At 51.1% G+C, this 70,268-nt stretch overlaps 1 long non-coding RNA gene across 1 annotated transcript; it reads right to left on the reverse strand.

The window, feature by feature from the left end:
* Positions 1–1,306: 1,306 nt before the first annotated feature.
* LOC137434389 (uncharacterized) lies at positions 1,307–12,885 on the reverse strand. The gene is made up of 2 exons (XR_013624680.1): positions 12,759–12,885; positions 1,307–2,022 (listed from the first exon to the last, which is right to left on the reverse strand). It is a non-coding gene; the product is annotated as an uncharacterized LOC137434389 (long non-coding RNA).
* Positions 12,886–70,268: the final 57,383 nt, after the last annotated feature.

Here is a 70,268-nt window from a genome sequence, read left to right on the forward strand (position 1 = left end):
TCTTTGGGGTCTTTTGGATAATCTGGGCCTTTATGTGTATTTTGGGTCTTTGGGGTGTTTTGGGTCTTCGGGGTCTTTTGGATCCTCTGGGCCTTTAAGGGTATTTTGGATCTTTTGGGTGTTTGGGGTCTTCAGGGTATTTAAGGGTCTTTGTGGTCTTCAAGGTGTTTTGGGTCTTCAGGGTGTTTTGGGTCTTCGGGGTATTTTGGGTCTTCCAGGTCTTCGGGGTCTTTTTGAGCTTCAGGGCCTTCAAGGGTATTTTGGATATTTGGAATGTTTTGGGTCTTTAACGGTATTTTGGGTCTTCAGGGGTCTTGGTGGTTTTAAGGGTGTTGGGGGACTTAAAGGGTCGTCAAAGGTCTGAGGGGTCTCAGCAGTCTAAACGTCATTAAAAGGGTGTTAATTTTATTTGAAGAAGACGTTTTGGTCGCAAATAAACATACATACAAACAACAGACAAACATAGATAATCATGCCATATACGTTTGCCCTATTATAATAAGATTTTTTTCTTTTTTTTTCTTCATTGAATGAATTTTGCTTGATTCATAAAATTGCAAACAAAGTATAACCGTTTACTGCAATAAATATTTCACATAACCTTGTGCCTTTGCTTATTTATGTGTGCTATATTTATACTAGTAGCATGGGTATTTGCAGCATGGTGTTAATTATCTTCTACGATACATAAGAGAGCTGTTGGTCTGTGTGTCGCCATTTTTCTCAGAGATGGCTGAACGGATCTTCGTCAAACTTTCAGAAGTTCACCAGTGAGCGCCTGGGAGTGTTTTCGCCCCCCCCCCCCCCCAAAAAAACATTTTTGAAAAATAAAGTTAGTTTTTTTGGATTTTTTTTTTTTTTTAATCGCTCTATAGTGCCGAAGCCTTTTTGATTAATACAACACAACAACATGCATTTTAAGGCCATTTTCCCTGCAAGAGGGGGTTAGCCTTGCGGTCCCCATGACAATCTTCTCCATTTTGCCCAATTTTCTGCATCTCCCCTTGTTAACCCCCTTGCCCGCATTTCCTCTTCGACCATCTTTAGCCAAGTCTTTCTTGGTCTTCCCCGTCCTCTACTTCCTTCTACCAGTGTGTGAAATTGGGGCATATAGTTACCAGCCATTTGGGCTGGTAACTTTTGAGTTACCAGCCCGAAGAAAAAGTTACCAGCCCGAAGAACTGAGATGAAAATAAGGACTCAAATTGGTGCATTTTAGGAGTGTTCAGGAATAAACTCCCTAAAAACCTAATAGCAACTATAGGTCTTCTCGAATAATTAAATTAAAAAACACTAGTGAATAATATTTTCATGACACCAAATACGTTTTATTGTCAGAAAAGTGAGGAAATTTTATAAAACGTTTGTGCATAAATCGATCAACATGTGCAGGACAGTCACAGTTGATAACTTGATGGTGAGTTAAAGTAATACAAAGTTGAGAAAAACTTGAGGTCTAGTAGTCGGTCTATGATCTATCACATTTCTTGTTAGTTTTACATATCTTCCACGGCAGCCTGTAAGTCCTCAATGTCATCCAGAACCACGTCTTCGCAGTCAGTGTCAAGGCCGGACTCATAACCCGACTGTTTGTCAGCTGCTGATATTGGCTCCGGCAGACCAGCTCCCTCAGGTTCACCACCTGCAACAGCAGCAGCATCTATCTCCGTGACCTGATCCCGCACCAGCTCTGGCAACAAGCTGGCCCCTGCTCCGCTCCGGGTGAAGTTGGGCCTTCTCGTTCTCTTGGAACAGCTGTTCCAGAAGTCGATTGCTGGCTTAGGCTCAAAGTCGGTGATGTCCGCAGATTCTAGTTGGATGAAGAGCAAATCCGACATTGTTGTTGACTTGAGCCTGTTCCTGAGATCATTCTTCATGATCTTCATTTGTGAGAATCCTCGCTCACATTCGGCCGAGCTGGCTGGCAGTGTCAATATCAGGTCAATGACTGCCAGGATGTTGGGGCACACAGGTTGATAGGAGTCATTCACCTCTCGCCACTGCAGATCTGTGATTTTCCGACTGTTAAATACAAATGGCTATCATAAGCATACTTTAAAATACAAAAATGAGAGAAAATACTCCACAACAGTTTGCAGTTCTGTTGCACAGATCATAAATAAAAAAATTAATAAATACATGTATATACAGAAAATGTATAGTAGGTTAAACTATTATTTTTCACATAAATTGCATATGTAAATTTTGATTTGGAAACAAGTAGGTCCTCTATTAAATTATTAATCCATCTAATCCAAACAAAAACAATTTGCAAATGCAGAAAAAAGTATTAATTTGAGGGAAACATGCATTTTCAACAGAAAAAAGTCGATTTTAAACGAAAGTGTAGGGCAAAATCTATCCAGACCACCGGGCTGGCAATTCAATAAAGATACCAGCCCAGGACAAAAGTTACCAGCCACGGGCTGTCGGGCTGGCGTTAATTTCGCACACTGCCTTCGACATTCATTTCCATCACTCTTCTCAACCAGTGACTTTCATCCTTCCTCAACACATGACCAAACCATCTCAAACTGTTTCTCTTCACAGCATCCTTCACAGGCTCTATTCCCATCATCTTTCGCAATTCATCATCTGTCTTCCTCTCTCTCAACGATACTCCACACATCCACCGAACCATTCGCATTTCCACCCTTTCCAGCCTTCGTTGCGGCTCTACGTTCATTACCCATGTCTCGCTCCCATAAATCATAACACCTCTCACACATGCAGCATACACCTTTCCCTTCAACTTCAACCACACTCCCCTCCTCGTCAGCACGCCACTCAGTTCCCGAAACTTCTTCCATGCACATCTCACTCAAGCAACCGTTGCTGAGTCTGATCCACCTTCTCCATTCAGCATGTCTCCGAGGTAAGAAAATGTTTTCACACCTTCCAGCTTCACGCCGTCTCCAAGATCCAACTCAACATTTCCTCCATCTGCAGCTCCCTCTGTGCACACCGTGCACTTGAATGTAGCTGCCACACTGGTTAATGACCCTCTCAAACCACTACATTTTTGATGAACCCACTCAACGCACATTGTACATTGAATGGAATTCACTCCGACACCCTTCCTGCACATAGCACACGGCCACTTCCCAGTTCTTTCCACCTCACCACATGATTTACCACTTGCCATCACCTTCGTTTTTCTGATATTCACCTTCAGACCTTTTGTCTCCATACATTCCTTCCACTTGTTCATCTTCTCCTTCAGTCCATCCATACTTTCTGCAATCAACACCAGATCATCTGCATACAACAACTCCCACGGTAAACCCTCCTTTATGTTCCGAGCCAGCACCTCAATCACAGCAACAAATAGTAGTGGACTTAGTACCGACCCCTGATGCACTCCCACCTTCACCTCAAACTCACCACTGTTCCGGTCCTTCGTCCTTACAGCTGTGCGCGCTCTTTTGTACATTACCATCACAACTCTGATCAACCATTCCTCCACTCCTAACTTCCTCAATGCCCATGTCACTACTTCACGTGGAACCCTATCGAATGCTTTCTCCAGATCAACAAACCCAGAAACAACTTCTTCCTCTTCTCCATGTACTTCTCCTGCAACTGCCTCACAATAAAAAGCACGTCTGTCATTCCTCTTCCTGGCATAAATCCAAACTGCATTTCATCAATCTTCACCTTCTTCCTTATCCTCCTCTCCAACACCCTTTCCAATACCTTCATTCCATGCTCCAATAACTGTGTCGCTCGATACGAGCCACAGTCCAGAGGGTCACCTTTCCCCTTCTATAGAGGGACGAGGGTACTCAGTTCCTAATCCACTGGATTGCGGCCTTCTTTCACTACCAGATCTCTGTCATTCTCTTCACACCCCAATTTCCCGCTGCCTTCAACATATCTCCCACAACTCCTGTCGGCCCTCCCGCGTTTCTACTCTTCATTGCTTTTAGCGCTTCCTCAACTTCCTTCTCGGTTATCTTCTCTGCCGGTCCTAAAACTGTGTTTCTCTCTATGTTGCCATCCCATTCATTCTCTGCATTCAACAGTATTTCCATATATCTCTTCCATCTTCCTTTAATTCCATCTGGGTCCACAACGATTTGTCCCACTTCATCCTTCAAGCAACTTACTACCCCCATCACATCACACCTCTCTTTCGCTATCTGCTTTGCAATCCTGAATACCGCTCTCTGACCCTCTTCCAAATCCAAGCGTTCTCCGAACATTTTCCTACATGCCTCCTGCGACTTTGCTACCTCTTTCTTTGCAGCCTTCTTGGCTGCCTTATAACTTTCATGCTCTGCCTTTTCTGCCCCCATACCCTTCGCCTTCTGCCACTCCTTGAACTTCTTCCTCTTCTCGTCAATCTTCTTTCCAACTTCATCATCCCACCACCATGTTTCCAAGTGCCTCGGTGGTCCTTTTGTCCATCCACATACCTCACCAACAGCTCCCAACAGACTATCTTTCATTGACATCCAGCCACTTTCAAGCTCAACGACATCATCCTCTAACATACTCAGCCTCTCTTTTAATGCCTCCCTCACTGTCACCTCTTTCAACCTCCACCCCATCATTCTCGGTTGGTACTTCACCCGCCGAGCTCTCCTCGCACCTTTCACCCTTGTCGCAGACAACCAAGTGGTGCTGTGAAACAGCCTCCTCCCCCGGGATCACCTTTGTGTCCCGGAGGTGCCCCCTATCTCGCCTACGCACCAGCAGGTAGTCAACGGTTGTCGTCGACCCACCTGACGTGTATGTAACAAGCTTATTATCCTCTTTCTGGAACTGAGTATTACAAATCAACAAATCAGCTACATCAGCAAAACTCCAAAATCCTTTCACCTTCTCCATTTCTCACACCATATCCGTAACCCCCATGAACTCCCTCAAAACCGTCCATACTCCTTCCCACATGTTCATTTAGGTCTCCTCCTACCACAACCACTTCCTTATCTTTCACGTTTTCCATCAGCTTCTCTATTTTACACCAGAACTTGTCCTTCTCTTCATCGCTCCGACCAACCTGCGGAGCATATGCCGAGATGACGTTCACCAAGAGCTTTCCAATCATCATTTTCACCATCATCAACCTTTCACTCACTCTAGTCACACTCACCGCACTGTCTACAAACTCCTCAGAAAACAGAACACCAACACCATTCACGCCTTCTGGTCACCCTTGCCACACAAACTTGTATTTCTGTCCCTGCCTACCCTTCACCATTCTCACACCACTTCCCTTCCATCTCCTCTCCTGCACACAACATATGTCCACTATTCTTCTGACCAATACTTCCAACACTTCTCCTGATCTCCCTGTCATTGTCCCTACATTCCATGTCCCAAACCTCAGAAACCGATCTCCACGTCGGGCATCAGACGTTTCATCGTCATAAATGGAGTGATTTCCACCATTGCTTCGATCGGGTTCCCCACCTTGAGTTTTGACGAGAGGGAGTGGGGTCCCCCACGGGGTACTTCGGGCTGTACCCTGTCCACATGTCGTTGTAATTGTCATGGTTCTCTTTTTGAGGCAATGTTTTTATGGCCGGATGCCCTTCCTGACGCCAACCCTTTTAGTCGCCTCTTACGACACGCAGGGATACGGTGTACCTATTCTAAACCGGGGTACACACCGGGTAATGATTGTTTTTTGTTTGTTTTTTAGTCGCCTTTTTGATTAATGACAGTTATAATTATATACAAGTACACATTCACGTAAATAAATACAAAACAATTCGCAAACATTTGAACACAAATGAATCAAACAATTCCGGAAGTGTACGAAGTTGGTGGTAAGACCTCTTCTTATTATTAGTTTATAGATTGTTATTTACAGTACTGTATTTATTATTTATTATTACTGATTTGACATTTGTGATGGATTCTGATTTGGATGCAATTGCTTTTCCATTATATTTGCCCTCATTTCAAATATGGTAATGTTTCTTTTTCGCTTGAGCAACGCCGGGTACTCCAGCTATAAACACTATTAAACTTTACTCAGGCAACAAATACAAATACAACTTTGTCTGGGGGGTAACGTAGGCTATGTGGCCGCAGCCTCATGCGGGGGTGTGGGGGAACGGAAGAGGAGCGTCAATTCTCTATGTAAATTTGTACGGTGTAGCGCCACCTGGTGATGGAGGCAGAGTGTATTACAATTTCCTTTTTTTTTTTTTTTTACCTGAGCAACACTAAGGTGATGAAGCACTCCTTCCCTTCTCCCTCCCCCAAAACGGAGGAGCCTTTCAAAGCCCCCCACCCCCCCAAAAAGATGATTATGTGGCATATATTTTTCCTCCCACTCCCTTCCCCACCCCACCCCCTTCCACTCACCCCACTCCCTTCCTCAACCCTCCCTCTCCAGCCTCCCCCCTCACCCTGCAACGCCGGGTACTTCTGCTATTCTTTTATAAACTGCGACCTGATGCCCAAAAACATTATTAAGTGGTGAAGCCGCTTCAATATTTGGCTGTGTCCTTCCTTCCATCCGTCCATCTGTCTGTCTGTGTGTGTGTGTGTGTGTGTGTGTGTGTGTGTGTGTGTGTGTGTGTGTGTCTGTCTGTCAAAAATGAAAAAGAAGACCCCTTTCCAACACAGTTTCATTTTAAACGGTCCAACAGGCTAATTATAAAGGGTAATTATAAAGGGTAATTCCAAAAGTGAATTCTAAAGTGTAATTCTAAAGGGTAATTCTAAAGGGTAATTCTGCAGGGTAATTCCAGAGATTTTGAAAGGGTAATTCCGGGGGTTCTAAAGGGTAATTCTATAAGGTATGAAAGGTCAATTCGAATGGATTCTAAAGGGTAATTCTAAAGGTGAATTCCAAAGTGTAATTCTAAAGGGTTCCAAAGGGTAATTCTACAGGGTGTGATAGGGCAATTCTATTGGGTTCTCAAGGGTAATTCTGAAGGGTAATTCTAAAGTGTAATTCCACAACGTAATTCTACAGCGTAATTCGAAAGTGTAATTCTGCAGCGTAATTCCAAAGTGTAATTCTGCAGCATAATTCTAAAGTGTAATTCTGCAGCGTAATTCTAAAGTGTAATTCTGCAGCGTAATTCTAAAGTGTAATTCTGCAGCGTAATTCTAAAGTGTTATTCTACAGCGTAATTCCAAAGTGTAATTCCAAAGTGTAATTTCAAAGTGTAATTTGTAATTACAAAGTGGAATTCTGCAGCGTAATTCTGCAGCGTAATTCTGCAGCGTAATTCTAAAGTGTTATTCTACAGCGTAATTCTGAAGTGTAATTCCAAAGTGTAATTTCAAAGTGTAATTCCACAGCGTAATTCTAAAGTGTAATTCCAAAGTGTAATTCTAAAGTGTAATTCCAAAGTGTAATTCTAAAGTGTAATTCTAAAGTGTAATTCTAAAGTGTAATTCTAAAGTGTTATTCTGCAGCGTAATTCTAAAGTGTAATTCCAAAGTGTAATTCCAAAGTGTAATTCTAAAGTGTAATTCCACAGTGTAATTCCAAAGTGTAATTCCAAAGTGTAATTCCAAAGTGTAATTCCAAAGTGTAATTCTAAAGTGTAATTCCACAGTGTAATTCGAAAGTGGAATTCGAAAGTGTAATTCCAAAGTGTAATTCCAAAGTGTAATTCCAAAGTGTAATTCCAAAGTGTAATTCCAAAGTGTAATTCCAAAGTGTAATTCCAAAATGCAATTCCAAAGTGTAATTCCAAAGTGTAATTCCAAAGTGTAATTCTACAGCGTAATTCTAAAGTGTAATTCCAAAGTGTAATTCTACAGCGTAATTCCAAAGTGTAATTCCAAAGTGTAATTCCGAAGTGTAATTCTACAGCGTAATTCCAAAGTGTAATTCCAAAGTGTAATTCCAAAGTGTAATTCTACAGCGTAATTCTAAAGTGTAATTCCAAAGTGTAATTCCAAAATGTAATTCCAAAGTGTAATTCCAAAGTGTAATTCCACAGCGTAATTCCAAAGTGTAATTCCAAAGTGTAATTGTAAAGAGTAATTGTAAAGAGTAATTCTAAAGGGTCATTCTAAATTGTAATTCTAAATTGTAATTCTAAATGGTAATTCTAAACTCCAAAGGGTCATTCTAAAGGGTCATTCTACAGGGTCATTCTAAAGGGTCATTCTAAAGGGTCATTCTAAAGGGTCATTCTAAAGGGTCATTCTAAAGGGTCATTCTAAAGTGTAATTCTACAGGGTGATTCTACAGGGTAATTCTAAATGGTAATTCTAAAGTGTAATTCTGAAGGGCGATTCTGAAGGGTAATTCCAAAGGGCAATTCTAAAGTGTAATTCTGAAGGGTAATTCTACAGGGTAATTCTAAATGGTAATTCTAAATGGTAATTCTAAAGTGTGATTGTGAAGGGTAATTCTGAAGGGTAATTCCAAAGGGCAATTCTGAAGTGTAATTCTGAAGGGTAATTCCAAAGGGCAATTCCAAAGGGCAATTCCAAAGGGCAATTCCAAAGTGTAATTCTACAGGGTAATTCTGAAGGGTAATTCTAAAGGGTAATTCTAAAGGGTAATTCTACAGAGTAATTCTACAGAGTAATTCTACAGGGTAATTCTACAGGGTAATTCTACAGGGTAATTCTACAGGGTAATTGTAAAGCGTAATTGTAAAGCGTAATTCCAAAGTGTAATTCCAAAGTGTAATTCCAAAGTGTAATTCCAAAGTGTAATTCCAAAGTGTAATTCCAAAGTGTAATTCCAAAGTGTAATTCCAAAGTGTAATTCCAAAGTGTAATTCCAAAGTGTAATTCCAAAGTGTAATTCCAAAGTGTAATTCTAAAGTGTCATTCTAAAGTGTAATTCCAAAGTGTAATTCCAAAGTGTAATTCCAAAGTGTAATTCCAAAGTGTAATTCTAAAGTGTAATTCTAAAGTGTAATTCGAAAGTGTAATTCCAAAGTGTAATTCCAAAGTGTAATTCCAAAGTGTAATTCCAAAGTGTAATTCCAAAGTGTAATTCTAAAGTGTAATTCTAAAGGGTCATTCTAAATTGTAATTCTAAATTGTAATTCTAAAGTGTAATTCTAAAGGGTAATTCTTAACTCGAAAGGGTCATTCTAAAGGGTCATTCTAAAGGGTAATTCTAAAGAGTAATTCTACAGGGTAATTCTAAAGTGTAATTCTAAAGGGTGATTCTAAAGTGTAATTCTACAGGGTGATTCCACAGTGTAATTCCAAAGTGTAATTCCAAAGTGTAATTCTAAAGTGTAATTCCAAAGTGTAATTCCAAAGTGTAATTCCAAAGTGTAATTCTAAAGTGTAATTCCAAAGTGTAATTCTAAAGTGTAATTCCAAAGTGTAATTGTAAAGAGTAATTGTAAAGGGTAATTCTAAACTCTAAAGGGTCATTCCACAGTGTAATTCTAAAGTGTAATTCCAAAGTGTAATTCCAAAGTGTAATTCCAAAGTGTAATTCCAAAGTGTAATTCCAGAAGTGTAATTCCAAAGTGTAATTCCAAAGTGTAATTCCAAAGTAGAATTCCAAAGTGGAATTCCAAAGTGTAATTCCAAAGTGTAATTCTAAAGTGTAATTCTAAAGTGTAATTCCACAGTGTAATTCTAAAGTGTAATTCCAAAGTGTAATTCTAAAGTGTAATTCTAAAGGGTAATTCCAAAGTGTAATTCCAAAGTGTAATTCCAAAGTGTAATTCTAAAGTGTAATTCCAAAGTGTAATTCTAAAGTGTAATTCCAAAGTGTAATTCCAAAGTGTAATTCCAAAGTGTAATTCCAAAGTGTAATTCCAAAGTGTAATTCTAACATGTAATTCCAAAGTGTAATTCCAAAGTGTAATTCTAAAGTGTAATTCCAAAGTGTAATTGTAAAGAGTAATTTTTAAGGGTCATTCTAAATTGTAATTCTAAATTGTAAAGGGTAATTCTAAAGGGTAATTCTACAGGGTAATTCTAAAGTGTAATCCTAAAGGGTGATTCCAAAGTGTAATTCTACAGGGTGATTCCACAGTGTAATTCCAAAGTGTAATTCCAAAGTGTAATTCCAAAGTGTAATTCCAAAGTGTAATTCCAAAGTGTAATTCCAAAGTGTAATTCCAAAGTGTAATTCCAAAGTGTAATTCCAAAGTGTAATTCCAAAGTGTAATTCCAAAGTGTAATTCCAAAGTGTAATTCCAAAGTGTAATTCCAAAGTGTAATTCCAAAGTGTAATTCTAAAGTGTAATTCCAAAGTGTAATTCCAAAGTGTAATTCCAAAGTGTAATTCCAAAGTGTAATTCTAAAGTGTAATTCCAAAGTGTAATTCTAAAGTGTAATTGTAAAGTGTAATTGTAAAGAGTAATTCTAAAGGGTCATTCTAAATTGTAATTGTAAACTGTAATTCTAAAGTGTAATTGTAAAGGGTAATTCTAAAGGGTAATTCTAAAGGGTAATTCTAAAGGGTAATTCCAAAGGGTAATTCTAAAGGGTAATTCTAAAGGGTAATTCTAAAGGGTAATTCTACAGGGTAATTCTAAAGTGTAATTCTAAAGGGTGATTCTAAAGTGTAATTCTACAGGGTGATTCCACAGTGTAATTCCAAAGTGTAATTCCAAAGTGTAATTCTAAAGTGTAATTCCAAAGTGTAATTCTAAAGTGTAATTTCAAAGTGTAATTCCAAAGTGTAATTCCAAAGTGTAATTCCAAAGTGTAATTCCAAAGTGTAATTCCAAAGTGTAATTCTAAAGTGTAATTCCAAAGTGTAATTCCAAAGTGTAATTCTAAAGTGTAATTCCAAAGTGTAATTCCAAAGTGTAATTCCAAAGTGTAATTCTAAAGTGTAATTCTAAAGCGTAATTCTAAAGCGTAATTCTAAAGCGTAATTCTAAAGTGTAATTCCAACGTGTAATTGTAAAGAGTAATTCCAAAGTGTAATTCCAAAGTGTAATTCTAAAGTGTAATTCCACAGTGTAATTCCACAGTGTAATTCTAAAGTGTAATTCTAAAGTGTAATTCCAAAGTGTAATTCCAAAGTGTAATTCCAAAGTGTAATTCCAAAGTGTAATTCCAAAGTGTAATTCCAAAGTGTAATTCCAAAGTGTAATTCCAAAGTGTAATTCCAAAGTTTAATTCCAAAGTGTAATTGTAAAGAGTAATTCTAAAGGGTCATTCTAAATTGTAATTCTAAATTGTAATTCTAAATTGTAATTCCAAAGTGTAATTCTAAAGTGTAATTGTAAAGTGTAATTGTAAAGAGTAATTCTAAAGGGTCATTCTAAATTGTAATTCCAAAGTGTAATTCCAAAGTGTAATTCCAAAGTGTAATTGTAAAGAGTAATTCTAAAGGGTCATTCTAAATTGTAATTCTAAATTGTAATTCTAAATTGTAATTCTAAATTGTAATTCTAAAGTGTAATTGTAAAGGGTAATTCTAAACTCTAAAGGGTCATTCTAAAAGTGTAATTCTAAAGGGTGATTCTGAAGTGTAATTCTACAGGGTGATTCTGAAGGGTAATTCCAAAGGGCAATTCTAAAGTGTGATTCTACAGGATAATTCTGAAGGGTAATTCTAAAGGGTAATTCCACAGGGTAATTCTACAGGGTAATTCTGAAGGGTAATTCTAAAGTGTAATTCCAAAGTGTAATTCCAAAGCGTAATTCTAAAGTGTAATTCTAAAGTGTAATTCTAAAGTGTAATTCCAAAGTGTAATTCCAAAGCGTAATTCTAAAGTGTAATTCCAAAGTGTAATTCCAAAGTGTAATTCCAAAGTGTAATTCTAAAGTGTAATTCCAAAGTGTAATCCTAAAGTGTAATTCCAAAGTGTAATTCCAAAGTGTAATTGTAAAGAGTAATTCTTAAGGGTAATTCTTAAGGGTCATTCTAAATTGTAATTCTAAATTGTAATTCTAAAGTGTAATTCTCCAGGGTGATTCCACAGGGTAATTCCAAAGGGCAATTCTAAAGTGTAATTCTGAAGGGTAATTCTAAATGGTAATTCTAAAGTGTAATTCTGAAGGGTAATTCCAAAGGGCAATTCCAAAGGGCAATTCTAAAGGGCAATTCTAAAGTGTAATTCCACAGGGTGATTCTGAAGGGTAATTCTAAAGTGTAATTCTCCAGGGTGATTCTGCAGGGTAATTCTCCAGGGTGATTCTACAGGGTAATTCTAAAGTGTAATTCTAAAGTGTAATTCTAAAGTGTAATTCTAAAGGGTAATTCTGAAGTGTAATTCTACAGGGTAATTCTAAAGGGTAATTCTAAAGGGTAATTCTAAAGGGTAATTCTAAAGGGTAATTCTAAAGGGTAATTCTACAGGGTAATTCTACAGGGTAATTCTACAGGGTAATTCTACAGGGTAATTCTTAAGGGTAATTCTACAGGGTAATTCTTAAGGGTAATTCTTAAGGGTAATTCTACAGGGTAATTCCCCAGGGTAATTCCACAGGGTAATTCTACAGGGTAATTCTACAGGGTAATTCTACAGGGTAATTCTAAAGGGTAATTCTGCAGGGTAATTCCGCAGGGTAATTCGAAAGGGTAATTCTAAAGGGTATTTCTACAGGGTATTTCTAAAGGGTATTTCTACAGGGTAATTCTACAGGGTAATTCTACAGGGTAATTCCAATGCGTTTCGTTCGTTTTGAGAGTTTGCTTCTTTCATATTAAAATTGCCAAACTGAACCTTTTCCTTTAGCCAAGGCTGCGATTTCTATAAAATTTTAATTGATGTGCCCAAAATATTGTGTTTCATCCTGTCCTCCACATCCTAAATTAGAAATCACATTGAATGATTTATTAATTCCGCAGATGCATCGTCATTCAATAATTGAAATGTGAAGATCATTGCAATTACCATCACGTTTCGTGAGCGACACAGCATCACAATTTTCCCACCACTCAGCTCGAAAGGAGGAAGTGATGTGGAGGCTTGCATCCGTCTATTCTGAACAGCAGCAAGCACTGGCAGCAGCAAACATCGGCACTGGGAGCAAGCAGCAGCACAGGGAGCAAGCACCAGCACTGGGAGCCAGCAGCGGCACCGAGAGCAGGCAGCGCCACCGGGAGCAAGCAGCGGCATTGGGAGCAAGCAGCAGCACCGACAGCAGCAAACATTGGCACCGGGAGCAAGCAGCGTCAACGGGAGCAAGCAGCAGCAACGGGAGCAAGCACCGGCACCGAGAGCAAGCAGCGGCACCGAGAGCAGGCAGCGCCACTGGGAGAAAGTAGCGGCACCGAGAGCAAGTAGCGTCATTCGAAGCAAGCACCGGCACTGGGAACAAGCAGCGGCACCGAGAGCAGGCAGCGCCACCGGGAGCAAGCACCGGCACAGGGAACAAGCAGCGGCACTGAGAGCAAGCAGCGGCATTGGGAGCAAGCACCGGCACCAAGAGCAGGCAGCGGCACCGAGAGCAGGCAGCGGCACTGAGAGCAGGCAGCGCCACCGGGAGAAAGTAGCGCCACTGGGAGATAGTAGCGGCACCGAGAGCAAGCAGCGTCATTTGAAGCAAGCACCGGCATTGGGAGCAAGCAGTGTCACCGAGAGCAGGCAGGGCCACCGGGAGAAAGTAGCGGCACCGAGAGCAAGCAGCGGCATTGGGAGCAAGCAGCGGCATTGGGAGCAAGCACCGGCACAGAGAGCAAGCAGCTGTACCGAGAGCAAGCAGCAGCACAGAGAGCAGGCAGTGGCACCGAGAGCAGGCAGCGGCACCGAGCGCAGGCAGCGGCACTGGGAGGAAGCAGCGGCACCGAGAACAGGCAGCGGCACCAAGAGCAGGCAGCGGCACTGGGAGCAAGCAGCGGCACCCAGAGCAAGCAGCGGCTCCGAGAGCAGGCAGCGGCACCGAGAGCAAGCAGCGGCACTGGGAGCAAGCAGCGGCACCGAGAGCAGGCAGCGGCACCGAGAGAAAGTAGCAGCACCGAGAGAAAGTAGCGCCACCGAGAGCAAGCAGCGGCACCGAGAGCAGGCAGCGCCACCGGGAGAAAGTAGCGGCACCAAGAGCAGGCAGCGGCACCAGGAGAAAGTAGCGGCACCGAGAGCAGGCAGCGCCACCGGGAGAAAGTAGCGGCACCGAGAGCAAGCAGCGGCACCGAGAGCAAGCAGCGGCACCGAGAAAGCAGCGGCACCGAGAGCAGGCAGCGGCACCGAGAGCAGACAGCGGCACGCAGAGCAGGCATCGGCACCGGGAGCAAGCAGCGGCACCGGGAAAAAGTAGCGGCACCGAGAGCAGGCAGCGCCACCGGGAAAAAGTTACGGCACCGAGAGCAGGCAGTGGCAGCGAGAGCAAGCAGCGGCACCGAGAGCGGGCAGTGGCACCAGGGGCAAGCAGCGGCACTGAGAGCAGGCAGTGCCACAGGGAGAAAGTAGCGGCACCGGGAGAAAGTAGCGGCACCGAGAGCAAGCAGCGGCACCGAGAGCAGGCAGCGGCACCGAGAGCAAGCAGCGGCACCGAGCGCAGGCAGCGGCACCGAGAGCAGGCAGCGGCACCGAGAGCAGGCAGCGCCCCCGGGAGAAAGTAGCGGCACCGGGAGAAAGCAGCGGCACCGGGAGAAAGCAGCGGCACCGAGAGCAGGCAGCGGCACCTGGAGAAAGTAGCGGCACCGAGAGCAAGCAGCGGCACCGAGAGCAAGCAGCGGCACCGAGAGCAAGCAAAGGCACCGAGAGCAAGCAGCGGTACCGAGAGCAAGCAGCGGCACCGAGAGCAGGCAGCGGCACCGAGAGCAGGCAGCGGCACCGAGAGCAGGCCCCGGGATCAAGCAGCGGCACCGAGAGCAAGCAGCGGCACCGAGAGCAAGCAGTGGCACCGAGAGCCGCCAGCGGCACCGGGAGCAAGCAGCGGCACCGAGAGCAGGCAGCGCTACTGGGAGAAAGTAGCGGCAACGAGAGCAGGCAGCGCTACTGGGAGAAAGTAGCGGCAACGAGAGCAGGCAGCGGCACCAAGAGAAAGCAGTGGCACCGAGAGAAAGCAGCGGCACCGAGAGAAAGCAGCGGCACCGGGAGCAGGCAGAGGCACCAGGATAAAGTAGCGGCATCGAGAGCAAGCAGTGGCACCGAGGGCAGGCAGCGCCGCTGGGAGAAAGTAGCGGCACCGAGAGCAAGAGGCGGCATTGGGAGCAAGCACCGGCATTGGGAGCAAGCAGCGGCACCGAGAGCAGGTAGCGCCACCGGGAGAAAGTAGCGGCACCGAGAGCAAGCAGCGGCATTGGGAGCAAGCACCGGCACCGAGAGCAGGCAGCGGCACCGAGAGCAGGCAGCGACACCGAGAGCAGGCAGCGGCACGGAGAGCAGGCAGCGGTACCGAGAGCAGGCCGCGGCACCGGGAGCAGGCCGCGGCACCGAGAGCAAGCAGCGGCATTGGGAGCAAGCAGCGGCACCGAGAGCAAGCAGCGGCGCCGAGAGCAGGCAGCGGCACCGGGAGCACGCAGCGGCATTGGGAGCAAGCAGTGGCACCGAGAGCAGGCAGGGCCACCAGGAGAAAGTAGCGGCACCGAGAGCAAGCAGCGGCATTGGGAGCAAGCAGCGGCACCGAGAGCAAGCAGCGGCACCGAGAGCAGGCAGCGGCACTGGGAGCAAGCAGCGGCACCGAGAGCAGGCAGCGGCACTGAGAGCAGGCGGCGGCACCGGGAGAAAGTAGCGGCACCGAGAGCAGGCAGCGCCACCGGGAGAAAGTCGCGGCACCGAGAGCAAGCAGCGGCACCGAGAGCAGGCACCACCACCGGGAGAAAGTAGCGGCACCAGGAGCAGGCAGCGGCACCAGGAGAAAGTGGCGGCACCAAGAGCAAGCGGCGGCACCGAGAGCAAGCGGCGGCACCGAGAGCAAGCAGCGGCCCCGAGAGCAAGCAGCGACCCCGAGAGCAGGCAGCGGCAACGAGAGCAAGCAGCGGCACCGAGAGAAGGCATCGGCACCGGGAGCCGGCATCGGCACCGAAAGCAGGCAGCGCCACCGGGAAAAAGTAGCGGCACCGAGAACAGACAGCGCCCCTGGGAAAAGGCAGCGGCAGCGAGAGCAAGCAGTGCCACCGAGAGCAGGCAGCGCCACCGGGGGCAAGCAGCGGCACCGAGAGCAGGCATCGCCACCGGGAGAAAGTAGCGGCACCGAGAGCAGGCAGCGGCACCGGGAGAAAGTAGCGGCACCGAGAGCAAGCAGCGGCACCGAGAGCAAGCAGCGGCCCCGAGAGCAAGCAGCGGCACCGAGAGCATGCAGCGGCACCGAGAGCAGGCAGCGGCACTGAGAGCAGGACCGGGAGCAAGCAGCGGCACCGAGAGCAAGCAGCGCCACAGGGAGAAAGTAGCGGCACCGAGAGCAGGCAGCAGCACCGGGAGAAAGTAGCGGCACCGAGAGCAAGCAGCGACACCGAGAGCAGGCAGCGGCACCGAGAGCAAGCAGCGACACCGAGAGCAGGAAGCGGCACCGAGAGCAAGCAGCGGCACCGAGAGCAGGCAGCGCCACCGGGAGAAAGTAGCGGCACCAAGAGCAGGCAGTGGCACCGGGAGAAAGCAGCGGCACCGAGAGCAAGCAGCGGCCCCGAGAGCAAGCAGCGGCACAGAGAGCAGGCAGCGGCACCTAGAGCAAGAACCGGGAGCAAGCAGCGGCACAGAGAGCAAGCAGCGGCGCCGAGAGCAGGCAGCGCCACCGGGAGAAAGCAGCGGCACCGAGAGAAAGCAGCGGCACCGAGAGCAGGCAGCGGCACCGGGAGCAGGCAGCGGCACCGGGAGCAGGCAGCGGCACCGGGAGCAGGCAGAGGCACCGAGAGCAGGCAGCGCCCCCGGGAGAAAGTAGTGGCATTGAGAGCAAGCAGCGGCACCGAGAGCAAGCAGCGGCACCGAGAGCAACCCGCGGCACAGAGAGCAGGCAGCGGCACCTAGAGCAGGAACCGGGAGCAAGCAGCGGCACAGAGAGCAAGCAGCGGCACCGAGAGCAGGCAGTGGCACCGAGAGCAGGCAGTGGCACCGAGAGCAGGCAGCGCCACCGTGAGAAAGCAGCGGCACCGAGAGCAGGCAGCGGCACCGGGAGCAGGCAGAGGCACCGAGAGCAGGCAGCGCCCCCGGGAGAAAGTAGTGGCATCGAGAGCAAGCAGCGGCACCGAGAGCAGGCAGCGCTACCGGGAGAAAGTAGCGGCAACGAGAACAGGCAACGGCACCGACAGAAAGCAGTGGCACCGAGAGAAAGCAGCGGCACCGAGAGCAGGCAGCGGCACCGGGAGCAGGTAGCGGCACCGGGAGCAGGCAGAGGCACCGAGAGCAGGCAGCGCCACCAGGAGAAAGTAGCGGCATCGAGAGCAAGCAGCGGCACCGAGGGCAGGCAGCGCCGCTGGGAGAAAGTAGCGGCACCGAGAGCAAGAGGCGGCATTGGGAGCAAGCACCGGCATTGGGAGCAAGGAGCGGCATTGGGAGCAAGCAGCGGCACCGAGTTTTTACGGAATTTCAAGTGGCCCAATATCTGAAAATGTTCGCAACATATTAATGTACATTTGTGCCAAATTTGGTGCTTGTATCACAAAATGCACAACAGGTTTGCTATGCTGCTACACTAAAAGTGTAATTGTAAAGGGTGATTCTAAACTCTAAAGGGTCATTCTAAAGTGTAATTCTAAAGGGTGATTCTGAAGTGTAATTCTACAGGGTGATTCTAAAGGGCAATTCTAAAGGGTGATTCTGAAGGGTAATTCTAAAGTGTGATTCTTCAGGGTAATTCTGAAGGGTAATTCTGAAGGGTAATTCTACAGGGTAATTCTACAGGGTAATTCTACAGGGTAATTCCACAGGGTAATTCCACAGGGTATTTCTACAGGGTAATTCTACAGGGTAATTCTACAGGGTAATTCTACAGGGTAATTCTACAGGGTAATTCTACAGGGTAACTCTACAGGGTAATTCTGAAGTGTAATTACAAAGCGTAATTCCAAAGCATAATTCCAAAGCGTAATTCCAAAGCGTAATTCCAAAGCGTAATTCCAAAGTGTAATTCCAAAGTGTAATTCCAAAGTGTAATTCCAAAGTGTAATTCTAAAGTTTAATTCCAAAGTGGAATTCCAAAGCGTAATTCAAAAGCGTAATTCCAAAGTGTAATTCCAAAGTGTAATTCCAAAGTGTAATTCCAAAGTGTAATTCCAAAGTGTAATTCCAAAGTGTAATTCCAAAGTGTAATTCCAAAGTGTAATTCCAAAGTGTAATTCCAAAGTGTAATTCCAAAGTGTAATTCTAAAGTGTAATTCCAAAGTGTAATTCTAAAGTGTCATTCTAAAGTGTAATTCCAAAGTGTAATTCCAAAGTGTAATTCCAAAGTGTAATTCCAAAGTGTAATTCTAAAGTGTAATTCTAAAGTGTAATTCGAAAGTGTAATTCCAAAGTGTAATTCCAAAGTGTAATTCCAAAGTGTAATTCCAAAGTGTAATTCTAAAGTGTAATTCTAAAGGGTCATTCTAAATTGTAATTCTAAATTGTAATTCTAAAGTGTAATTCTAAAGGGTAATTCTTAACTCGAAAGGGTCATTCTAAAGGGTCATTCTAAAGGGTAATTCTAAAGTGTAATTCTACAGGGTAATTCTAAAGTGTAATTCTAAAGGGTGATTCTAAAGTGTAATTCTACAGGGTGATTCCACAGTGTAATTCCAAAGTGTAATTCCAAAGTGTAATTCCAAAGTGTAATTCCAAAGTGTAATTCCAAAGTGTAATTCCAAAGTGTAATTCCAAAGTGTAATTCTAAAGTGTAATTCCAAAGTGTAATTCCAAAGTGTAATTCTAAAGTGTAATTCCAAAGTGTAATTGTAAAGAGTAATTGTAAAGGGTAATTCTAAACTCTAAAGGGTCATTCCACAGTGTAATTCTAAAGTGTAATTCCAAAGTGTAATTCCAAAGTGTAATTCCAAAGTGTAATTCCAGAAGTGTAATTCCAGAAGTGTAATTCCAAAGTGTAATTCCAAAGTGTAATTCCAAAGTGTAATTCCAAAGTGGAATTCCAAAGTGTAATTCCAAAGTGTAATTCTAAAGTGTAATTCTAAAGTGTAATTCCACAGTGTAATTCCAAAGTGGAATTCCAAAGTGGAATTCCAAAGTGTAATTCTAAAGTGTAATTCTAAAGTGTAATTCTAAAGTGTAATTCCACAGTGTAATTCTAAAGTGTAATTCCAAAGTGTAATTCTAAAGTGTAATTCTAAAGGGTAATTCCAAAGTGTAATTCCAAAGTGTAATTCCAAAGTGTAATTCTAAAGTGTAATTCCAAAGTGTAATTCTAAAGTGTAATTCCAAAGTGTAATTCCAAAGTGTAATTCCAAAGTGTAATTCCAAAGTGTAATTCCAAAGTGTAATTCCAAAGTGTAATTCTAACATGTAATTCCGAAGTGTAATTCCAAAGTGTAATTCTAAAGTGTAATTCCAAAGTGTAATTGTAAAGAGTAATTTTTAAGGGTCATTCTAAATTGTAATTCTAAATTGTAAAGGGTAATTCTAAAGGGTAATTCTACAGGGTAATTCTAAAGTGTAATCCTAAAGGGTGATTCCAAAGTGTAATTCTACAGGGTGATTCCACAGTGTAATTCCAAAGTGTAATTCCAAAGTGTAATTCCAAAGTGTAATTCCAAAGTGTAATTCCAAAATGTAATTCCAAAGTGTAATTCCAAAGTGTAATTCCAAAGTGTAATTCCAAAGTGGAATTCCAAAGTGTAATTCCAAAGTGTAATTCCAAATTGTAATTCTAAAGTGTAATTCCAAAGTGTAATTCCAAAGTGTAATTCTAAAGTGTAATTCCAAAGTGTAATTCCAAAGTGTAATTCCAAAGTGTAATTCCAAAGTGTAATTCTAAAGTGTAATTCCAAAGTGTAATTCTAAAGTGTAATTGTAAAGTGTAATTGTAAAGAGTAATTCTAAAGGGTCATTCTAAATTGTAATTCTAAACTGTAATTCTAAAGTGTAATTGTAAAGGGTAATTCTAAAGGGTAATTCTAAAGGGTAATTCTAAAGGGTAATTCTAAAGGGTAATTCTAAAGGGTAATTCTAAAGGGTAATTCTAAAGGGTAATTCTACAGGGTAATTCTAAAGTGTAATTCTAAAGGGTGATTCTAAAGTGTAATTCTACAGGGTGATTCCACAGTGTAATTCCAAAGTGTAATTCCAAAGTGTAATTCCAAAGTGTAATTCCAAAGTGTAATTCTAAAGTGTAATTCTAAAGTGTAATTCTAAAGTGTAATTTCAAAGTGTAATTCCAAAGTGTAATTCCAAAGTGTAATTCCAAAGTGTAATTCCAAAGTGTAATTCCAAAGTGTAATTCCAAAGTGTAATTCTAAAGGGTAATTCCAAAGTGTAATTCCAAAGTGTAATTCCAAAGTGTAATTCTAAAGTGTAATTCCAAAGTGTAATTCTAAAGTGTAATTCCAAAGTGTAATTCCAAAGTGTAATTCCAAAGTGTAATTCCAAAGTGTAATTCCAAAGTGTAATTCCAAAGTGTAATTCCAAAGTGTAATTCTAACATGTAATTCCGAAGTGTAATTCCAAAGTGTAATTCTAAAGTGTAATTCCAAAGTGTAATTGTAAAGAGTAATTTTTAAGGGTCATTCTAAATTGTAATTCTAAATTGTAAAGGGTAATTCTTAAGGGTAATTCTACAGGGTAATTCTAAAGTGTAATCCTAAAGGGTGAATTCCAAAGTGTAATTCTACAGGGTGCTTCCACAGTGTAATTCCAAAGTGTAATTCCAAAGTGTAATTCCAAAGTGTAATTCCAAAGTGTAATTCCAAAGTGTAATTCCAAAATGTAATTCCAAAGTGTAATTCCAAAGTGTAATTCCAAAGTGTAATTCCAAAGTGGAATTCCAAAGTGTAATTCCAAAGTGTAATTCCAAAGTGTAATTCTAAAGTGTAATTCCAAAGTGTAATTCCAAAGTGTAATTCTAAAGTGTAATTCCAAAGTGTAATTCCAAAGTGTAATTCCAAAGTGTAATTCCAAAGTGTAATTCCAAAGTGTAATTCTAAAGTGTAATTCCAAAGTGTAATTCTAAAGTGTAATTGTAAAGTGTAATTGTAAAGAGTAATTCTAAAGGGTCATTCTAAATTGTAATTCTAAACTGTAATTCTAAAGTGTAATTGTAAAGGGTAATTCTAAAGGGTAATTCTAAAGGGTAATTCTAAAGGGTAATTCTAAAGGGTAATTCTAAAGGGTAATTCTAAAGGGTAATTCTAAAGGGTAATTCTACAGGGTAATTCTAAACTGTAATTCTAAAGTGTAATTGTAAAGGGTAATTCTAAAGGGTAATTCTAAAGGGTAATTCTAAAGGGTAATTCTAAAGGGTAATTCTAAAGGGTAATTCTAAAGGGTAATTCTAAAGGGTAATTCTAAAGGGTAATTCTACAGGGTAATTCCAAAGTGTAATTCTAAAGTGTAATTTCAAAGTGTAATTCCAAAGTGTAATTCCAAAGTGTAATTCCAAAGTGTAATTCCAAAGTGTAATTCCAAAGTGTAATTCTAAAGTGTAATTCCAAAGTGTAATTCTAAAGTGTAATTCCAAAGTGTAATTCCAAAGTGTAATTCCAAAGTGTAATTCTAAAGTGTAATTCTAAAGCGTAATTCTAAAGCGTAATTCTAAAGCGTAATTCTAAAGTGTAATTCCAACGTGTAATTGTAAAGAGTAATTCCAAAGTGTAATTCCAAAGTGTAATTCTAAAGTGTAATTCCACAGTGTAATTCCACAGTGTAATTCTAAAGTGTAATTCTAAAGTGTAATTCCAAAGTGTAATTCCAAAGTGTAATTCCAAAGTGTAATTCCAAAGTGTAATTCCAAAGTGTAATTCCAAAGTGTAATTCCAAAGTGTAATTCCAAAGTGTAATTCCAAAGTGTAATTCCAAAGTGTAATTCCAAAGTGTAATTCCAAAGTTTAATTCCAAAGTGTAATTCCAAAGTGTAATTCCAAAGTGTAATTCCAAAGTTTAATTCCAAAGTGTAATTGTAAAGAGTAATTCTAAAGGGTCATTCTAAATTGTAATTCTAAATTGTAATTCTAAATTGTAATTCCAAAGTGTAATTCTAAAGTGTAATTGTAAAGTGTAATTGTAAAGAGTAATTCTAAAGGGTCATTCTAAATTGTAATTCCAAAGTGTAATTCCAAAGTGTAATTCCAAAGTGTAATTGTAAAGAGTAATTCTAAAGGGTCATTCTAAATTGTAATTCTAAATTGTAATTCTAAATTGTAATTCTAAATTGTAATTCTAAAGTGTAATTGTAAAGGGTAATTCTAAACTCTAAAGGGTCATTCTAAAAGTGTAATTCTAAAGGGTGATTCTGAAGTGTAATTCTACAGGGTGATTCTGAAGGGTAATTCCAAAGGGCAATTCTAAAGTGTGATTCTACAGGATAATTCTGAAGGGTAATTCTAAAGGGTAATTCCACAGGGTAATTCTACAGGGTAATTCTGAAGGGTAATTCTAAAGTGTAATTCCAAAGTGTAATTCCAAAGCGTAATTCTAAAGTGTAATTCTAAAGTGTAATTTTAAAGTGTAATTTTAAAGTGTAATTCCAAAGTGTAATTCCAAAGCGTAATTCTAAAGTGTAATTCCAAAGTGTAATTCCAAAGTGTAATTCCAAAGTGTAATTCTAAAGTGTAATTCCAAAGTGTAATCCTAAAGTGTAATTCCAAAGTGTAATTCCAAAGTGTAATTGTAAAGAGTAATTCTTAAGGGTAATTCTTAAGGGTCATTCTAAATTGTAATTCTAAATTGTAATTCTAAAGTGTAATTCTCCAGGGTGATTCCACAGGGTAATTCCAAAGGGCAATTCTAAAGTGTAATTCTGAAGGGTAATTCTATATGGTAATTCTAAAGTGTAATTCTGAAGGGTAATTCCAAAGGGCAATTCCAAAGGGCAATTCTAAAGGGCAATTCTAAAGTGTAATTCCACAGGGTGATTCTGAAGGGTAATTCTAAAGTGTAATTCTCCAGGGTGATTCTGCAGGGTAATTCTCCAGGGTGATTCTACAGGGTAATTCTAAAGTGTAATTCTAAAGTGTAATTCTAAAGTGTAATTCTAAAGGGTAATTCTGAAGGGTAATTCTACAGGGTAATTCTAAAGGGTAATTCTAAAGGGTAATTCTAAAGGGTAATTCTAAAGGGTAATTCTACAGGGTAATTCTACAGGGTAATTCTACAGGGTAATTCTACAGGGTAATTCTACAGGGTAATTCTACAGGGTAATTCTTAAGGGTAATTCTACAGGGTAATTCTACAGGGTAATTCTTAAGGGTAATTCTACAGGGTAATTCCCCAGGGTAATTCCACAGGGTAATTCTACAGGGTAATTCTACAGGGTAATTCTACAGGGTAATTCTAAAGGGTAATTCTGCAGGGTAATTCCGCAGGGTAATTCTACAGGGTAATTCGAAAGGGTAATTCTAAAGGGTATTTCTACAGGGTATTTCTAAAGGGTATTTCTACAGGGTAATTCTACAGGGTAATTCTACAGGGTAATTCCAATGCGTTTCGTTCGTTTTGAGAGTTTGCTTCTTTCATATTAAAATTGCCAAACTGAACCTTTTCCTTTAGACAAGGCTGCGATTTCTATAAAATTTTAATTGATGTGCCAAAATATTGTGTTTCATCCTGTCCTCCACATCCTAAATTAGAAATCACATTGAATGATTTATTAATTCCGCAGATGCATCGTCATTCAATAATTGAAATGTGAAGATCATTGCAATTACCATCACGTTTCGTGAGCGACACAGCATCACAATTTTCCCACCACTCAGCTCGAAAGGAGGAAGTGATGTGGAGGCTTGCATCCGTCTATTCTGAACAGCAGCAAGCACTGGCAGCAGCAAACATCGGCACTGGGAGCAAGCAGCAGCACAGGGAGCAAGCACCAGCACTGGGAGCAAGCAGCGGCACCGAGAGCAGGCAGCGCCACCGGGAGCAAGCAGCGGCATTGGGAGCAAGCAGCAGCACCGACAGCAGCAAACATTGGCACCGGGAGCAAGCAGCGTCAGCGGGAGCAAGCAGCAGCAACGGGAGCAAGCACCGGCACCGAGAGCAAGCAGCGGCACCGAGAGCAGGCAGCGCCACTGGGAGAAAGTAGCGGCACCGAGAGCAAGCAGCGTCATTCGAAGCAAGCACCGGCACTGGGAACAAGCAGCGGCACTGAGAGCAAGCAGCGGCATTGGGAGCAAGCACCGGCACCGAGAGCAGGCAGCGGCACCGAGAGCAGGCAGCGGCACTGAGAGCAGGCAGCGCCACCGGGAGAAAGTAGCGCCACTGGGAGAAAGTAGCGGCACCGAGAGCAAGCAGCGTCATTTGAAGCAAGCACCGGCATTGGGAGCAAGCAGTGTCACCGAGAGCAGGCAGGGCCACCGGGAGAAAGTAGCGGCACCGAGAGCAAGCAGCGGCATTGGGAGCAAGCAGCGGCATTGGGAGCAAGCACCGGCAAAGAGAGCAAGCAGCTGTACCGAGAGCAAGCAGCAGCACAGAGAGCAGGCAGTGGCACCGAGAGCAGGCAGCGGCACCGAGCGCAGGCAGCGGCACTGGGAGGAAGCAGCGGCACCGAGAACAGGCAGCGACACCAAGAGCAGGCAGCGGCACTGGGAGCAAGCAGCGGCACCCAGAGCAAGCAGCGGCTCCGAGAGCAGGCAGCGGCACCGAGAGCAAGCAGCGGCACTGGGAGCAAGCAGCGGCACCGAGAGCAGGCAGGGGCACCGAGAGAAAGTAGCAGCACCGAGAGAAAGTAGCGCCACCAAGAGCAAGCAGCGGCACCAAGAGCAGGCAGCGCCACCGGGAGAAAGTAGCGGCACCAAGAGCAGGCCGCAGCACCAGGAGAAAGTAGCGGCACCGAGAGCAGGCAGCGCCACCGGGAGAAAGTAGCGGCACCGAGAGCAAGCAGCGGCACCGAGAGCAAGCAGCGGCACCGAGAAAGCAGCGGCACCGAGAGCAGGCAGCGGCACCGAGAGCAAGCAGCGGCACGCAGAGCAGGCATCGGCACCGGGAGCAAGCAGCGGCACCGAGGGCAGGCAGCGCCACCGGGAAAAAGTAGCGGCACCGAGAGCAGGCAGCGCCACCGGGAAAAAGTTACGGCACCGAGAGCAGGCAGTGGCAGCGAGAGCAAGCAGCGGCACCGAGAGCGGGCAGTGGCACCAGGGGCAAGCAGCGGCACTGAGAGCAGGCAGCGCCACAGGGAGAAAGTAGCGGCACCGGGAGAAAGTAGCGGCACCGAGAGCAAGCAGCGGCACCGAGAGCAGGCAGCGACACCGAGAGCAGGCAGCGGCACCGAGAGCAAGCAGCGGCACCGAGAGCAGGCAGCGGCACCGAGAGCAGGCAGCGCCGCCGGGAGAAAGTAGCGGCACCGGGAGCAAGAGGCGGCATTGGGAGCAAGCACCGGCATTGGGAGCAAGGAGCGGCATTGGGAGCAAGCAGCGGCACCGAGAGCAGGTAGCGCCACCGGGAGAAAGTAGCGGCACCGAGAGCAAGCAGCGGCATTGGGAGCAAGCACCGGCACCGAGAGCAGGCAGCGGCACCGAGAGCAGGCAGCGACACCGAGAGCAGGCAGCGGCACGGAGAGCAGGCAGCGGCACCGAGAGCAGGCCGCGGCACCGGGAGCAGGCCGCGGCACCGAGAGCAAGCAGCGGCATTGGGAGCAAGCAGCGGCACCGAGAGCAAGCAGCGGCACCGAGAGCAGGCAGCGGCACTGGGAGCAAGCAGCGGCACCGAGAGCAGGCAGCGGCACCGAGAGCAGGCGGCGGCACCGGGAGAAAGTAGCGGCACCGAGAGCAGGCAGCGCCACCGGGAGAAAGTCGCGGCACCGAGAGCAAGCAGCGGCACCGAGAGCAGGCACCACCACCGGGAGAAAGTAGCGGCACCAGGAGCAGGCAGCGACACCAGGAGAAAGTGGCGGCACCGAGAGCAAGCGGCGGCACCGAGAGCAAGCGGCGGCACCGAGAGCAAGCAGCGGCCCCGAAAGCAGGCAGCGCCACCGGGAAAAAGTAGCGGCACCGAGAACAGACAGCGCCACTGGGAAAAGGCAGCGGCAGCGAGAGCAAGCAGTGCCACCGAGAGCAGGCAGCGCCACCGGGGGCAAGCAGCGGCACCGAGAGCAGGCATCGCCACCGGGAGAAAGTAGCGGCACCGAGAGCAGGCAGCGGCACCGGGAGAAAGTAGCGGCACCGAGAGCAAGCAGCGGCACCGAGAGCAAGCAGCGGCACCGAGAGCACGCAGCGGCCCCGAGAGCAAGCAACGGCACCGAGAGCATGCAGCGGCACCGAGAGCAGGCAGCGGCACTGAGAGCAGGACCGGGAGCAAGTAGCGGCACCGAGAGCAGGCAGCAGCACCGGGAGAAAGTAGCGGCACCGAGAGCAAGCAGAGACACCGAGAGCAGGCAGCGGCACCGAGAGCAAGCAGCGACACCGAGAGCAGGCAGCGGCACCGAGAGCAAGCAGCGACACCGAGAGCAGGCAGCGGCACCGAGAGCAAGCAGCGGCACCGAGAGCAGGCAGCGCCACCGGGAGAAACTAGCGGCACCAAGAGCAGGCAGCGGTACCGGGAGAAAGCAGCGACACCGAGAGCAAGCAGCGGCCCCGAGAGCAAGCAGCGGCACAGAGAGCAGGCAGCGGCACCTAGAGCAAGAACCGGGAGCAAGCAGCGGCACCGAGAGCAAGCAGCGGCGCCGAGAGCAGGCAGCGCCACTGGGAGAAAGCAGCGGCACCGAGAGAAAGCAGCGGCACCGAGAGCAGGCAGCGGCACCGGGAACAGGCAGCGGCACCGGGAGCAGGCAGCGGCACCGGGAGCAGGCAGAGGCACCGAGAGCAGGCAGCGCCCCCGGGAGAAAGTAGTGGCATTGAGAGCAAGCAGCGGCACCGAGAGCAAGCAGCGGCACTGAGAGCAAGCCGCGGCACAGAGAGCAGGCAGCGGCGCCTAGAGCAGGAACCGGGAGCAAGCAGCGGCACCGAGAGCAAGCAGCGGCACCGAGAGCAGGCAGTGGCACCGAGAGCAGGCAGTGGCACCGAGAGCAGGCAGCGCCACCGTGAGAAAGCAGCGGCACCGAGAGCAGGCAGCGGCACCGGGAGCAGGCAGAGGCACCGAGAGCAGGCAGCGCCCCTGGGAGAAAGTAGTGGCATCGAGAGCAAGCAGCGGCACCGAGAGCAGGCAGCGCTACCGGGAGAAAGTAGCGGCAACGAGAGCAGGCAACGGCACCGAGAGAAAGCAGTGGCACCGAGAGAAAGCAGCGGCACCGAGAGCAGGCAGCGGCACCGGGAGCAGGCAGAGGCACCGAGAGCAGGCAGCGCCACCAGGAGAAAGTAGCGGCATCGAGAGCAAGCAGCGGCACCGAGGGCAGGCAGCGCCGCTGGGAGAAAGTAGCGGCACCGAGAGCAAGAGGCGGCATTGGGAGCAAGCACCGGCATTGGGAGCAAGGAGCGGCATTGGGAGCAAGCAGCGGCACCGAGTTTTTACGGAATTTCAAGTGGCCCAATATCTGAAAATGTTCGCAACATATTAATGTACATTTGTGCCAAATTTGGTGCTTGTATCACAAAATGCACAACAGGTTTGCTATGCTGCTACACTAAAAGTGTAATTGTAAAGGGTGATTCTAAACTCTAAAGGGTCATTCTAAAGTGTAATTCTAAAGGGTGATTCTGAAGTGTAATTCTACAGGGTGATTCTAAAGGGCAATTCTAAAGGGTGATTCTGAAGGGTAATTCCAAAGGGCAATTCTAAAGTGTGATTCTTCAGGGTAATTCTGAAGGGTAATTCTAAAGGGTAATTCTACAGGGTAATTCTACAGGGTAATTCTACAGGGTAATTCGACAGGGTAATTCTACAGGGTAATTCTACAGGGTAATTCTACAGGGTAATTCTACAGGGTATTTCTACAGGGTAATTCTACAGGGTAATTCTACAGGGTAATTCTACAGGGTAATTCTACAGGGTAACTCTACAGGGTAATTCTGAAGTGTAATTACAAAGCGTAATTCCAAAGCATAATTCCAAAGCGTAATTCCAAAGCGTAATTCCAAAGCGTAATTCCAAAGCGTAATTCCAAAGCGTAATTCCAAAGCGTAATTCCAAAGCGTAATTCCAAAGTGTAATTCCAAAGTGTAATTCCAAAGTGGAATTCCAAAGTGTAATTCCAAAGTGTAATTCTAAAGTGTAATTCCAAAGTGTAATTCCAAAGTGTAATTCCAAAGTGTTATTCCAAAGTGTAATTCCAAAGTGTAATTCCAAAGTGTAATTCCAAAGTGTAATTCTAAAGTGTAATTCCAAAGTGTAATTCCAAAGTGTAATTCTAAAGTTTAATTCCAAAGTGGAATTCCAAAGCGTAATTCAAAAGCGTAATTCGAAAGCGTAATTCCAAAGCGTAATTCCAAAGCGTAATTCCACATTGTAATTCCAAAGTGTAATTCCAAAGTGTAATTCCAAAGTGTAATTCCAAAGTGTAATTCCAAAGTGTAATTCCAAAGTGTAATTCCAAAGTGTAATTCCAAAGTGTAATTCCAAAGTGTAATTCCAAAGTGTAATTCCAAAGTGTAATTCTAAAGTGTAATTCCAAAGTGTAATTCTAAAGTGTCATTCTAAAGTGTAATTCCAAAGTGTAATTCCAAAGTGTAATTCCAAAGTGTAATTCCAAAGTGTAATTCTAAAGTGTAATTCGAAAGTGTAATTCCAAAGTGTAATTCCAAAGTGTAATTCCAAAGTGTAATTCCAAAGTGTAATTCCAAAGTGTAATTCTAAAGTGTAATTCTAAAGCGTCATTCTAAATTGTAATTCTAAATTGTAATTCTAAAGTGTAATTCTAAAGGGTAATTCTAAAGGGTAATTCTTAACTCGAAAGGGTCATTCTAAAGGGTCATTCTAAAGGGTAATTCTAAAGTGTAATTCTACAGGGTAATTCTAAAGTGTAATTCTAAAGGGTGATTCTAAAGTGTAATTCTACAGGGTGATTCCACAGTGTAATTCCAAAGTGTAATTCCAAAGTGTAATTCTAAAGTGTAATTCCAAAGTGTAATTCCAAAGTGTAATTCCAAAGTGTAATTCCAAAGTGTAATTCTAAAGTGTAATTCCAAAGTGTAATTCTAAAGTGTAATTCCAAAGTGTAATTGTAAAGAGTAATTGTAAAGGGTAATTCTAAACTCTAAAGGGTCATTCCACAGTGTAATTCTAAAGTGTAATTCCAAAGTGTAATTCCAAAGTGTAATTCCAGAAGTGTAATTCCAAAGTGTAATTCCAAAGTGTAATTCCAAAGTGTAATTCCAAAGTGGAATTCCAAAGTGGAATTCCAAAGTGTAATTCCAAAGTGTAATTCTAAAGTGTAATTCTAAAGTGTAATTCTAAAGTGTAATTCCACAGTGTAATTCTAAAGTGTAATTCCAAAGTGTAATTCTAAAGTGTAATTCTAAAGGGTAATTCCAAAGTGTAATTCCAAAGTGTAATTCCAAAGTGTAATTCTAAAGTGTAATTCCAAAGTGTAATTCTAAAGTGTAATTCCAAAGTGTAATTCCAAAGTGTAATTCCAAAGTGTAATTCCAAAGTGTAATTCCAAAGTGTAATTCCAAAGTGTAATTCCAAAGTGTAATTCCAAAGTGTAATTCTAACATGTAATTCCAAAGTGTAATTCCAAAGTGTAATTCTAAAGTGTAATTCCAAAGTGTAATTGTAAAGAGTAATTTTTAAGGGTCATTCTAATTTGTAATTCTAAATTGTAAAGGGTAATTCTAAAGGGTAATTCTACAGGGTAATTCTAAAGTGTAATCCTAAAGGGTGATTCCAAAGTGTAATTCTACAGGGTGATTCCACAGTGTAATTCCAAAGTGTAATTCCAAAGTGTAATTCCAAAGTGTAATTCCAAAGTGTAATTCCAAAATGTAATTCCAAAGTGTAATTCCAAAGTGTAATTCCAAAGTGTAATTCCAAAGTGTAATTCCAAAGTGTAATTCCAAAGTGGAATTCCAAAGTGTAATTCCAAAGTGTAATTCCAAAGTGTAATTCTAAAGTGTAATTCCAAAGTGTAATTCCAAAGTGTAATTCTAAAGTGTAATTCCAAAGTGTAATTCCAAAGTGTAATTCCAAAGTGTAATTCCAAAGTGTAATTCCAAAGTGTAATTCTAAAGTGTAATTCCAAAGTGTAATTCTAAAGTGTAATTGTAAAGTGTAATTGTAAAGAGTAATTCTAAAGGGTCATTCTAAATTGTAATTTTAACTGTAATTCTAAAGTGTAATTGTAAAGGGTAATTCTAAAGGGTAATTCTAAAGGGTAATTCTAAAGGGTAATTCTAAAGGGTAATTCTAAAGGGTAATTCTAAAGGGTAATTCTACAGGGTAATTCTAAAGTGTAATTCTAAAGGGTGATTCTAAAGTGTAATTCTACAGGGTGATTCCACAGTGTAATTCCAAAGTGTAATTCCAAAGTGTAATTCCAAAGTGTAATTCCAAAGTGTAATTCTAAAGTGTAATTCCAAAGTGTAATTCCAAAGTGTAATTCCAAAGTGTAATTCCAAAGTGTAATTCCAAAGTGTAATTCCAAAGTGTAATTCCAAAGTGTAATTCTAAAGTGTAATTCCAAAGTGTAATTCCAAAGTGTAATTCTAAAGTGTAATTCCAAAGTGTAATTCCAAAGTGTAATTCTAAAGTGTAATTCTAAAGCGTAATTCTAAAGCGTAATTCTAAAGCGTAATTCTAAAGCGTAATTCTAAAGTGTAATTCCAACGTGTAATTGTAAAGAGTAATTCCAAAGTGTAATTCCAAAGTGTAATTCTAAAGTGTAATTCCACAGTGTAATTCCACAGTGTAATTCTAAAGTGTAATTCTAAAGTGTAATTCCAAAGTGTAATTCCAAAGTGTAATTCCAAAGTGTAATTCCAAAGTGTAATTCCAAAGTGTAATTCCAAAGTGTAATTCCAAAGTGTAATTCCAAAGTGTAATTCCAAAGTGTAATTCCAAAGTTTAATTCCAAAGTGTAATTGTAAAGAGTAATTCTAAAGGATCATTCTAAATTGTAATTCTAAATTGTAATTCTAAATTGTAATTCCAAAGTGTAATTCTAAAGTGTAATTGTAAAGTGTAATTGTAAAGAGTCATTCTAAAGGGTCATTCTAAATTGTAATTCCAAAGTGTAATTCCAAAGTGTAATTCCAAAGTGTAATTGTAAAGAGTAATTCTAAAGGGTCATTCTAAATTGTAATTCTAAATTGTAATTCTAAATTGTAATTCTAAATTGTAATTCTAAAGTGTAATTGTAAAGGGTAATTCTAAACTCTAAAGGGTCATTCTAAAAGTGTAATTCTAAAGGGCAATTCTAAAGGGTGATTCTGAAGGGTAATTCCAAAGGGCAATTCTAAAGTGTGATTCTACAGGATAATTCTGAAGGGTAATTCTAAAGGGTAATTCCACAGGGTAATTCTACAGGGTAATTCTGAAGGGTAATTCTGAAGGGTAATTCTAAAGTGTAATTCCAAAGTGGAATTCCAAAGCGTAATTCTAAAGTGTAATTCTAAAGTGTAATTCTAAAGTGTAATTCCAAAGTGTAATTCCAAAGCGTAATTCTAAAGTGTAATTCCAAAGTGTAATTCCAAAGTGTAATTCCAAAGTGTAATTCTAAAGTGTAATTCCAAAGTGTAATCCTAAAGTGTAATTCCAAAGTGTAATTCCAAAGTGTAATTGTAAAGAGTAATTCTTAAGGGTAATTCTTAAGGGTCATTCTAAATTGTAATTCTAAATTGTAATTCTAAAGTGTAATTCTCCAGGGTGATTCCACAGGGTAATTCCAAAGGGCAATTCTAAAGTGTAATTCTGAAGGGTAATTCTAAATGGTAATTCTAAAGTTTAATTCTGAAGGGTAATTCCAAAGGGTAATTCCAAAGGGCAATTCCAAAGGGCAATTCTAAAGGGCAATTCTAAAGTGTAATTCCACAGGGTGATTCTGAAGGGTAATTCTAAAGTGTAATTCTCCAGGGTGATTCTGCAGGGTAATTCTCCAGGGTGATTCTACAGGGTAATTCTAAAGTGTAATTCTAAAGTATAATTCTAAAGTGTAATTCTAAAGGGTAATTCTAAAGGGTAATTCTAAAGGGTAATTCTACAGGGTAATTCTACAGGGTAATTCTACAGGGTAATTCTACAGGGTAATTCTTAAGGGTAATTCTACAGGGTAATTCTTAAGGGTAATTCTTAAGGGTAATTCTCCAGGGTAATTCCCCAGGGTAATTCTACAGGGTAATTCTACAGGGTAATTCTACAGGGTAATTCTAAAGGGTAATTCTGCAGGGTAATTCCGCAGGGTAATTCTACAGGGTAATTCGAAAGGGTAATTCTAAAGGGTATTTCTACAGGGTATTTCTAAAGGGTATTTCTACAGGGTAATTCCAATGCAGGGTAATTCGGGGTTCGGTTGCGAGAGGACGCTGGCGTTGCATATTCGCCGCTTCTCCGACTGGATGGATGTACAGGGTCTGCTTCTACCTTTCTGACCTGACATCTCACACCTGTCCTGCCTTTTCACACCCGCACGTGCCGCGTGTTCTCCGGCTGGATAACGGAATCTGCTTTTGATGGTACGGAATACGGAATTCGAAAGGCCCGCTCCCGTTGATTGTGGCCGTGGCCTTGTTTGCCGGTGGCCTTGTGGCCTTGTTTGCCGCTGTGGTCTTGATTAGCGGCTGCAGTCGTTTGCCGCTGCGTTTGCCGCTGCGTTTGCCGCTTTGCCTCCTCGACCTTGGCCTCGTACTCGTCCCTTCGCTCCTGCCTGGCATGGCTCTGAAGTACTCCGCCGCAAGGCTTCTTCTGCTCAATACCCGCTCCACCCCATCATGCATCTCTGCCATCAAATCAAATGGACTCCTCCGACGACCCAGGTACATTCACCGTGGCTCCGGTCGCAAGTTTGTTTATTTGCAATCAGGTCACTCCATCCCCGTCCTCTGGTCGGCTCAGCGCACTCTCACTCTTCGTCCCAGCGCACCTGGTCACAGCAACCCACACGATCGCACCTCTTGCCTACGAACCCTGGCTAAATCACCTGAATTCATCCCTGCTGTTCAAAACAACATCAAGCTCACCCTGTTCAACACCCGGTCCCTCAACAATAAATGCCTCATCCTGAACGAATACATCCTGGATAACAAACTGGACTTTCTCTGTCTCACCGAAACCTGGCAACAACCTCTGGACTACTACACACTCAACCTCACCACACCCAATGGATATTCCTACGTCAATAAACCACGCTCGGAGGGCCGAGGTGGTGGAATTGCCGTTATCCACCGTCAAGACATCAAGACCAACCTCATCTCCATCTCATCTGCTCCATCATTTGAACACCTGGCTTTAAAACTCTCTGGTCACACGCAGTCAGTCATGGCTGTCGTCTACCGCCCTCCCAAACCACACCCATCATTCCTGTCTGACTTCTCCTACCTTCTGACCCAGCTATGTTCCCTCTCCCCCTCAATCCTCCTCCTTGGTGATTTCAATATCCACATGGACTCCACTGACTCCACAATAACCACTGACTTCACTGATTTACTCACCTGCTTTAACCTCACTCAACATGTCGACTTTCCTACCCATATCCGTGGTCACATTTTGGACCTTGTCTGCTCCACTGGATTAAATTTGCACCATCTCTATGGCTCCGACCTCACCCTCTCTGACCACTTAGCCATCACTCTGACCATCAACATCCCCGCCCCAACACCAAGGCATTATCGCACAATCAACTTCCGTAAGCTAAACGCTCTTTCACCTACCTCATTCTCATCCACCCTCTCTGAAAAAATGTCCACTTCTCCCTTCATTGACCTCCACACCCCTTCCGACCTCACTGACTACTACAACCACACTCTCTCCTCCTGCCTTGACCAGCTTGCGCCTGTAAAAACCAAAACAGTTTCTTTCACCCATTCTGCTCCCTGGTTTACCCCTGAACTCCACCTGATGAAAACTCGTGCTCGCCAACTTGAAAGACTCCGCAATAAAACGGGTCTCACAGTTCACTCCCAAGCCTACAAGGACCACATACAACACTACAAAGATGCCCTCTCCCGCGCCCGCTCTGCCTACTACTCTCAAATTATCCACTCTGGCTCCGGAAACCCAAAAGCACTCTTCTCGACAATAAACAAACTCCTCCGCCCCCTGAACACCACCACCCAGTCATTCACAGTAGACAACTGCATCTCCTTCCTCTCTTTCTTCCAACGCAAAATTGACAACATCTACAACAGCTTGACCACCGCCGCACCCGCTCCCCCTCCAACCACCTGCCCCCCCTTGTCCTGCCATCCCCTGTCTCGGTTCTCCCCAATCTCTCCTACTGACCTCTCTGAACTCCTCATAGGAATGAAAACTGCCACCTGCACTCTTGACCCCATCCCCTCCAGCTTTGTCAAAGCCTCCCTCCCTGCTCTCTCTCCACTTATCATTGCAACAATAAACTCCTCCCTGTCTACAGGCATCGTCCCACCTTCCCTCAAAATTGCTGCTGTTAGCCCCATTCTAAAAAAACCTGGTCTAAACCCTGACACCCTAAACAACTTCAGACCCATCTCCAACCTACCCTTTCTGTCAAAAGTTTTGGAACGCGCTGTAGCCACTCAACTCAAACATCATCTCTCTGCCAATAACTTGTATGAAACATTCCAATCCGGATTCCGCTCCAACCACAGTACTGAAACTGCTCTCCTCAAAATCACCAACGACCTTCTCCTCTCCTCTGACGCTGGCAACCTCAACATTCTCGTCCTCCTCGACCTCAGCGCTGCCTTTGACACCATCGATCACACTATCCTCCTCACCCGACTTGAATCCACCTTTAACGTCACCGGCACTGCCCTCTCTTGGATTAAATCATACCTCTCTGACAGATGCCAGTTCATCTCCATCAATAACTGCAAATCCCCCACTGCTCCCCTCCCCCAAGGTGTCCCCCAAGGTTCAGTTCTTGGCCCCCTCCTCTTCATCCTTTACCTGTCCCCGCTCGGTCACTTAATCCGCCGTCATGGTCTCCAATTCCACTGCTTCGCCGATGACATCCAGCTTTTCATCTCCACCAAGTCCGTCTCCACCGACACCCACTCTATCCTGACAAACTGCATCACTGAAATAAAATCCTGGCTTCAAATCAACTTCCTCAAGCTTAACTGTGATAAATCTGAAATAATCATCATTGGCCCAAAAACGCTCACAAAATCCACCCATAACTTTGCCCTCAACATCGACGGTATCCCAGTATCCACCTCCCCTCACATCCGGAATCTTGGCGTCATCTTTGACCAAACCCTTTCCTTCGACAAATACACTAAACAGATCACAAAGTCAGCCTTCTTTCACCTGAAAAACATTGCCCGTCTCCGCTCATCCCTCTCCTCCACGGCTGCAGAAACCCTCATCCACGCCTTCATCACCTCCCGTCTGGACTACTGCAATAGCCTCCTCTATGGTTCACCCTCAAAAATCACCAATAAACTCCAATACATTCAGAACTCCGCTGCCCGTCTACTCACTCATTCCCGGACCCGTGACCACATCACCCCCGTCCTTTACAAGCTTCACTGGCTCCCCATCCCCCAGAGAATCCAGTACAAAATCCTCCTCTTGACATACAAAGCCCTCCATAACCTGGCCCCATCCTACCTGGCTGACCTCCTCTCCAGACACACTCCCACCCGCAACCTCCGCTCTGCTGGTACCAACCTCCTGACCCCCTCCATCCGGACCAAATTCAGATCCTGGGGGGACAGGGCCTTCTCCATCGCTGCTCCCACCCTCTGGAACTCACTACCTCACACCATCAGAGACTCCTCCTCACTCACCACATTCAAAACATCACTAAAGACCCACCTGTTCAACGCTGCATTCAACATTCAACCCACAGCATTTAACCCCTGACTATCTCTTCTCCTTCTCCCTCCTTTTGCTTTAAATATTTCCCTATTGATTCTTGTCTTGTCTTTTTGATTCTTGTCTTATATATATGCCGTATATCGCTGCTGTTTGTTTTCTTGATTCTTGTCTTTTTGCAATTGTTGTTTTCATGTATTGTTATGCATTATGTTTTCCACTCTGTCAAAGCGCCTTTGGGCTTCTGGAAAAGCGCTATACAAAATAAATGAATTATTATTATTATTATTAATGCGTTTCGTTCGTTTTGAGAGTTTGCTTCTTTCATATTAAAATTGCCAAACTGAACCTTTTCCTTTAGCCAAGGCTGCGATTTCTATAAAATTTTAATTGATGTGCCAAAATATTGTGTTTCATCCTGTCCTCCACATCCTAAATTAGAAATCACATTGAATGATTTATTAATTCCGCAGATGCATCGTCATTCAATAATTGAAATGTGAAGATCATTGCAATTACCATCACGTTTCGTGAGCGACACAGCATCACAATTTTCCCACCACTCAGCTCGAAAGGAGGAAGTGATGTGGAGGCTTGCATCCGTCTATTCTGAACAGCAGCAAGCACTGGCAGCAGCAAACATCGGCACTGGGAGCAAGCAGCAGCACAGGGAGCAAGCACCAGCACTGGGAGCAAGCAGCGGCACCGAGAGCAGGCAGCGCCACCGGGAGCAAGCAGCGGCATTGGGAGCAAGCAGCAGCACCGACAGCAGCAAACATTGGCACCGGGAGCAAGCAGCGTCAGCGGGAGCAAGCAGCAGCAACGGGAGCAAGCACCGGCACCGAGAGCAAGCAGCGGCACCGAGAGCAGGCAGCGCCACTGGGAGAAAGTAGCGGCACCGAGAGCAGGCAGCGCCACCGGGAGCAAGCACCGGCACAGGGAACAAGCAGCGGCACTGAGAGCAAGCAGCGGCATTGGGAGCAAGCACCGGCACAGGGAACAAGCAGCGGCACTGAGAGCAAGCAGCGGCATTGGGAGCAAGCACCGGCACCGAGAGCAGGCAGCGGCACCGAGAGCAGGCAGCGGCACTGAGAGCAGGCAGCGCCACTGGGAGAAAGTAGCGCCACTGGGAGAAAGTAGCGGCACCGAGAGCAAGCAGCGTCATTTGAAGCAAGCACCGGCATTGGGAGCAAGCAGTGTCACCGAGAGCAGGCAGGGCCACCGGGAGAAAGTAGCGGCACCGAGAGCAAGCAGCGGCATTGGGAGCAAGCAGCGGCATTGGGAGCCAGCACCGGCAAAGAGAGCAAGCAGCTGTACCGAGAGCAAGCAGCAGCACAGAGAGCAGGCAGTGGCACCGAGAGCAGGCAGCGGCACCGAGCGCAGGCAGCGGCACTGGGAGGAAGCAGCGGCACCGAGAACAGGCAGCGGCACCAAGAGCAGGCAGCGGCACTGGGAGCAAGCAGCGGCACCCAGAGCAAGCAGCGGCTCCGAGAGCAGGCAGCGGCACCGAGAGCAAGCAGCGGCACTGGGAGCAAGCAGCGGCACCGAGAGCAAGCAGCGGCACCGAGAGAAAGTAGCAGCACCGAGAGAAAGTAGCGCCACCAAGAGCAAGCAGCGGCACCGAGAGCAGGCAGCGCCACCGGGAGAAAGTAGCGGCACCAAGAGCAGGCCGCGGCACCAGGAGAAAGTAGCGGCACCGAGAGCAGGCAGCGCCACCGGGAGAAAGTAGCGGCACCGAGAGCAAGCAGCGGCACCGAGAGCAAGCAGCGGCACCGAGAGCAAGCAGCGGCACCGAGAGCAGGCAGCGGCACCGAGAGCAAGCAGCGGCACGCAGAGCAGGCATCGGCACCGGGAGCAAGCAGCGGCACCGAGGGCAGGCAGCACCACCGGGAAAAAGTAGCGGCACCGAGAGCAGGCAGCGCCACCGGGAAAAAGTTACGGCACCGAGAGCAGGCAGTGGCAGCGAGAGCAAGCAGCGGCACCGAGAGCGGGCAGTGGCACCAGGGGCAAGCAGCGGCACTGAGAGCAGGCAGCGCCACAGGGAGAAAGTAGCGGCACCGGGAGAAAGTAGCGGCACCGAGAGCAAGCAGCGGCACCGAGAGCAGGCAGCGGCACCGAGAGCAGGCAGCGGCACCGAGAGCAAGCAGCGGCACCGAGAGCAGGCAGCGGCACCAAGAGCAGGCAGCGCCGCCGGGAGAAAGTAGCGGCACCGGGAGCAAGAGGCGGCATTGGGAGCAAGCACCGGCATTGGGAGCTAGGAGCGGCATTGGGAGCAAGCAGCGGCACCGAGAGCAGGTAGCGCCACCGGGAGAAAGTAGCGGCACCGAGAGCAAGCAGCGGCATTGGGAGCAAGCACCGGCACCGAGAGCAGGCAGCGGCACCGAGAGCAGGCAGCGACACCGAGAGCAGGCAGCGGCACGGAGAGCAGGCAGCGGCACCGAGAGCAGGCCGCGGCACCGAGAGCAAGCAGCGGCATTGGGAGCAAGCAGCGGCACCGAGAGCAAGCAGCGGCACCGAGAGCAGGCAGCGGCACTGGGAGCAAGCAGCGGCACCGAGAGCAGGCAGCGGCACCGAGAGCAGGCGGCGGCACCGGGAGAAAGTAGCGGCACCGAGAGCAGGCAGCGCCACCGGGAGAAAGTCGCGGCACCGAGAGCAAGCAGCGGCACCGAGAGCAGGCACCACCACCGGGAGAAAGTAGCCGCACCAGGAGCAGGCAGCGACACCAGGAGAAAGTGGCGGCACCGAGAGCAAGCGGCGGCACCGAGAGCAAGCGGCGGCACCGAGAGCAAGCAGCGGCCCCGAGAGCAAGCAGCGACCCCGAGAGCAGGCAGCGGCAACGAGAGCAAGCAGCGGCACCGAGAGCAGGCATCGGCACCGGGAGCCGGCATCGGCACCGAAAGCAGGCAGCGCCACCGGGAAAAAGTAGCGGCACCGAGAACAGACAGCGCCACTGGGAAAAGGCAGCGGCAGCGAGAGCAAGCAGTGCCACCGAGAGCAGGCAGCGCCACCGGGGGCAAGCAGCGGCACCGAGAGCAGGCATCGCCACCGGGAGAAAGTAGCGGCACCGAGAGCAGGCAGCGGCACCGGGAGAAAGTAGCGGCACCGAGAGCAAGCAGCGGCACCGAGAGCAAGCAGCGGCACAGAGAGCACGCAGCGGCCCCGAGAGCAAGCAGCGGCACTGAGAGCATGCAGCGGCACCGAGAGCAGGCAGCGACACTGAGAGCAGGACCGGGAGCAAGTAGCGGCACCGAGAGCAGGCAGCAGCACCGGGAGAAAGTAGCGGCACCGAGAGCAAGCAGCGACACCGAGAGCAGGCAGCGGCACCGAGAGCAAGCAGCGACACCGAGAGCAGGCAGCGGCACCGAGAGCAAGCAGCGACACCGAGAGCAGGCAGCGGCACCGAGAGCAAGCAGCGGCACCGAGAGCAGGCAGCGCCACCGGGAGAAAGTAGCGGCACCAAGAGCAGGCAGCGGCACCGGGAGAAAGCAGCGACACCGAGAGCAAGCAGCGGCCCCGAGAGCAAGCAGCGGCACAGAGAGCAGGCAGCGGCACCTAGAGCAAGAACCGGGAGCAAGCAGCGGCACCGAGAGCAAGCAGCGGCGCCGAGAGCAGGCAGCGGCACCGGGAGAAAGCAGCGACACCGAGAGCAAGCAGCGGCCCCGAGAGCAAGCAGCGGCACAGAGAGCAGGCAGCGGCACCTAGAGCAAGAACCGGGAGCAAGCAGCGGCACCGAGAGCAAGCAGCGGCGCCGAGAGCAGGCAGCGCCACTGGGAGAAAGCAGCGGCACCGAGAGAAAGCAGCGGCACCGAGAGCAGGCAGCGGCACCGGGAACAGGCAGCGGCACCGGGAGCAGGCAGAGGCACCGAGAGCAGGCAGCGCCCCCGGGAGAAAGTAGTGGAATTGAGAGCAAGCAGCGGCACCGAGAGCAAGCAGCGGCACCGAGAGCAAGCCGCGGCACAGAGAGCAGGCAGCGGCGCCTAGAGCAGGAACCGGGAGCAAGCAGCGGCACCGAGAGCAAGCAGCGGCACCGAGAGCAAGCAGCGGCACCGAGAGCAGGCAGTGGCACCGAGAGCAGGCAGTGGCACCGAGAGCAGGCAGCGCCACCGTGAGAAAGCAGCGGCACCGAGAGCAGGCAGCGGCACCGGGAGCAGGCAGAGGCACCGAGAGCAGGCAGCGCCCCCGGGAGAAAGTAGTGGCATCGAGAGCAAGCAGCGGCACCGAGAGCAGGCAGCGCTACCGGGAGAAAGTAGTGGCAACGAGAGCAGGCAACGGCACCGAGAGAAAGCAGTGGCACCGAGAGAAAGCAGCGGCACCGAGAGCAGGCAGCGGCACCGGGAGCAGGCAGAGGCACCGAGAGCAGGCAGCGCCACCAGGAGAAAGTAGCGGCATCGAGAGCAAGCAGCGGCACCGAGGGCAGGCAGCGCCGCTGGGAGAAAGTAGCGGCACCGAGAGCAAGAGGCGGCATTGGGAGCAAGCACCGGCATTGGGAGCAAGGAGCGGCATTGGGAGCAAGCAGCGGCACCGAGTTTTTACGGAATTTCAAGTGGCCCAATATCTGAAAATGTTCGCAACATATTAATGTACATTTGTGCCAAATTTGGTGCTTGTATCACAAAATGCACAACAGGTTTGCTATGCTGCTACACTAAAAGTGTAATTGTAAAGGGTGATTCTAAACTCTAAAGGGTCATTCTAAAGTGTAATTCTAAAGGGTGATTCTGAAGTGTAATTCTACAGGGTGATTCTAAAGGGCAATTCTAAAGGGTGATTCTGAAGGGTAATTCCAAAGGGCAATTCTAAAGTGTGATTCTTCAGGGTAATTCTGAAGGGTAATTCTAAAGGGTAATTCTACAGGGTAATTCTACAGGGTAATTCTACAGGGTAATTCTACAGGGTAATTCTACAGGGTAATTCTACAGGGTATTTCTACAGGGTAATTCTACAGGGTAATTCTACAGGGTAATTCTACAGGGTAATTCTACAGGGTAATTCTACAGGGTAACTCTACAGGGTAATTCTGAAGTGTAATTACAAAGCGTAATTCCAAAGCATAATTCCAAAGCGTAATTCCAAAGCATAATTCCAAAGCGTAATTCCAAAGCGTAATTCCAAAGCGTAATTCCAAACTGTAATTCCAAAGTGTAATTCCAAAGTGGAATTCCAAAGTGTAATTCCAAAGTGTAATTCTAAAGTGTAATTCCAAAGTGTAATTCCAAAGTGTAATTCCAAAGTGTTATTCCAAAGTGTAATTCCAAAGTGTAATTCCAAAGTGTAATTCCAAAGTGTAATTCCAAAGTGTAATTCCAAAGTGTAATTCTAAAGTGTAATTCCAAAGTGTAATTCCAAAGTGTAATTCCAAAGTGTAATTCTAAAGTTTAATTCCAAAGTGGAATTCCAAAGCGTAATTCAAAAGCGTAATTCGAAAGCGTAATTCCAAAGCGTAATTCCAAAGCGTAATTCCACATTGTAATTCCACATTGTAATTCCAAAGTGTAATCCCAAAGTGTAATTCCAAAGTGTAATTCCAAAGTGTAATTCCAAAGTGTAATTCCAAAGTGTAATTCCAAAGTGTAATTCCAAAGTGTAATTCCAAAGTGTAATTCCAAAGTGTAATTCTAAAGTGTAATTCCAAAGTGTAATTCTAAAGTGTCATTCTAAAGTGTAATTCCAAAGTGTAATTCCAAAGTGTAATTCCAAAGTGTAATTCCAAAGTGTAATTCTAAAGTGTAATTCTAAAGTGTAATTCGAAAGTGTAATTCCAAAGTGTAATTCCAAAGTGTAATTCCAAAGTGTAATTCTAAAGTGTAATTCTAAAGGGTCATTCTAAATTGTAATTCTAAATTGTAATTCTAAAGTGTAATTCTAAAGGGTAATTCTTAACTCGAAAGGGTCATTCTAAAGGGTAATTCTAAAGTGTAATTCTACAGGGTAATTCTAAAGTGTAATTCTAAAGGGTGATTCTAAAGTGTAATTCTACAGGGTGATTCCACAGTGTAATTCCAAAGTGTAATTCCAAAGTGTAATTCTAAAGTGTAATTCCAAAGTGTAATTCCAAAGTGTAATTCCAAAGTGTAATTCCAAAGTGTAATTCCAAAGTGTAATTCTAAAGTGTAATTCCAAAGTGTAATTCTAAAGTGTAATTCCAAAGTGTAATTGTAAAGAGTAATTGTAAAGGGTAATTCTAAACTCTAAAGGGTCATTCCACAGTGTAATTCTAAAGTGTAATTCCAAAGTGTAATTCCAAAGTGTAATTCCAGAAGTGTAATTCCAAAGTGTAATTCCAAAGTGTAATTCCAAAGTGTAATTCCAAAGTGTAATTCCAAAGTGGAATTCCAAAGTGTAATTCCAAAGTGTAATTCTAAAGTGTAATTCTAAAGTGTAATTCCACAGTGTAATTCTAAAGTGTAATTCCAAAGTGTAATTCTAAAGTGTAATTCTAAAGGGTAATTCCAAAGTGTAATTCCAAAGTGTAATTCCAAAGTGTAATTCTAAAGTGTAATTCCAAAGTGTAATTCTAAAGTGTAATTCCAAAGTGTAATTCCAAAGTGTAATTCCAAAGTTTAATTCCAAAGTGTAATTGTAAAGAGTAATTCTAAAGGGTCATTCTAAATTGTAATTCTAAATTGTAATTCTAAATTGTAATTCCAAAGTGTAATTCTAAAGTGTAATTGTAAAGTGTAATTGTAAAGAGTAATTCTAAAGGGTCATTCTAAATTGTAATTCCAAAGTGTAATTCCAAAGTGTAATTCCAAAGTGTAATTGTAAAGAGTAATTCTAAAGGGTCATTCTAAATTGTAATTCTAAATTGTAATTCTAAATTGTAATTCTAAATTGTAATTCTAAAGTGTAATTGTAAAGGGTAATTCTAAACTCTAAAGGGTCATTCTAAAAGTGTAATTCTAAAGGGCAATTCTAAAGGGTGATTCTGAAGGGTAATTCCAAAGGGCAATTCTAAAGTGTGATTCTACAGGATAATTCTGAAGGGTAATTCTAAAGGGTAATTCCACAGGGTAATTCTACAGGGTAATTCTGAAGGGTAATTCTGAAGGGTAATTCTAAAGTGTAATTCCAAAGTGTAATTCCAAAGCGTAATTCTAAAGTGTAATTCTAAAGTGTAATTCTAAAGTGTAATTCCAAAGTGTAATTCCAAAGCGTAATTCTAAAGTGTAATTCCAAAGTGTAATTCGAAAGTGTAATTCCAAAGTGTAATTCGAAAGTGTAATTCCAAAGTGTAATCCTAAAGTGTAATTCCAAAGTGTAATTCCAAAGTGTAACACTTTGGAAGATCTCGCGAGATCTTGGAGACGGCGGCAGGGATTTTCGAAGCTCCACACGGTCTCCACGTTTTTCGAAGTTAAGTCTGTTCACAATTGTATTTTGTCGAAACTGTATTTATCTTTCGGTGTGTGAAGTTATTGTGTGCAACTTTGGTTGTTTCTCGGTGTTTATCTTTCATAAATTGATCGTCTGTTTGCCGTGTCGCGAGCAAGGCCTTGTACAGTGTGCACTGTACAACCTTGAGGCTTTGTTTTTCTCTCAGTGGTCCGTCGTTTGTGATCCAATAACTTTCGTTCTCTGTATTCCCAGTCTTTTCACCCATAGCCTACTTCCTTGTGTAAATCTCAACTCAAAAACAAAACAAAAAAAAAACATTTCCTTCTCTGTTCTCATTCGTTTATTCATTCTTATTCGTTCGTTCGTTCTTCGACCACGTGTTTCTCCCCCATTTCCCCAGATAGTTTTCACTCATTAACCTTCAATGTTTACACTTTCCCCTCAAGTTATGTATTCCGTCATATTTTATAACACCTTTTTCTTCTTCTTCTTTAAAAGGCTGCTTTCGACTTGCTCACCAAATCAATTCATCCCAAAAAAAATATCCATCTCCTATAGTGCCTTTGTTCTACATTCCCTAAACTCTCCTGCACTCCATCCTCCATCCAGCGTCCTTAAACGTATTTTTAACTCGAAGGTCACAAGAAACTCATTTTGCAATAAATGTTCGTTTCCCATAAATCGTACACTTTCAAAAATCCAATCTCACCCCTCCCCTCCAAATCTTCCCCATAACCCCTCCCCTCCAAATCTTCCCCATCACCCATCCCTTTCAAATCTCCCCCCTTGCCCCCTCCCTCCTAAACTACCCCCTCACCCCTCCCCGCCAAGACGCCCCCTCGCCCCTCCCCTCCTAGACTCCTGCCTCACCCCTCCCCTCCAAATCTCCCCCATATCCCATCCCTTTCAAATCCCTCCCCTTGTCCCTTCCCTCCCAAACTCCCCCCTCACCCCTCCCCTTCAAATCTCCCCACCCTCATTGCTTCTCAATTTCCCCCCGCTCACTCCCCCTCCTCAAAGCGTCCTCCCCGCTTCTTCCCCCTTCAAACTCTCACCTCCATCTCCCCCAACCTTCTGCCTCGCTCTTCCCCCTCCTCAAATAACACCTCATTGTGGCTCACCCAATCACCATCAAACCTTTTGTCCGCCCCATCCTTCCCTTTCTCCGAGCTATTCTGAAATCTCTGACACACCTTCAACAGCTCTCCCTACCTCTTCCACCTCTTCCACATCTTACCCTACCCCTCCTCCCCCCTGTTCTGTATCTGATGCTCCCCCTTCCTCTTCATTAACGGTATGGACCTCAAACATCCGGGGCCTTCGTTCAAACTTAACCGATCTCTCCATACAGGTTGCTTCTGTCAAACCAGACGTGATCTGCTTAACAGAAACTTTCCTCCTTTATGATGTCTCTGATTCCATAGTATCTCTCCCGGGCTACTCCCTCCTCCGGTATGATAGACCTGAGCCTCGTCCTGGAGGCGGGGTTGCTATCTTTATCAAAAACTCTCTTCCTCACTCGCCCTGCACTGCACTCTCTCCACCTCACCCCCAGGAATACCTCTGGCTACGGCTTCCCCTTCGCTCCCACCTCTTGTTCATATGTGTGTTGTACCGTCCACCAAACAGTGATGACTCCATCTACATCTCGCTGTCTGATGATATGGACCAACTTCTATCTACTCATCCCAACTCTCTCTTCCTCATATGTGGTGATTTCAACTGTCATCATGCCAGTTGGCTGGGTGTGGGTACCTCTCTCACCAGCCATGGCTCCTCAGCAAAGGACTTCTGCGACTCACTGGGACTGACACAATCTGTCAATTTCCCGACCCGGATCTCAGTCAACGGAACATCTTCTCTTCTGGACTTGGTTATGACTAACTTCCCTGAAAATGTCTGCTGCTCTTCTTCTGCTCCGATCGGAACATCTGATCATGTCCTTGTTAAAGTGGACATCTCTCTGACCATCCTCAGGGAGCCTGCTCAGCGTCGACGAGTCTGGCATTTCACTCAGGCCAACTGGCACGGTCTTCAAGCAGCCATCAATCATCTGGACTGGTCTCCCATCTCTACCACCTCTGACATCAACTCATCCTGGGAAGTCTTCCAAAGTAAATTGCTCTCTCTCATGCACAGATTTATCCCATCTCGTCTTCAGTTGTCATACCCTTCCTCCCGTCCATGGTACACGGAATCTTGTGGTGAGGCTGTTGCCCAGAAACAACTTGCCTTCGTCTCCTGGAAAGCAAATCCAACGGAAGGAAATCTCATTTCCTTTCACAAAGCCCGAAACAAGTGTGTGTCCACCCTCAGGAGAGCCAGGAAACAATATCTCTCCGTTCTCAAGACCGAACTCTCTTATCTGTCTCCCTCTTCCAAATCCTGGTGGCGTCTGGTCAAATCCGTTTCTGGTGTTTGTTCCCCCTCCATCCCCTCCCTTACCTCAAACGGCTACACAGCTGACTCCGCACGTGAAAAAGCTGAATGCCTCAACTCTGTGTTTGCCTCTAAATCTTGTGTCCCAAACCCATCCCTCTCTGTACCCACCATACCCAGTCGTACCCTGCTGCTCCTGGACTCCGTGTCCTTTCCTCCTGACAAGGTGGAAAAGTTTCTGTCAACCCTCGACTCTGATTCTGCAACTGGACCCGACGGCATCAGCCCACGGGTCCTAAAATCCTGCTCTGCTGCTCTATCTCACCCTCTCTCTGTTCTCTTCACCCTCTCTTTTGCTCAAGGTCAACTGCCATCTGCTTGGAAATCAGCCAACATCACCGCTTTGCACAAAAAAGGTGCAAAAACAGATCCTAGCAACTACAGACCAATCAGCCTTCTCCCAATTATCAGCAAAGTCATGGAATCCATCATTGCTTCTGATATGAAATATTTCCTCTTCTCCAATGGCTTGATCTCTGATCATCAATTTGGTTTCAGACCAGGTCACTCTACTCTGGACATGCTGCTTCTGCTGTCTCAACAATGGATGGAGGTCCTCAATGCCAAACAGGAAATTAGAGCTGTCTCCCTCGACATATCACGTGCCTTCGACACGGTCTGGCACCCCGCTCTGCTCACCAAACTCTCCTCCTTTGGTATCCATGGAAATCTCCACGCATGGCTGGCGGACTTCCTCTCTAGTCGTCGTCAACGTGTGGCCCTGAATGGGTTTCTCTCATCTCCTCTTCCTGTTCAGGCTGGAGTTCCCCAAGGCAGTGTTCTGGGCCCCGTGCTTTTTCTGGTCTTCATCAATGATCTCTCTGACTCTCTCGAAAATCCTCTCTATCTCTTTGCTGATGACTCCACTCTCTGCCGCTCCATTCCTCTTCCCTCAGATCGGCAGTCTGCTGCCTCCTCACTCTCTGAAGACCTGGACAAAATCACAGACTGGTCAAACAAGTGGAACATGTCTTTCAATCCTGACAAATCTCACACTCTTACTATGTCTCTCCGAAAAGATCGACTGGACAACCCTCCCATCTACTTTCTCAACAATCCTCTCCAAGAAGTTCTGTCGCTCAACCATCTCTTATCTTCGCACCCCCATCTGTTCACCACCATCTCTTATCTTCCCCCATCCAAAACCTTGATCTTTTCTACCCCCGCTAATTCACCCCAGATCCACCTTGTTTGAAATTCCAACTTCTTTCCTGGAAGTCCTGGCAGTGTCCATATGTTTTATACCTCTCCCACTGCCCCCTTCCCACGCCCCCCCCCCCCAAAGCCCTCGCCCTCTCTCAGATCTCTCGATGTCTCTCGGTCCCTGCTCTCAAATGTTGTGTTTGTGTCCTTCCCCCTCTCTCCCCATCTTGTCTACCGCTCCCTATGTTATATGTTTTATGTGTCGGTTTGTCTTTCTGTGTGATTAATGTTCGCTCTTTCACGAGCCTCGATATTGTATACAAAAAAAAAAAAAAAAAAAAAAAAAAAAAAATTGTAAAGAGTAATTTCTTAAGGGTAATTCTTAAGGGCAATTCTAAAGTGTAATTCTGAAGGGTAATTCTAAATGGTAATTCTAAAGTGTAATTCTGAAGGGCAATTCCAAAGGGCAATTCTAAAGGGCAATTCTAAAGTGTAATTCCACAGGGTGATTCTGAAGGGTAATTCTACAGGGTGATTCTACAGGGTAATTCTAAAGTGTAATTCTAAAGTGTAATTCTAAAGGGTGATTCTACAGGGTAATTCTAAAGTGTAATTCTAAAGTGTAATTCTAAAGGGTAATTCTAAAGTGTAATTCTCCAGAGTGATTCTGAAGGGTAATTCTCCAGGGTGATTCTAAAGTGTAATTCTAAAGGGTAATTCTAAAGTGTAATTCTCCAGAGTGATTCTGAAGGGTAATTCTCCAGGGTGATTCTACAGGGTAATTCTACAGGGTAATTCTACAGGGTAATTCTACAGGGTAATTCTACAGGGTAATTCTACAGGGTAATTCTACAGGGTAATTCTTAAGGGTAATTCTACAGGGTAATTCTTAAGGGTAATTCTACAGGGTAATTCCCCAGGGTAATTCCACAGGGTAATTCTACAGGGTAATTCTACAGGGTAATTCTACAGGGTAATTCTAAAGGGTAATTCTGCAGGGTAATTCCGCAGGGTAATTCTACAGGGTAATTCGAAAGGGTAATTCTAAAGGGTATTTCTACAGGGTATTTCTAAAGGGTATTTCTACAGGGTAATTCTACAGGGTAATTCTACAGGGTAATTCCAATGCGTTTCGTTCGTTTTGAGAGTTTGCTTCTTTCATATTAAAATTGCCAAACTGAACCTTTTCCTTTAGACAAGGCTGCGATTTCTATAAAATTTTAATTGATGTGCCAAAATATTGTGTTTCATCCTGTCCTCCACATCCTAAATTAGAAATCACATTGAATGATTTATTAATTCCGCAGATGCATCGTCATTCAATAATTGAAATGTGAAGATCATTGCAATTACCATCACGTTTCGTGAGCGACACAGCATCACAATTTTCCCACCACTCAGCTCGAAAGGAGGAAGTGATGTGGAGGCTTGCATCCGTCTATTCTGAACAGCAGCAAGCACTGGCAGCAGCAAACATCGGCACTGGGAGCAAGCAGCAGCACAGGGAGCAAGCACCAGCACTGGGAGCAAGCAGCGGCACCGAGAGCAGGCAGCGCCACCGGGAGCAAGCAGCGGCATTGGGAGCAAGCAGCAGCACCGACAGCAGCAAACATTGGCACCGGGAGCAAGCAGCGTCAGCGGGAGCAAGCAGCAGCAACGGGAGCAAGCACCGGCACCGAGAGCAAGCAGCGGCACCGAGAGCAGGCAGCGCCACTGGGAGAAAGTAGCGGCACCGAGAGCAAGCAGCGTCATTCGAAGCAAGCACCGGCACTGGGAACAAGCAGCGGCACCGAGAGCAGGCAGCGCCACCGGGAGCAAGCAACGGCACAGGGAACAAGCAGCGGCACTGAGAGCAAGCAGCGGCATTGGGAGCAAGCACTGGCACCGAGAGCAGGCAGCGGCACCGAGAGCAGGCAGCGGCACTGAGAGCAGGCAGCGCCACCGGGAGAAAGTAGCGCCACTGGGAGAAAGTAGCGGCACCGAGAGCAAGCAGCGTCATTTGAAGCAAGCACCGGCATTGGGAGCAAGCAGTGTCACCGAGAGCAGGCAGGGCCACCGGGAGAAAGTAGCGGCACCGAGAGCAAGCAGCGGCATTGGGAGCAAGCAGCGGCATTGGGAGCAAGCACCGGCAAAGAGAGCAAGCAGCTGTACCGAGAGCAAGCAGCAGCACAGAGAGCAGGCAGTGGCACCGAGAGCAGGCAGCGGCACCGAGCGCAGGCAGCGGCACTGGGAGGAAGCAGCGGCACCGAGAACAGGCAGCGGCACCAAGAGCAGGCAGCGGCACTGGGAGCAAGCAGCGGCACCCAGAGCAAGCAGCGGCACCGAGAGAAAGCAGCGGCACTGGGAGCAAGCAGCGGCACCGAGAGCAGGCAGCGGCACAGAGAGAAAGTAGCAGCACCAAGAGCAAGCAGCGGCACCGAGAGCAGGCAGCGCCACCGGGAGAAAGTAGCGGCACCAAGAGCAGGCCGCGGCACCAGGAGAACGTAGCGGCACCGAGAGCAGGCAGCGCCACCGGGAGAAAGTAGCGGCACCGAGAGCAAGCAACGGCACCGAGAGCAAGCAGCGGCACCGAGAGCAAGCAGCGGCACCGAGAAAGCAGCGGCACCGAGAGCAGGCAGCGGCACCGAGAGCAAGCAGCGGCACACAGAGCAGGCATCGGCACCGGGAGCAAGCAGCGGCACCGAGGGCAGGCAGCGCCACCGGGAAAAAGTAGCGGCACCGAGAGCAGGCAGCGCCACCGGGAAAAAGTTACGGCACCGAGAGCAGGCAGTGGCAGCGAGAGCAAGCAGCGGCACCGAGAGCGGGCAGTGGCACCAGGGGCAAGCAGCGGCACTGAGAGCAGGCAGCGCCACAGGGAGAAAGTAGCGGCACCGGGAGAAAGTAGCGGCACCGAGAGCAAGCAGCGGCACCGAGAGCAGGCAGCGACACCAAGAGCAGGCAGCGGCACCGAGAGCAGGCAGCGGCACCGAGAGCAGGCAGCGGCACCGAGAGCAGGCAGCGGCACCGAGAGCAGGCAGCGCCGCCGGGAGAAAGTAGCGGCACCGGGAGAAAGCAGCGGCACCGGGAGAAAGCAGCGGCACCGAGAGCAGGCAGCGGCACCTGGAGAAAGTAGCGGCACCGAGAGCAAGCAGCGGCACCGAGAGCAAGCAGCGGCACCGAGAGCAAGCAAAGGCACCGAGAGCAAGCAGCGGTACCGAGAGCAAGCAGCGGCACCGGGAGAAAGCAGCGGCACCGAGAGCAGGCAGCGGCACCTGGAGAAAGTAGCGGCACCGAGAGCAAGCAGCGGCACCGAGAGCAAGCAGCGGCACCGAGAGCAAGCAAAGGCACCGAGAGCAAGCAAAGGCACCGAGAGCAAGCAGCGGTACCGAGAGCAAGCAGCGGCACCGAGAGCAGGCAGCGGCACCGAGCGCAGGCAGCGGCACCGAGAGCAGGCCCCGGGATCAAGCAGCGGCACCGAGAGCAAGCAGCGGCACCGAGAGCAAGCAGTGGCACCGAGAGCCGCCAGCGGCACCGGGAGCAAGCAGCGGCACCGAGAGCAGGCAGCGCTACTGGGAGAAAGTAGCGGCAACGAGAGCAGGCAGCGGTACCAAGAGAAAGCAGTGGCACCGAGAGAAAGCAGCGGCACCGAGAGAAAGCAGCGGCACCGGGAGCAGGCAGAGGCACCAGGATAAAGTAGCGGCATCGAGAGCAAGCAGCGGCACCGAGGGCAGGCAGCGCCGCTGGGAGAAAGTAGCGGCACCGAGAGCAAGAGGCGGCATTGGGAGCAAGCACCGGCATTGGGAGCAAGGAGCGGCATTGGGAGCAAGCAGCGGCACCGAGAGCAGGTAGCGCCACCGGGAGAAAGTAGCGGCACCGAGAGCAAGCAGCGGCATTGGGAGCAAGCACCGGCACCGAGAGCAGGCAGCGGCACCGAGAGCAGGCAGCGACACCGAGAGCAGGCAGCGGCATTGGGAGCAAGCACCGGCATTGGGAGCAGGCACCGGCATTGGGAGCAAGCACAGGCATTGGGAGCAAGCACAGGCATTGGGAGCAAGTACCGGCATTGGGAGCAAGTACCGGCATTGGGAGCAAGCAAGAAGAAGTCTTCTCTCCAAGAAGTTCTGTCACTGAAGCTTTTGGGTCTCACTATCTGCCAAGATCTTTCTTGGGAAAACCACATTTCCAAGCTGGCCTCCAAAGCCAGTCTCCGACTGGGAATCCTCCGTCGTGCAAAGTCCTTCCTTGGCACATCTGAGCTCCTCACCACATACAAGGATTTCCTACACAGCTCAATGGAGTACTGCTCTCCCCTCTGGGCTGATGCTCCTGCCTCACACATAGCTCGTCTTCACGCTGTTGAAACCAAAGCGTTCAGAATCATTGGAATCTCCCGCGATGAAGCTATCTCCGAGGGCCTTTCACTTGCTCACCGCAGGCAGGTTTGGTGGTCTTTCCGTCTTTTACCGACTCCTCTCCGGCCTTGCTCCCCCAGCTCTCTCTGGGCTCTGTCTCCCAAATATTCCTGCAGGTCGCACAAGATCTGCCTGTAACCCTCTTATGGTTAAACTGCCAAAATGAAGACTCTCTGCTCACCTTCACTCCTCTTTTCTCCCGCCTCTGGAACAAACTCCCTCACTCTATTCAATCCCACTCCTCCCTCCAGGTCTTTAAAACAGCTGTTCACCACCATCTCTTATCTTCCCCCATCCAAAACCTTGATCTTTTCTACCCCCGCGAATTTCACCCCAAATCCACTTTTTTGAAATACCAACTTCTTTCCTGGAAGTCCTTGGTGTCTTTGTGTTTTATACTTCTCCCACCCCCCTCCCCCTTCCCACGCCTCCTCCCCCTTCCCACGCCTCCTCCCCCCAAGCCCTCTCCCTCCCACACATCTCCCGATGTCCCTGCTCTCAAATGTTGTGTTTGTGTGCTTCCCCTCTCTCTCCATCTTGTCTACCGCTCCCTCTTTTTATATATTTTGTTTGTCTGTTGGTAGCAAGCAGCGGCACCGAGAGCAAGCACCGGCACCGAGAGCAAGCAGCGGCACCGAGAGCAGGCAGCGGCACCTAGAGCAGGAACCGGGAGCAAGCAGCGGCACCGAGAGCAAGCAGCGGAACCGAGAGCAGGCAGCGGCACCGGGAGCAGGCAGCGGCACCGAGAGCAGGCAGCGGCACCGAGAGCAGGCAGCGGCATTTGGAGCAAGTAGCGGCACCGAGAGCAAGTCGCGGTATTGGGAGCAAGCAGCGGAATTGGGAGCAAGTCGTGGCATTGGGAGCAAGCACCGGCATTGGGAGCAAGTAGCGGCACCGAGAGCAAGTCGCGGCATTGGGAGCAAGCAGCGGCACCTAGAGCAAGCAGCGGCATTGGGAGCAAGCAGCGGCATTGGGAGCAAGCAGCGGCATTGGGAGCAAGCACCGGCATTGGGAGCAAGCAGCGGCACTGAGACAAAGTCGCGGCATTGGGAGCAAGCAGCGGCATTGGGAGCTGGCAGTGGCACCGAGAGAAAGTCGCGGCATTGGGAACAAGCAGCGGCATTGGGAGCAAATAGCGGCACCGAGAGCAAGTCGCGGCATTGGGAGCAAGCAACGGCACCTCGAGCAAGTGGTGGCATTGGGAGCAAGTCGCGGCATTGGGAGCAAGTCACGGCATTGGGAGCAAGCACAGGCACTGGGAGCAAGCAGTGGCAACTAGAGCAAGTAGCAGCATTGAGAGCAAGCCGCGGCATTGGGAGCAAGCACCGGCATTGGGAGCAAGCACCGGCATTCGGAGGAAGCACCGGCATTGGGAGCAAGTAGCGGCACCGAGAGCAAGTTGCGGCATTGGGAGCAAGCACCGGCATTGGGAGCAAGTAGCGGCATTGGGAGCAAGTCGCGGCATTGGGAGCAAGCAGCGGCACCTCAAGCAAGTCACGGCATTGGGAGCAAGCACCGGCATTGGGAGCAAGTAGCGGCACCAAGAGCAAGTCGCGGCATTGGGAGCAAGCACCGGCATTGGGAGCAAGTAACGGCACCGAGAGCAAGTTGCAGCATTGGGAGCAAGCAGCGGCACAGAGAGCAGGCAGCGGCACCGAGAGCAGGCATCGGCACCGAGAGCAGGCATCGGCACTGAGAGCAGGCAGCGCCGCCGGGAAAAAGTAGCGGCACCGAGAGCAGGCAGCGGCACCGAGAGCAAGCAACGGCACCGAGAGAAAGCAGCGGCACCGAGAGAAAGCAGCGGCACCGAGAGCAGGCAGCGGCACCGAGAGCAAGCAGCGGCACTGAGAGCAGGCATCGGCACCAGGAGCAAGCAGCGGTCACCGAGAGCAGGCAGCGCCACCGGGAAAAAGTAGCGGCACCGAGAGCAGGCAGCGGCACCGAGAGAAAGCAGCGGCACCGAGAGAAAGCAGCGGCACCGAGAGCAGGCCGCGTCACCGGGAGAAAGTAGCGGCACTGAGAGCAAGCAGCGGCACCGAGAGCAGGCAGCGGCACCGAGAGCAGGCAGCGGCACCGAGAGCAGGCAGCGCCACCGTGAGAAAGTAGCGGCACCGAGAGCAGGCAGCGCCACCGGGCAAAAGTAGTGGCACCGGGAGAAAGTAGCGGCACCGAGAGCAAGCAGCGGCACCGAGAGCAAGCAGCGGCACCGAGAGCAAGCAGCGGCACCGAGAGCAGGCATCGTCCCCGGGAGAAAGTAGCGGCACTGAGAGCAAACAGCGACACCGAGAGCAGGCAGCGACACCGAGAGCAGGCAGCGGCACCGAGAGCAAGCAGCGGCACCGAGAGCAGGCAGCGGCACCGAGAGCAGGCAGCGCCACCGTGAGAAAGTAGCGGCACCGAGAGCAGGCAGCGCCACCGGGAGAAAGTAGCGGCACTGAGAGCACGCAGTGGCACCGAGAGCAGGCAGCGGCACGGAGAGCAAGCACCGGGAGCAAGCAGCGGCACCGAGAGCAAGCAGCGGCACCGAGAGCAGGCAGCGGCACCGAGAGCAGGCAGCGGCACTGGGAGAACGTAGCGGCATTGGGAGCAAGCAGTGGCATTGGGAGCCAGCACCGGCATTGGGAGCAAACAGCGTGAACGGAAGCAAGTGGCGGCATGGGGAGCAGGTAGTGTCAACGGGAGCAAGTAGCGGCATTGGGAGCAAGTAGCGGCATTGGGAGCAAGCAGCGGCACCGAGAGCAAGCAGCGTCAACGGGAGCAAGTAGCGGCATTGAGAGCAAGCATCTTCAACGGCAGCAAGTAGCGGCATTGGGAGCGAGCAGCGGCACCCAGAGCAGGCAGCGGCACCGACAGCAGGCAGTGCCACCGGGAGAAAGTAGCACCACTGGGAGAAAGTAGTGGCACCGAGAGCAAGCAGTTTCATTCAAAGCAAGCACCGGCATTGGGAGCAAGCAGCGGCACTGGGAACAAGCAGCGGCACCGAGAGCAAGCAGCGCCACCGGGAGAAAGTAGCGGCACCGAGAGTAAGCAGCGGCACCGAGAGCAAGCAGCGGCACCGAGAGCAGGCAGCGGCACCGAGAGCAGGCAGCGGCACCGAGAGCAGGCAGCGGCACAGAGAGCAGGCAGCGCCACCGGGAGAAGGTAGCGGCACAGAGAACAGGCAGCGGCACCGGGAGAATGTAGCGGCACCGAGAGCAAGCAGCGACACCGAGAGCAGGCCGCGGCACCGAAAGCAAGCAACGGCACCGAGAGCAGGCAGCGGCACCGAGAGCAAGCAGCGGCACCGAGAGCAGGCAGCACCACCGGGAGAAAGTAGCGGCACCGAGAGCAGGCAGCAGCACCGGGAGAACGTAGCGGCATTGGGAGCAAGCAGTGGCATTGGGAGCCAGCACCGGCATTGGGAGCAAACAGCGTGAACGGAAGCAAGTGGCGGCATGGGGAGCAGGTAGTGTCAACGGGAGCAGGCAGCGGCACCGAGAGCAGGCATCGTCCCCGGGAGAAAGTAGCGGCACTGAGAGCAAACAGCGACACCGAGAGCAGGCAGCGGCACCGAGAGCAAGCAGCGGCACCGAGAGCAGGCAGCGCCACCGTGAGAAAGTAGCGGCACCGAGAGCAGGCAGCGCCACCGGGAGAAAGTAGCGGCACTGAGAGCACGCAGCGGCACCGAGAGCAGGCAGCGGCACGGAGAGCAAGCACCAGGAGCAAGCAGCGGCACCGAGAGCAAGCAGCGGCACCGAGAGCAGGCAGCGGCACCGGGAGCAAGCAGCGGCACCGGGAGCAAGTAGCAGCATTGGGAGCAAGCATCTTCAACGGGAGCAAGCATCTTCAACGGGAGCAAGTAGCGGCATTGGGAGCAAGCAGCGGCATTGGGAGCAAGCAGCGGCACCGAGAGCAGGCAGCGGCACCGAGAGCAGGCAGCGGCACCGAGAGCAGGCAGTGCCACCGGGAGAAAGTAGCATCACTGGGAGAAAGTAGCGGCACCGAGAGCAAGCAGCGGCAACGGGAGCAAGTACCGGCACAGGGAGCAAGCAGCGGCACCGAGAGCAGGCAGCGCGACCGGGAGAAAGTAGCGGCACCGAGAGCAAGCAGCGGCATTGGGAGCAAGCAGCGGCACCGAGAGCAAGCAGCGGCACCGAGAGTAAGCAGCGGCACCGAGAGCAAGCAGCGGCACCAAGAGCAGGCAGCGGCACCGAGAGCAGGCAGCGGCACAGAGAGCAGGCAGCGCCACCGGGAGAAAGTAGCGGCACAGAGAGCAGGCAGCGGCACCGGGAGAATGTAGCGGCACCGAGAGCAAGCAGCGACACCGAGAGCAGGCCGCGGCACCGAAAGCAAGTAACGGCACCGAGAGCAGGCAGCGGCACCGAGAGCAAGCAGCGGCCCCGAGAGCAGGCAGCGCCACCGGGAGAAAGTAGCGGCACCGAGAGCAGGCAGCGGCACCGGGAGAACGTAGCGGCATTGGGAGCAAGCAGTGGCATTGGGAGCCAGCACCGGCATTGGGAGCAAATAGCATGAACGGAAGCAAGTGGCGGCATGGGGAGCAGGTAGTGTCAACGGGAGCAGGCAGCGGCACCGAGAGCAGGCAGCGGCACCGAGAGCAGGCAGCGGCACCAAGAGCAGGCAGCGGCGCCGAGAGCAGGCAGCGGCACCGAGAGCAAGCAGCGGCACCGAGAGAAAGCAGCGGCACCGAGAGAAAGCAGCGGCAACGAGAGCAAGCAGCGGCACCGAGAGCAAGCAGAGGCACCGAGAGAAAGCAGCGGCACCGAGAGCAGGCAGCGGCACCGGAGGCAAGCAGCGGCACCGAGAGCAAGCAGCGGCACGAGAGCAGGCAGAGCCCCCCGGAAAAGTAGCGGCACCGAGAGCAGGCAGCGGCACCGAGAGCAAGCAGCGGCACCGAGAGCAGCCAGTGGCACCGGAGGCAAGCAGCGGCACCGAGAGCAGGCAGCGCCACCGGCAGAAAGTAGCGGCACCGAGAGCAAGCAGCGGCACCGAAAGCAGGCAGCGCCACAGGGAGAAAGTAGCGGCACAGAGAGCAGGCAGCGGCACCGGGAGAATGTAGCGGCACCGAGAGCAAGCAGCGACAGCTAGAGCAGGCAGCGGCACCGAAAGCAAGCAACGGCACCGAGAGCAGGCAGCGGCACCGAGAGCAAGCAGCGGCCCCGAGAGCAGGCAGCGCCACCGGGAGAAAGTAGCGGCACCGAGAGCAGGCAGCGGCACCGGGAGAACGTAGTGGCATTGGGAGCCAGCACCGGCATTGGGAGCAAACAGCGTGAACGGAAGCAAGTGGTGGCATGGGGAGCAGGTAGTGTCAACGGGAGCAAGTAGCGGCATTGGGAGCAAGTAGCGGCATTGGGAGCAAGCAGCATCACCGGGAGCAAGTAGCGGCATTGGGAGCAAGCAGCGGCACCGAGAGCAAGCAGCGTCAACGGGAGCAAGTAGCGGCATTGGGAGCAAGCATCTTCAACGGGAGCAAGTAGCGGCATTGGGAGCAAGCAGCGGCACCCAGAGCAGGCAGCGGCACCGACAGCAGGCAGTGCCATCGGGAGAAAGTAGCGCCACTGGGAGAAAGTAGCGGCACCGAGAGCAAGCAGTTTCATTCGAAGCAAGCACCGGCATTGGGAGCAAGCAGCGGCACTGGGAACAAGCAGCGGCACCGAGAGCAGGCAGCGCCACCGGGAGAAAGTAGCGGCACCGGGAGAAAGTAGCGGCACCGAGAGCAAGCAGCGGCAACGGGAGAAAGCACCGGCACAGGGAGCAAGCAGCAGCATCGAGAGCAGGCAGCGCCACCGAGAGAAAGTAGCGGCACCGAGAGCAAGCAGCGGCATCGGGAGCAAGCAGAGGCACCGAGAGCAAGCAGAGGCACCGAGAGCAAGCAGCGGCACCGAGAGCAGGCAGTGGCACCGAGAGCAGGCAGCGCCACCGGGAGAAAGTAGCGGCACCAAGAGCAGGCATCGGCACCAGGAGAAAGAAGCAGCACCAAGAGCAGGCAGCGCCACCGGGAGAAAGTAGCGGCACCGAGAGCAAGCAGCGGCAACGAGAGCAAGCAGCGGCACCGAGAGCAAGCAGCGGCAATGAGAGCAAGCAGCGGCACCGAGAACAAGCAGCGGCACCGGGAGAAAGTAGCAGCACTGAGAGCAAGCAGCGGCACCGAGAGCAGGCAGCACCACAGGGAGAAAGTAGCGGCACCGAGAGCAGGCAGCGGTACCGGGAGAAAGTAGCGGCACCGAGAGCAAGCAGTGACACCGAGAGCAGGCAGCGGCACCGAAAGCAAGCAGCGGCACCGAGAGCAGGCAAGGGCACCGAGAGCAAGCAGCGGCAACGAGAGCAAGCAGCGGCACCGAAAGCAGGCAGCGCCACCGTGAGAAAGTAGCGGCACCGAGAGCAGGAAACGGCACCGGGAGAACGTAGCGGCACTGAGAGCAAGCAGCGGCACCGAGAGCAAGCAGCGTCAATGGGAGCAAGCAGCGGCACCGAGAGCAGGCAGCGGCACCGAGCGCAGGCAGCGGCACCGAGAGCAAGCAGCGGCATTGGGAGCAAGCAGCGGCACCGGGAGAACGTAGCGGCACTGAGAGCAGGCAGCACCACCGGGAGAAAATAGCGGCACCGAGAGCAGGCAGCGGCACCGGGAGAACGTAGCAGCACTGAGAGCAAGCAGCGGCACCAAGAGCAAGCAGCGGCATTGGGAGCAAGCAGCGGCATTGGGAGCAAGTAGCGGCATGGGGAGCAAGCAGCGGCATTGGGAGCAAGCAGCAGCATTGGGAGCAAGCAGCGGCATTGGGAGCAAGCAGCGGCATTGGGAGCAAGCAGCGGCACCTCGAGCAAGTAGCGGCATTGGGAGCAAGCAGCGGCACCTCGAGCAAGTAGCGGCATTGGGAGCAAGCGGCGGCACCAAGAGCAAGTCGCGGCATTGGGAGCAAGCAGCAGCATTGGGAGCAAGCAGCAGCATTGGGAGCAAGCACCGGCATTGGGAGCAAGCTGCGGCATTGGGAGCAAGCACCGGCATTGGGAGCAAGCACCGGCATTGGGAGCAAGCACCGGCATTGGGAGCAAGTATCGGCTTTGGGAGCAAGCACCGGCATTGGGAGCAAGCACCGGCATTGGGAGCAAGCACCAGCATTGGGAGCAAGCACCGGCATTGGGAGCAAGTAGCGGCATTGGGAGCAAGTCGCGGCATTGGGAGCAAGTAGCGGCATTGGGAGCAAGCAGCGGCACCGAGAGCAAGTAGCAGCATTGGGAGCAAGCAGCGGCACCGAGAGCAAGCAGCGTCAACGGGAGCAAGTAGCGGCACAGAGAGTAAGCAGCGGCATTGGGAGCAAGCAGCGGCATTGGGAGCATGCAGCAGCACCGAGAGCAAGCAGCGGGATTGGGAGCAAGCAGCGGCACCGAGAGCAAGTAGCAGCATTGGGAGCCAGCACCGGCATTGGGAGCAAGCAGCGTCAACGGAAGCAAGTAGCGGCATGGGGAGCAAGCAGCATCAACGGGAGCAAGTAGCGGCATTGGGAGCAAGCAGCGTTAACAGGAGCAAGTAGCGGCATTGGGAGCAAGCAGCGGCACCGAGAGCAAGCAGCGTCAACGGGAGCAAGTAGCAGCATTGGGAGCAAGCATCGTCGATGGGAGCAAGTAGCGGCATTGGGAGCAAGTTGCGGCATTGGGAGCAAAAGTTGCGGCATTGGGAGCAAGCACCGGCATTGGGAGCAAGCACCGGCATTGGGAGCAAGTCGCGGCATTGGGAGCAAGCAGCGGCACCTCGAGCAAGTAGCGGCATTGGGAGCAAGCAGCGTTAACGGGAGCAAGTAGCGGCATTGGGAGCAAGCAGCAGCACCAAGAGCAAGTAGCGGCATTGGGAGCCAGCACCGGCATTTGGAACAAGCAGCGTGAACGGAAGCAAGTAGCGGCATTGGGAGCAAGCAGCGTCAACGGGAGCAAGTAGCGGCATTGGGAGCAAGTAGCGGCATTGGGAGCAAGCAGCGTCACCGGGAGCAAGTAGCGGCATTGGGAGAAAGCAGCGGCACCGAGAGCAAGCAGCGTCAACGGGAGCACGTAGCGGCATTGGGAGCAAGCAGCTTCAACGGGAGCAAGTAGCGGCAGTGGGAGCCAGCAGCGGCACCGAGAGCAGGCAGCGGCACCGAGAGCAGGCAGTGCCACCGGGAGAAAGTAGCGCCACCGGGAGAAAGTAGCGGCACCGAGAGCAGGCAGTGCCACCGGGAGAAAGTAGCGCCACCGGGAGAAAGTAGCGGCACCGAGAGCAAGCAGCATCATTCAAAGCAAGCACCGGCATTGGGAGCAAGCAGCGGCACTGAGAATAAGCAGCGGCACTGAGAGGAGGCAGCGCCAACAGGAGAAAGTAGCGGCACCGAGAGCAAGCAGCGGCACCGAGAGCAAGCAGCGGCACCGAGAGCAAGCAGCGGCAACGGGAGCAAGCACCGGCACAGGGAGCAAGCAGCGGCACCGAGAGCAGGCAGCGCCACCGGGAGAAAGTAGCGGCACCGAGAGCAAGCAGCGGCATTGGGAGCAAGCAGAGGCATTGGGAGCAAGCAGCGGCACCGAGATCCAGCAGCGGCACCGAGAGCCAGCAGCGGCACTGAGAGCAAGCAGCGGCACCAAGAGCAGGCAGCGGCACCGAGAGCAGGCAGCGGCACCGAGAGCAGGCAGCGGCACCGAGAGCAGGCAGCGGCACCAGGAGAAAGTAGCGGCACCAAGAGCAGGCAGTGGCACCAGGAGAAAGAAGCGGCACCGAGAGCAGGCAGCGCCACCGGGAGAAAGTAGCGGCACCGAGAGCAGGCAGCGGCGCCGGGAGAACGTAGCGGCACCGAGAGCAGGCAGCGGCACCGGGAGAACGTAGCGGCACTGAGAACAAGCAGCGGCACCGAGAGCAAGCAGCGTCAATGGGAGCAAGCAGTGGCACCGAGAGCAGGCAGCGGCACCGAGAGCAAGCAGCGGCATTGGGAGCAAGCAGCGGCACCAAGAGCCAGTCGCGGCACCGGGAGAACATAGCGGCACTGAGAGCAGGCAGCACAACCGGGAGAAAGTAGCGGCACCGAGAGCAGGCAGCGGCACCAGGAGAACGTAGCAGCACTGAGAGCAAGCAACGTCACCGAGAGCAGGCAGCGGCATTGGGAGCAAGCCGCGGCATTGGAAGCAAGCAGCGGCATTGGGAGCAAGCAGCGGCACCTCGAGCAAGTAGCGGCATTGGGAGCAAGCAGCGGCACCGAGAGCAAGTCGCGGCATTGGGAGCAAGCAGCGGCATTGGGAGCAAGCACCGGCACTGGGAGCAAGTAGCGGCATTGGGAGCAAGCACCGGCATTGGAAGCAAGCAGCGGCACCTTGAGCAAGTAGCGGCATTGTGAGCAAGCAGCGGCACCAAGAGCAATTCAAGGCATTGGGAGCAAGCAGCAGCATTGGGAGCAAGCACCGGCATTGGGAGCAAGTAGCAGCATTGGGAGCAAGCACCGGCATTGGGAGCAAGCACCGGCATTGGGAGCAAGCACCGGCATTGGCAGCAAGTCGCGGCATTGGGAGCAAGTCACGGCATTGGGAGCAAGTCGCGGCATTGGGAGCAAGTAGCGGCACCGAGAACAAGTCCCGTCTTTGGGAGCAACCACCGGCATTGGGAGCAAGTAGCGGCACCGAGAGCAAGCAGTGGCATTGGGAGCAAGCAGCGGCACCTAGAGCAAGTCGCGGCATTGGGAGCAAGGAGCGGCACCTAGAGCAATTAGCGGCATTGGGAGCAAGCAGCAGCATTGGGAGCAAGCACCGGCATTTGGAGCAAGTCGCGGCATTGGGAGCAAGCAGCGGCACCTAGAGCAAGTAGCGGCATTGGGAGCAAGCAGCGGCATTGGGAGCAAGCAGCGGCATTGGGAGCAAGCAGCGGCACTGAGACAAAGTCACAGCATTGGGAGCTGGCACTGGCACCGAGAGAAAGTCGCGGCATTGGGAACAAGCAGCGGCATTGCGAGCAAGCACCGGAATTGGGAGCAAGTGGCGGCACCGAGAGCAAGTCGCGGCATTGGGAGCAAGCAGCGGCACCTCGAGCAAGTGGTGGCATTGGGAGCAAGTGGCGGCATTGGGAGCAAGTCGCGGTATTGGGAGCAAGCTCCGGCACTGGGAGCAAGTAGCGGCAAGAGAGCAAGTTGTGGCATTGGGAGCAAGCAGCGGCACCTCGAGCAAGCAGCGGCACAGAGAGTAAGTCGCGGCATTGGGAGCAAGCAGCGGCATTGGGAGCTGGCACCGGCACCGAGAGCAAGTCGCGGCATTGGGAGCAAGCAGTGGCATTGGGAGCAAGCACCGGCATTGGGAGCAAGTTGTGGCACCGAGAGCAAGTTGCGGCATTGGGAGCAAGCAGCGGCACCTCGAGCAAGTGGCGGCATTGGGAGCAAGTTGTCGCAATGGGAGCAAGTCACGGCATTGGGAGCAAGCACCGGCATTGGGAGCAAGCACCAGCATTGGGAGCAAGCACCGGCATTTGGAGCTGGTAGCGGCACCGAGAGCAAGCAGCATCAACGGGAGCAAGCAGCATCATTGGGAGCAAGCACCGGCATTGGGAGCAAGCACCGGCATTGGGAGCAAGCACCGTCATTGGCAGCAAGTAGCAGCATTGGAAGCAAGCAGCGGCACCTTGAGAAAGTAGCGGCATTGGGAGCAGGCAGCGGCACCTAGAGCAAGTAGCGGCATTGGGAGCAAGTCGCGGCATTGGGAGCAAGCACCGGCATTGGGAGCAAGCACCGGCATTGGGAGCAAGCACCGGCATTGGGAGCAAGCACCGGCATTGGGAGCAAGCAGCGGCATTGGGAGCAAGCAGCGGCACCGAGAGCAAGTAGCGGCATTGGGAGCAAGTCGCGGCATTGGGAGCAAGCAGTGGCATTGGGAACAAGCACCGGCATTGGGAGCACATAGCGGCACCGAGAGAAAGTCGCGGCATTGGGAGCAAGTGGTGGCATTGGGAGCAAGTCGCGGCATTGGGAGCAAGTCGCGGCATTGGGAGCAAGCACCGGCATTGGGAGCAAGCACCGGCATTGGGAGCAAGCACCGGCATTGGGAGCAAGCAGCGGCACCTAGAGCAAGTAGTGGCATTGGGAGCAAGTCGCGGCATTGGGAGCAAGCACCGGCATTGGGAGCAAGCACCGGCATTGGGAGCAGGTAGCGGCACCGAGAGCAAGCAGTGTCAATGGGAGCAAGCAGCGTCATTGGGAGCAAGTAGCAGCATTGGGAGCAAGTCGCGGCATTGGGAGCAAGCAGCGGCACCTTGAAAAAGTAGCGGCATTGGGAGCAAGCAGCGGCACCTAGAGCAAGTAGCGGCATTGGGAGCAAGTCGCGGCACCGAGAGCAAGTCGCGGCATTGGGAGCAAGCACCGGCATTGGGAGCAAGTCGCGGCACCGAGAGCAAGTCGCGGCATTGGGAGCAAGCACCGGCATTGGGAGCAAGCAGCAGCACCGAGAGCAAGCATCGGCATTGGGAGCAAGCAGCGGCATTGGGAGCCAGCACCGGCATTTGGAGCAAGCAGTGTGAACGGAAGCAAGTCGCGGCATTGGGAGCAAGCAGCGTCAACGGGAGCAAGTAGCGGCATTGGGAGCAAGTAGCGGCATTGGGAGCAAGCAGCGTCACCGGGAGCAAGTAGCGGCACCGAGAACAGGCAGCGGCACCGAGAGCAGGCAGTGCCACCGGGAGAAAGTAGCGCCACCGGGAGAAAATTAACGGCACCGAGAGCAAGCAGCGTCATTCGAAGCAAGCACCGGCATTGGGAGCAAGCAGCGTCATTCGAAGCAAGCACCGGCATTGGGAGCAAGCAGCGGCACTGGGAACAAGCAGCGGCACTGAGAGCAGGCAGCGCCACCGGGAGAAAGTAGCGGCACCGAGAGCAAGCACCGGCACAGGGAGCAAGCAGCGGCACCGAGAGCAGGCAGCGCCACCGGGAGAAAGTAGCGGCACTGAGAGCAAGCAGCGGCATCGGGAGCAAGCAGAGGCATTGGGAGCAAGCAGCGGCACCGAGAGCAAGCAGCGGCACCGAGAGCAAGCAGCGGCACCGAGAGCAAGCAACGGCACCGAGAGCAGGCAGCGGCGCCGAGAGCAGGCAGCACCACCAGGAGAAAGTAGCGGCACCAAGAGCAGGCAGTGGCACCAGGAGAAAGAAGCGGCACCAGGAGCAAGCAGCGGCACCGAGAGCAAGCAGCGGCACTGAGAGCAGGCAGCGCCCCCGGGGAAAAGTAGCGGCACCGAGAGCAGGCAGCGGCACCGAGAGCAAGCAGCGGTACCGAGAGCAGCCAGTGGCACCGGAGGCAAGCAGCGGCACCGAGAGCAGGCAGCGCCACAGGGAGGAAGTAGTGGCACCGAGAGCAGGCAGCGGCACCGGGAGAAAGTAGCGGCACCGAGAGCAAGCAGCGACACCGAGAGCAGGCAGCAGCACCGAAAGCAAGCAGCAGCACCGAGAGCAGGCAGCGGCACCGAGAGCAAGCAGCGCCACAGGGAGAAAGTAGCGGCACCGAGAGCAGGCAGCGCTACCGGGAGAAAGTAGCGGCACCGAGAGCAGGCAGCGGCACCGGGAGAACGTAGCGGCATTGGGAGCAAGTATCGGCATTGGGAGCAAACAGCGTCACCGAGAGCAAGCAGCGTCAACGGGAGCAAGTAGCGGCATTGGGAGCAAGCAGCGGCACCTAGAGCAAGTAGCGGCATTGGGAGTAAGCAGCGGCATTGGGAGCAAGCAGCGGCATTGGGAGCAAGCAGCGGCATTGGGAGCAAGCAGCGGCACTGAGACAAAGTCACGGCATTGGGAGCTGGCACTGGCACCGAGAGAAAGTCGTGGCATTGGGAACAAGCAGCGGCATTGGGAGCAGGCACCGGAATTGGGAGCAAGTAGCGGCACCGAGAGCAAGTCGCGGCATTGGGAGCAAGCAGCGGCACCTCGAGCAAGTGGCGGCACAGGGAGCAAGCAGCGGCACCGAGAGCAGGCAGCGCCACCAGGAGAAAGTAGCGGCACCGAGAGCAAGCAGCGGCATTGGGAGCAAGCAGAGGCATTGGGAGCAAGCAGCGGCACCGAGAGCAAGCAGCGGCACCGAGAGCAGGCAGCGGCACCGAGAGCAGGCAGCGGCACCGAGAGCAGGCAGCGGCACCAGGCGAAAGTAGCGGCACCAAGAGCAGGCAGTGGCACCAGGAGAAAGAAGCGGCACAGGGAGCAAGCAGCGGCACCGAGAGCAAGCAGTGGCAACGAGAGCAAGCAGCGGCAACGAGAGCAAGCAGCGGCACCGAGAGCAAGCAGCGGCACCGGGAGCAGGCAGCGGCACCGAGAGCAAGCAGTGGCCCTGGAGGCAAGAAGCGGCACCGAGAGCAAGCAGCGGCACCGAGAGCAGGCATCGGCACCGAGAGCAAGCAGCGGCACCGAGAGCAGGCAGCGGCACCGAGAGCAAGCAGTGGCACCAGGAGAAAGAAGCGGCACAGGGAGCAAGCAGCTGCACCGAGAGCAAGCAGTGGCAACGAGAGCAAGCAGCGGCATTGGGAGCAAGCAGCGGCACCTCGAGCAAGTGGCGGCACAGGGAGCAAGCAGCGGCACCGAGAGCAAGCAGTGGCAACGAGAGCAAGCAGCGGCAACGAGAGCAAGCAGCGGCACCGAGAGCAAGCAGCGGCACCGAGAGCAGGCAGCGGCACCGAGAGCAAGCAGTGGCCCTGGAGGCAAGAAGCGGCACCGAGAGCAAGCAGCGGCACCGAGAGCAGGCATCGGCACCGGGAGCAAGCAGCGGCACCGAGAGCAGGCAGTGCCCCCGGGAAAAAGTAGCGGCACCGAGAGCAGGCAGCGGCACCGAGAGCAGCCAGTGGCACCGGAGGCAAGCAGCGGCACCGAGAGCAGGCAGCGCCACAGGGAGAAAGTAGCGGCACCGAGAGCAGGCAGCGGCACCGGGAGAAAGTAGCGGCACCGAGAGCAAGCAGCGGCACCGAGAGCAGGCAGCGGCACCGAAAGCAAGCAGCAGCACCGAGAGCAAGCAGCGCCACAGGGAGAAAGTAGCGGCACCGAGAGCAGGCAGCGCCACCGGGAGAAAGTAGCGGCACCGAGAGCAGGCAGCGGCACCGGGAGAACGTAGCGGCATTGGGAGCAAGCAGCGGCATTGGGAGCCAGCACCGGCATTGGGAGCAAGCAGCGTCACCGAGAGCAAGCAGCGTCAACGGGAGCAAGTAGCGGCTTTGGGAGCAAGTAGCGGCTTTGGGAGCAAGCATCTTCAACGGGAGCAAGTAGCGGCATTGGGAGCAAGCAGCGGCACCGAAAGCAGGCAGCGGCACCGAGAGCAGGCAGTGCCACAGGGAGAAAGTAGCGCCACTGGGAGAAAGTAGCGGCACCGAGAGCAAGCAGCAGCACCGAGAGCAGGCAGCGCCACCGGGAGAAAGTAGCGGCACCGGGAGAAAGTAGCGGCACCGAGAGAACGCAGCGGCAACGGGAGCAAGCACCGGCACAGGGAGCAAGCAGCGGCACTGAGAGCAGGCAGCGCCACCGGGAGAAAGTAGCGGCACCGAGAGCAAGCAGCGGCATCAGGAGCAAGCAGGGGCATTGGGAGCAAGCACCAGCACCGAGAGCAAGCAGCGGCACCAAGAGCAGGCAGAGCCACCGGGAGAAAGTAGCGGCACCAAGAGCAGGCATCGGCACCAGGAGAAAGAAGCGGCACCGAGAGCAGGCAGCGCCACCGGGAGAAAGTAGCGGCACCGAGAGCAAGCAGCGGCAACGAGAGCAAGCAGCGGCACCGAGAGCAAGAAGCGACAACGAGAGCAAGCAGCGGCACCGAGAGCAAGCAGCGGTACCGGGAGAAAGTAGCGGCACCGAGAGCACGCAGCGGCACAGAGAGCAGGCAGCGCACAGGGAGAAAGTAGCGGCACCGAGAGCAGGCAGCGGTACCGGGAGAAAGTAGCGGCACCGAGAGCACGCAGCGGCACAGAGAGCAGGCAGCGCACAGGGAGAAAGTAGCGGCACCGAGAGCAGGCAGCGGTACCGGGAGAAAGTAGCGGCACCGAGAGCACGCAGCGGCACAGAGAGCAGGCAGCGCACAGGGAGAAAGTAGCGGCACCGAGAGCAGGCAGCGGTACCGGGAGAAAGTAGCGGCACCGAGAGCAAGCAGTGACACCGAGAGCAGGCAGCGGCACCGAAAGCAGGCAGGGGCACCGAGAGCAAGCAGCGGCACCGGGAGAAGGTAGCGGCACCGAGAGCAGGCAGCGGCACCGGGAGAACGTAGCGGCACTGAGAGCAAGCAACGGCACCGAGAGCAAGCAGCGTCAATGGGAGCAAGCAGCGGCACCGAGAGCAGGCAGCGGCACCGAGAGCAAGCAGCAGCACCGAGAGCAAGCAGCGCCACAGGGAGAAAGTAGCGGCACCGAGAGCAGGCAGCGCCACCGGGAGAAAGTAGCGGCACCGAGAGCAGGCAGCGGCACCGGGAGAACGTAGCGGCATTGGGAGCAAGCAGCGGCATTGGGAGCAAGCAGCGTCACCGAGAGCAAGCAGCGTCAACGGGAGCAAGTAGCGGCTTTGGGAGCAAGCATCTTCAACGGGAGCAAGTAGCGGCATTGGGAGCAAGCAGCGGCACCGAAAGCAGGCAGCGGCACCGAGAGCAGGCAGTGCCACAGGGAGAAAGTAGCGCCACTGGGAGAAAGTAGCGGCACCGAGAGCAAGCAGCATCATTCGAAGCAAGCACCGGCATTGGGAGCAAGCAGCGGCACTGGGAACAAGCAGCAGCACCGAGAGCAGGCAGCGCCACCGGGAGAAAGTAGCGGCACCGGGAGAAAGTAGCGGCACCGAGAGAACGCAGCGGCAACGGGAGCAAGCACCGGCACAGGGAGCAAGCAGCGGCACTGAGAGCAGGCAGCGCCACCGGGAGAAAGTAGCGGCACCGAGAGCAAGCAGCGGCATCAGGAGCAAGCAGGGGCATTGGGAGCAAGCAGCGGCACCGAGAGCAAGCAGCGGCACCAAGAGCAGCGGCACGGCGAGCAGGCAGCGGCACCGAGAGCAGGCAGCGCCACCAGGAGAGCAGGCAGCGCCACCAGGAGAAAGTAGCGGCACCGAGAGCAGGCATCGGCGCCAGGAGAAAGAAGCGGCACCGAGAGCAGGCAGCGCCACCGGGAGAAAGTAGCGGCACCGAGATCAAACAGCGGCACCGAGATCAAGCAGCGGCACCGAGAGCAAGCAGCGGCACCGAGAGCAAGCAGCGGCACCGAGAGCAAGCAGCGGCACCGAGAGAAAGCAGCAGCACCGAGAGCAGGCAGCGGCACCGAGAGCAAGCAGTGGACCGGAGGCAAGCAGCGGCACCGAGAGCAAGCAGCGGCACAGAGAGCAGGCATCGCCACCGGGAGCAAGCAGCGGCACCGAGAGCAGGCAGCTCCCCCGGGAAAATGTAGCGGCACCGAGAGCAGGCAGCGGCACCGAGAGCAAGCAGCGGCACCGAGAGCAGCCAGTGGCACCGGAGGCAAGCAGCGGCACCGAGAGCAGGCAGCGCCACAGGGAGAAAGTAGCGGCAGCAAGAGCAGGCAGCGGCACCGGGAGAACGTAGCAGCACTGAGAGCAAGCAACGTCACCGAGAGCAGGCAGCGGCATTGGGAGCAAGCAGCGGCATTGGAAGCAAGCAGCGGCATTGGGAGCAAGCAGCGGCACCTCGAGCAAGTAGCGGCATTGGGAGCAAGCAGCGGCACCGAGAGCAAGTCGCGGCATTGGGAGCAAGCAGCAGCATTGGGAGCAAGCACCGGCACTGGGAGCAAGTAGCGGCATTGGGAGCAAGCACCGGCATTGGGAGCAAGCAGCGGCACCTTGAGCAAGTAGCGGCATTGTGAGCAAGCAGCGGCACCAAGAGCAATTCAAGGCATTGGGAGCAAGCAGCAGCATTGGGAGCAAGCACCGGCATTGGGAGCAAGTAGCAGCATTGGGAGCAAGCACCGGCATTGGGAGCAAGCACCGGCATTGGGAGCAAGCACCGGCATTGGCAGCAAGTCGCGGCATTGGGAGCAAGTCACGGCATTGGGAGCAAGTCACGGCATTGGGAGCAAGTAGCGGCACCGAGAACAAGTCCCGTCTTTGGGAGCAACCACCGGCATTGGGAGCAAGTAGCGGCACCGAGAGCAAGCAGTGGCATTGGGAGCAAGCAGCGGCACCTAGAGCAAGTCGCGGCATTGGGAGCAAGGAGCGGCACCTAGAGCAATTAGCGGCATTGGGAGCAAGCAGCAGCATTGGGAGCAAGCACCGGCATTTGGAGCAAGTCGCGGCATTGGGAGCAAGCAGCGGCATTGGGAGCAAGCAGCGGCATTGGGAGCAAGCAGCGGCACTGAGACAAAGTCACAGCATTGGGAGCTGGCACTGGCACCGAGAGAAAGTCGCGGCATTGGGAACAAGCAGCGGCATTGCGAGCAAGCACCGGAATTGGGAGCAAGTGGCGGCACCGAGAGCAAGTCGCGGCATTGGGAGCAAGCAGCGGCACCTCGAGCAAGTGGTGGCATTGGGAGCAAGTGGCGGCATTGGGAGCAAGTCGCGGTATTGGGAGCAAGCTCCGGCACTGGGAGCAAGTAGCGGCAAGGGAGCAAGTTGTGGCATTGGGAGCAAGCAGCGGCACCTCGAGCAAGCAGCGGCACAGAGAGTAAGTCGCGGCATTGGGAGCAAGCAGCGGCATTGGGAGCTGGCACCGGCACCGAGAGCAAGTCGCGGCATTGGGAGCAAGCAGTGGCATTGGGAGCAAGCACCGGCATTGGGAGCAAGTTGTGGCACCGAGAGCAAGTTGCGGCATTGGGAGCAAGCAGCGGCACCTCGAGCAAGTGGCGGCATTGGGAGCAAGTTGTCGCAATGGGAGCAAGTCACGGCATTGGGAGCAAGCACCGGCATTGGGAGCAAGCACCAGCATTGGGAGCAAGCACCGGCATTTGGAGCTGGTAGCGGCACCGAGAGCAAGCAGCATCAACGGGAGCAAGCAGCATCATTGGGAGCAAGCACCGGCATTGGGAGCAAGCACCGGCATTGGGAGCAAGCACCGTCATTGGCAGCAAGTAGCAGCATTGGGAGCAAGCAGCGGCACCTTGAGAAAGTAGCGGCATTGGGAGCAGGCAGCGGCACCTAGAGCAAGTAGCGGCATTGGGAGCAAGTCGCGGCATTGGGAGCAAGCACCGGCATTGGGAGCAAGCACCGGCATTGGGAGCAAGCACCGGCATTGGGAGCAAGCACCGGCATTGGGAGCAAGCACCGGCATTGGGAGCAAGCAGCGGCATTGGGAGCAAGCAGCGGCACCGAGAGCAAGTAGCGGCATTGGGAGCAAGTCGCGGCATTGGGAGCAAGCAGTGGCATTGGGAACAAGCACCGGCATTGGGAGCACATAGCGGCACCGAGAGCAAGTCGCGGCATTGGGAGCAAGTGGTGGCATTGGGAGCAAGCAGCGGCACCTCGAGCAAGCAGCGGCACAGAGAGTAAGTCGCGGCATTGGGAGCAAGCAGCGGCACCTTGAAAAAGTAGCGGCATTGGGAGCAAGCAGCGGCACCTAGAGCAAGTAGCGGCATTGGGAGCAAGTCGCGGCACCGAGAGCAAGTCGCGGCATTGGGAGCAAGCACCGGCATTGGGAGCAAGTCGCGGCACCGAGAGCAAGTCGCGGCATTGGGAGCAAGCACCGGCATTGGGAGCAAGCAGCAGCACCGAGAGCAAGCATCGGCATTGGGAGCAAGCAGCGGCATTGGGAGCCAGCACCGGCATTTGGAGCAAGCAGTGTGAACGGAAGCAAGTCGCGGCATTGGGAGCAAGCAGCGTCAACGGGAGCAAGTAGCGGCATTGGGAGCAAGTAGCGGCATTGGGAGCAAGCAGCGTCACCGGGAGCAAGTAGCGGCACCGAGAACAGGCAGCGGCACCGAGAGCAGGCAGTGCCACCGGGAGAAAGTAGCGCCACCGGGAGAAAATTAACGGCACCGAGAGCAAGCAGCGTCATTCGAAGCAAGCACCGGCATTGGGAGCAAGTGGTGGCATTGGGAGCAAGCAGCGGCACCTCGAGCAAGTAGCAGCATTGGGAGCAAGTCGCGGCATTGGGAGCAAGCAGCGGCACCTTGAAAAAGTAGCGGCATTGGGAGCAAGCAGCGGCACCTAGAGCAAGTAGCGGCATTGGGAGCAAGTCGCGGCACCGAGAGCAAGTCGCGGCATTGGGAGCAAGCACCGGCATTGGGAGCAAGTCGCGGCACCGAGAGCAAGTCGCGGCATTGGGAGCAAGCACCGGCATTGGGAGCAAGCAGCAGCACCGAGAGCAAGCATCGGCATTGGGAGCAAGCAGCGGCATTGGGAGC

The sequence above is a fragment of the Myxine glutinosa genome, chromosome 10 (genome assembly GCF_964187855.1).
Source record: "Myxine glutinosa chromosome 10, kmMyxGlut1.1, whole genome shotgun sequence".
NCBI classification, from domain to species: domain Eukaryota; kingdom Metazoa; phylum Chordata; class Myxini; order Myxiniformes; family Myxinidae; genus Myxine; species Myxine glutinosa.